We start from the raw sequence: 54,521 nt of genomic DNA, 5'->3' as shown, positions 1-54,521 counted from the left end.
GCAGCAAAGTGACCTGGCAGTGAGGAGTGGAGCTCTGCAGCCCTTGGACCTCCCAGCTCGTCCTGAAGCGCTGCTTTTCCTAAATTGGACGGTTACCGTGGATATCGAGTGGGGTTTTGCTCCAGACCGCCCACTGCCAAGGACAGAGCACTTGGCCTGAGTGCGCCTCCCTTCCCTCCGGAGGCTGGGCTGCACCGAGCCCCCCGCCCTGGTCCCACGCGCTGAGGGGCGGTCAGGGAGAGAGGGCATTCGTAGCTCATGGTGGAAGGATGCACAGTGCGCAGCAGAAACACTGGAGCTCGACAGGGCAAAAACAACCCAGAGGAAGTGGCTTCGCCCTTTGGATGCCCCCGGCCCTCTGCAGGCACACAGATCCAGCACCTCGCTCCCGCCAACACTGGGCAGGATGAAGCCCACCAAGAGGATGCGCAGCTGGGTCTGTCACCCTGGACGGGCTGGCTGGGAGGCTCCTCAGCGCCTGGGGATGCTGGTGGCCAAGGAAAGGCTGAGCAGGGAAGGTGCTGGTTGCTATCTGGGACAGCGCTGCAGCCCACGAGCAGCGGTGGGCTGGGCAGTGTCAATCAAAGGTGAGTTTTGGAAAGAACCCATTCTCATTTAACCGCGACCTGAACAGCGGGACAGACCCAGCACCTCTCCTAACATCGCGCCACGTGGGCAAGGCTTTTTGTGCCGCTGAGAACACAGTGCTTTCAGCTGCGGGTACTGGTACACGGACCGCTGCTGCGCAATTACACACTAGACATCGCCAGCTATTTGTGGCCCAACGAGCTATTATTTATTTTCTGAGCTCTTTGGTTCATCTCACAATGAATAAAATCTTGACCCTGAGCAGCACTCCCATCTGTGCCTCTGCCTGAAAAGCGGGCTCATAAGCAGCCTGTTTTATTACTTTGAGAACACAGGTCAATTTTATAAAGAAGTTCCAGCAGAATGGATTTACAACTGCTCATAAAGATACCGAGCACAACAACAAAAGGAGGATACTAGCCTTTATTAGTTCCTTGCTTGAGAAATACATTAACCAAATTAAATTCAAATTAAAAGACCCGAAGAGGCTTATATGAAAGGATTAGTCAATTATATTTAAATGAATTAACAGTTCAGACGTTATTAATAGCAAAATCTGACTGAGAAACAGCCTAGGAACAACCCAACGCAGCCCCATCCACTGGGAAATGGCCCACCAACTGCTGGCATCCCCGAAAGCTGACTTTCGCCATGCCGGAGAGTGGCTTCCGTGCATGTAACCATAACAAAAGCCAAATACACGCACAGAGCAGTGTTCCAACAAACAAGATTCTGCCTTTATTGTACTGAGAACAACAACAGACTGTAAGGTTACAAAAACTGCTGAACACCAAGCGTGAGGCTCTGTCCTGCTGAGAGTGCAGGCTGAAGGCTGGCGGGGGACCCGAGTGGGTACCCAAACAGTCAAAGAGTGAGCAGTTCCATTTCACCTAGCGCAGTGTGATTGGTTTGCCTTGAATCTGGGTGCCAGACTGGCTCCTCTTGTCAGTTACAAGTGTAAATGTCCTTCAGTCCCATAAGGTGACTTGTGCGTGACAGTAATCTTCTGGGCATCCTCCACTGCATCTCGCTGCCCAGGGCAGCGGGCATTGCGGCTCTCCAGTCTCAATGGCATTGTAACATTGTAGGTCTCTGTTTTCCTTATTCAGGGCCAGATATATTTCCAATTATTAAAAAAAAAAGTGCTGGTGACCATCCAACTCATGTCCTTCGCTAGGAGCACAACGTGGCCTTGGATACTGTCAATTTAAGCAAAAGACTGCCATTTCTGAAAGGCGCCTGAAAAAAGACTACAGGATTGTAACCGTAATTCAGCTGAACCCCACTAAAATGATTTGTGTATGCGTCACCATCACTGCACATCTTGCAGAGGATAAACTATCGCAACATAGCAGCAAAGCCCCAGCGAGGCAGCACAAAGCCTTTCCTGTGTCACACACAGGAAGCAGAAAGCTCAGCCCTCGCCCTGGAACCGTGCACCTTGGAACCAGGCCTAGGGAAACACCACGCTGTGGTACATGAAGATCCCTCTGCCCACCTCATAGGCTGCAGGCTCTTTCAGCAGTCGCATGGCTTTTCCATGACTTTACTCAGCTACGGTGAAACAAGCAGCTGCAAACACCACACTCTGCTATCTCCATGAATACACTGGCAGTCCTCCCCAGGCAAAAAGGCACCAGCAATGAGCTTTTTGGCTTATTACATAGAAAATATATCAATACAAAGAACTCCTTCTATTACAGAGACATGTTAACAAATAAAACCAGCATTAAATCGCCACAGAACACAAAATACTTGGCACAGAGAGCAGCTTACTACAAATGTGCTGTGGTTTTATGTGTGGTGCAGATACTCTGACTCACAAGGGCAGGATCCCCTGCCATTTTAAAAGGAAAGGAGGATAAGTCCCTCTGTGCCGCCTGGGAGCAGGTGAGCAAGCAGAGGCAGGACTGCAGCCTGTGCCATTCCCCCCGCATCCACGCTGTCCTCCACAACAGGCTGCTCACCATGCCCGGAGCTCGCAGCAAGCATCCACCCCCAGTGCCCTGGAGCAGCACCCCCAGTCCCAGCCATGCAGCACAGAGACTCAGTGCCAGCTCCCAGGTCTCTGTCACAGGATATGATAATGCAGACCACAACTTGGCCAGTTGTTATGGTACTAGAAAGCATTCTGTGCCTCTAAAAGCCTACCTTGAAACAGTTAGAAAATAGCTTCCACTCTGTAATTTCAGGATTCTGCCCTGAAGTGCAAGGACACTTTGTGCAGTCAAAGTGGGCAGAAATAAAGGATGCTCCACCATCCCCCAAATGCAAATAATATCCCTGTCTAACCAGAAACAGCTACAAGAAAGCTGGAGAAGCAGACACTGCCACCAGGCTATGCCAGTGTACGCTCCATTCATGCCATGAAAGACAGACCTTTGAAAACTGGGCAGTACCTAACCAGAAAAAAATGATTAAATTCAAAGTTTCCATTAATACTGGCACATAGTGATTCATCTCCTGAAGAATATTTCATTGTAATCAGTGTGCACTCAGAAAAGGAACTCTTAGGGCATTACAGTAAATAGTTATCCTCAGTGATAAAAAACAGGGGTGCCTTTACTTTAATGTATATATGTGTGTGTTTAACGTGTTACATGATTGAAAGATCTAGGGAGAGAGCTCAGCGTGCGGAGCTGCAGGGAGCTCGGCAGCCCGTGCTGCCGGCAGCACCCCAGGTACCACCTCAGCATCCCGATGGGCCGTGGCAACAACCCTACCAGCACTGCCCAGCCCAGGGCAACAAGAGGGGAATGGGCACATTCAATGAGCTACGTCTCTCCTGAAGACAAGAACAAAGGGCTTTGTGAGCAGTGGTCAGGTGCCATCAGGCTCTCCAAAACATCTGCAGTGTCTTTCCAAGCAGAGAGGCACTACCCGAGCTCTTACACTTGCCAAGTAAAGCTCCTGCTGACCGCGGTGGTGCCGGCAGTAGCCAGGTGGGTGAAGCTGGGCGAGGGTCTGCAGTTGTCCAGGACGCTGCCTGCCCGGGCACACAACTGCACCACCCCAGCAGGGCCTCTTCTTCTGGCATTACATGGGACTGAGGAAGAGTTCCTCCTGCACTAAGGGCACCATCAGCTCGCACCCTTTATCTCATGAAACTGTACTCTTCCACGCAAAAAAGCTGCTCCCCAGCAGATGCCAATGTGTGTTTCCTTGTCTCCCACCTGCTGCCTGCAGGGGAGCTGATGGCCTGGGCCATGACCCAGATCGAGCCAGCACAAATGCCTGCACATCCCAGAGAAACCAGAGCTGTGGGACCAAAGGGGGATGTGGAAGCGGTCTGTGCCCCAGCTCCGCAAGGCAGTAATGCTGAGGGGTCCCTCTCCCAGGGCTCTATTGGCCCGAGGCAAGCTCAGGGACTGCTGGTGAAGATGGGGAAATTCTTCTCGATTAATTAAAGCAAAAGCAGAGAAGAAAATGCAGAAGAAAACACAAAGGTCAAAGCTGTCTGGCAGGACCCAAACTTTGGTATTTCTGAAGGGTCTCCTATGCTCCAATTCCTGCAGCAGCCCATGAGAATGAACAGGGAACAGTGTCAGCTCTCCCAGCAGCCCTGCAGGGGCCAGGGATCCGGGCTCCCACCTCCTCCATCATCCCTCTCACAATGACATTTAAATCCAATTTTTTAATATAACACCGCAGAGCTTAGTTTTGTGCTGAAGAGATAGAACAGAACACCAGCGCCTGATCACACAGAGGGGCTCGGGGGACCTGTTGGCAGTGGCAGCCAGATGGCTCCCCTGCCCCATCGGGACTCCCCATGAGCTCCTGCTCCCTTCCGAATGCATCCACACTGGGAGAGGCTGTGCATGCGGGAGCTGTACGCATCTGGCAGGTAACACACCAGCAGCATCCCCTTCCAAATCATTGCTCCTTTGCACTGTGCTTCCAGCAGCAAAGCAGTGCATGCACATCCCTGCTGGGTTTGCTTTCCTCCCCATCTCCTGGCAGAAAACGACCTAGCAGTAACTCATGAAAACTTTGCAGACAGAACACAAAGTTCTCTGAAGAAGCTACTCAGTGCGCTCACAAACATCCTCTGGCAACCACAGATATCAGGGAATCACAAGCCCAGTTCTTCAGCGCATTCGTCTGCTGACAGCCGGGAAATGTTCCAGAAGAGAGGAGCCTGGTCGCAGGATTCTTGTACAGGCTTATTTGCCAACATCAGAAGATCATATCAGCATTTACAATGCTCAAAGCCCTCTGAAACAGGAAAAGCTATTGAGAACACCAGCCTGTTGGCTGGCATTCAGGAATACCTCTGGATTCTGACACTGCCTACACAGAGGGATTTCAGGAGGAACAGCAAGATCAGAGTCATACCTGCAGGGGAGGAAAATCCAGTACTAATTACTGTAACAAGAGATCCTCCCCTTCAAGAGTTCTGGGCTTTTCCCCCTACTCCTTCCCTTAGTGAAAATCCCATAGCATGACTGCAAAGTATCAGGAAAACAAAGTGTTTTTCCTTGCTGAGAGTTTGCTGAGAACCATGAGGACATCTGCCAGCAGAGCTGACCGTGCTGCTGAGTCGTGGCCAGTCCGAGCAGCGGCATTCACACCATTTCTGCATGACATGTACGAGGCAGCGATCAGACTAAACCTCCCTCTCTGCTCTTTTGAAGGCAGGTGACAAACACGAGACGGTGATGTGAGGCAGGGTTGCATGTGTCTCATCTGGTTCACCTCTCCCGACTCTGGCACTTGCTTCACACCTGTGGAGTCTCTGTGCTGAAGGATCTTATCTGTGCTGTGGGCAGGCACCGCCCCAGCTCTGGTCCGCACCGCAGCAGTGAGAACCCAGCACACCACGTGTGATAGGGCAGTACCTGCCGTTCGCATGCATCAGCACATGTACTCTTTGCCAGTGTCTGTATTGGTGAAGCCAGACTGTGCCACAGTCCCCAGTAAGGAGCATTATCCTGGCAAGAGCCCGTATGCACCGTGCTTGCCAGGTCTGACTGGGCGGTTTTCGTGGGCTCATGGCTGTGTGGGAAGTGGGGAACCAAAATGCCACATGGAACACAGGCTTGGCCACTTTGTGGGAAGCAGAGCCCACCAAATAAATAAATCTGAATATACGTCAGGTGGGCCTGCGTTTCTTCCTGAACTTGAGGTATAAACTGCCTGAAAAAACATCCTGCTTTTCCCAGAGGTTTCTGACTGCTGGGAGTCACCAGCAGCTGCAGCCCCATGCACTGCTGCTGTTTGCTGGTTGGGGACTGAATGTCCATGTTAGCCAGGGCATGTTGATCCGTCCTCACAGATCAGCCTGGGCACAGGCTGTGCCACCGCCGTGACACCTGGAGCTGCTCAGGACAGGCAGTGGGCGTGGGACAGCACGTGTGGGACGGTGCACGTAGAATGGCACACGTGCGATGATGCACGAGAGGCGGTGTTTCCCCCCGGGCTACAATCAGTCACTGCAATTAGCAGGAGCCATCTGCAACACTGGGAACCGCATAAGGTCTCCAGCATTTCCGTTCCAAGTCCCTGGAGTGCTGCGGCACAGCCAGTTCCCACAGTCACCTCCCAAAGGCCAGAATTAATGGCAAGCGTGCTGCGGCCTCGCAGGTCCTGCAGAGCCTGGCACATTGCTGCACTCCCGGGGCACTCATCTGCTAGCATTGGAAAGTACAGCTGGGACAAATGGCAAAGAAGTTGCGTAGCTGGAAATGCAGGGCTTGCGGATGCTCAGTGGGAGCAAAGCTGGCAAGAGGCTGGGCAGAGGCTGCGGGTGCCCACGGGAGGAGTGGAGAGCAAGAGGACCAAGGACATCAGGCACTTGAGGAGGTGGGTACGGCTGTGTTGGAGGAACAGCAGCTGTCAAGGATGAAAATGTCACGTCTGAGCACCCAGGTGTCTGCAGGGCAGACCAAGATCCTGCTGAACTCTCTACAGGAAAACATCCCAGGTAGAAAACAGCAGCCACCACCTTTGCGGATTTCTGAAGGTCACCGTGCCCTCCAGTTCTTTTGCTGGCAGCCCCGTAACACTCCATGCCCTATGTATGGCAGCTTTCTCACCCAGCAGCAGGTCCTGTAAAAGCATCAGCCTGCAAATTCATCTTGGCCCCCAACTCTTCACTGTTTGTCTGCTGCAGTGTTTTAACTCATCAGCTTCCCAGCACTGTGATGCAAATAAAAAGTCCCAAAGGAGGCCAGGTACCTAACCCACAGCAAAGCGCAGAGGCTCAACCCGCTTCTTGTCTTGTGCTGGTTTTAAAAAGAAACTCAAACCCAACAGCTGCTGGCATTTCTCCCCATCTCCCATGGCCCTGGGCCACTAAAAGTCACTGTTGAAAAACACAAGTGAGAGAGCACAAACCTGATGCCACTGCCCTCATGCAACCATCCACCGTCCCAGCCCAGTGAACCAGCCATATTGAGGCAGAGGCAATAGTTAGGTTTGGAGGTACTGCAGGAAAAACAGAAATCTCAGGAACCCCAGCAGATATTCATCATTACTGTTCATCTTCTTAGCACACCCCCTCTGCAGAGGAGATTCCCCAAGGCACTGCAGCGCACTAGTGCACAGATAACAGGCAGGAGATGGCTGAAATGGGGGTGGCAGAACTGGGCGGTCTCTCCGGCAGATCACTGTGCGTGGAAGTAGATAGGCTTGACTTTTCCAGACAGGATCTTGGGGACCTGCACAGAGATGATCTCAGCCATCATTTCAGGGTAGTCCACGCTCACCATATGTGCCTTAATTAAGAGGTCAAACGTAAACTGATGCAGATCCTTGGCAATCTGGGAAAGGAAGAAAGTTTGTTAAGGAAGAAGTCCCTGGCCAGCCCAGGAAGATACTGAGCAGCCACCAGCAGGCTCAGCATTGCAGGGCTGGATCCTGCTGCCACGGGAGCTGTTTGCTGTCTGGCTGTCACTGCTCGCTAACACTTATAGCTGGCAGGTAAGCATCCCGAGGATGGGGAAGAGAACAACCCAGCCTGGGAACTTCTCATGCATTTTGCCATGGCCTTTTGCACTCAGACATCACCAAGTCCTACAAAAAAACAGGGTGGGCAAAATTGGCACTTCCTTACTCCTAGAGAAACTTGGCTTACTGCATGCAGATGCTGCTGACTTCACTTGTTCAGAATTGCTTTTTGTTGTAAACCTGTAAACTGCATTGGCACGGAGCTGAGCCCCATGCCCTATCGACGGCGACAGGCTGTTCAGAAGGGACAGACCAGGAAGCAGGGGTGGAGGTGTTGCCCTCTATCTCAGGAAAGGGATAGAATGTGAAAAGCTGTCATTGAAGAGTAGCCACGAACAGGTTGAAAGCTTGTGGGTCAAAATTAAAGACGGAAGGACCAATGGGAATGCTGGTGTTGGCGTCTACTACAGGCCACCCAATCAAGGAGAGACAACTGATGAAGTCTTCTTCCTCCAGCTACAGGAGGCTTCACGCTCGCAAGCTCTCATCCTGCTGGAGAAGTAGCACAGCAGCTGTAGGCAATCCAGGAGACTCCTGGAGTGCCTTGAGGATAATTTCTCAGTCCACCTGATAGAGACCTCCACCTGAGGAGATGCAATACTGGACCTTATGGTCACCAATACAAGCGAACTCATCAGTGACGTTAGGATCAGTGGCAGCCTGGGCTGCAGTGATCATGCACTGGTGGAGTTCAAGGTCCAGAGGGATATGGGACAGGTAAGAAGTATAGTCAGGACACTATATAAATTTCAGGAAAGCAGACTTTCAGCACTTCAAGGAATTACTTGGCAGGACCCCCTGGGACATGGTCTTCTGAGACAAGGGAGCAGAACAGAGCTGGAAAATATTTAAGGAAGCCTTCCACAGGGCACAAGAGCGCTCAGTCCCTGTATGTAGAAAAGCAGGCAGGAAAGGGAAGAGACCAGCGTGACTGAGTCGAGACCCGCTGGTTAAACTGAAAAAGAAGAGGGAACTGCCCAGGCAGAGCAAGCAGGGACAGGGAACCTGGGACATGGACAGGGACACTGCCATTGTGTAGGAATGAAATCAAGAAGGCCAAGGAGCAGCTGGAGCTGAACTGGGCAAGGGAAGTAAAGACTAACAAGAAGGGCTTTTACAGGTACGTCAATCAAAAGAGGAAGGTCAAAGAGAACGTACCGCCACTGATGGCTGGAAATGGTGATTTCCAACAGATGAAGAGAAGGTTGAGGCACTTAACTTTTCTGCCTCAGTCTTCACTGATAACTGCTCTCCTTGCCCCTCCTGGGTCATGAGACAGCAAGATGGTGACCAGTGGGGTAAACCCCCTCCCCCACAGTAGAGGAGGATCAGGTTCGTGACCACACGAGGAACATAAACATATATAAGTCTATGGGATCTGATGAGATGCATCCCAGAGTCCTGAGGGAATTGGCAGATGTGGTTGCCAAGCCACTCTCCACGATATTTGAAAAGTCATGGTAGTCAGGAGAAGTCCCTGGTGACTGGAAGAAGGGTAACGTTGTGCCCATTTCTAAAAAGAGTAGAAAAGACAACACTGAGAACTACCAACCTGTCAGCCTCACCTCTGTGCCTGGAAAGATCACGGAACAGATCCATCTAGAAGCCATGCTAAAGCACATGGAGGTGATTAATGGCAGCCAGCACGGCTTCACCAGTGGCAAATCCTGTCTGACCAACTTAGTGGCTTTCAGTGGTAGGATAACAGCAGCAGTGGACACAGGTAAACCAACAGATGTGATCTATCTAAACTTCTGTAAAGCCTTTGACACAATCCTCCACAACATCCTTCTCTCTAAATTGGAAAGATATGGATTTGATGGGTGGTGGATAAAAAACTGGTTGGATGGTCGTATTCGAAGAGTAATGGTCAATGGCTCAAAGTCCAGATGGAAATTCGTGACGAGTGGTGTCCCTCAGGGGTCTGTACTGGGACTGGTGCTGTTCAATCTCTTTATCAATGACATTGACAGTGAGATCAAGGGCACCCTCAGCAAGTTTGCAGATGACACCAAGCTGAGTGGTGTAGTTGCCATGCTGGAAGGACGGGATGTCATCCAGAGGGACCTGGACAGACTGGAGAAGTGGGCCTGTGAGAACCTCATGAGGTTCAACGAGGCCATGTGCAAGGTGCTGCACCTGGGTCAGGGCAATCCCCATTTTCAGCACACAATGGGGGATGTTGTGATTGAAAGCAGCCCTACAGAGAAGGACTTGGGACGCTGGTCGATGAGAAGCTCGACATGAGCTGGCAACGTGCGCTCGCAGCCCACAGGGCCAACTGTATCCTGGGCTGCATCAAAAGAAGCATGGCCAGGAGGGCAAGGGAGGGGATTCTGCCCCTCTGTTCCTCTCTTGTGAGACCTCATCTGGAATATTGTGTGCAGTTCTGGAATCCTCAATGTAAGAAGGATATGGAGCTGTTGGAACGGGTCCAGAGGAAGGCTACAAAGATGATCAGAGGGCTGGAGCAGGCTTTCAGTACCTGAAGGGGGCCTACAGGAAAGCTGGAGAGGGACTATTCGTAAAGGCTTGTGATGATGGGATGAGGGGGAATGGGTATAAACTGGAGAGGGGCAGTTTTAGACTAGATATTAGGAAGAATTTCTTCACCATGAGAGCAGTGAGACACTGAAACAGGTTACCAAGGGAGGTTGTGGATGCCCCATCCCTGGAGGTGTTCAAGGCCAGGTTGGATGGGCCCTGGGCAGCCTGCTTTAGTGGGATGTCCCTGCCCATGGCAAGGGGGCTTGGAACTAGATGATCTTTAAGGTCCCTTCCAACCCTAACTATTCTATGATTCTATGAAGAGGAAAGCCCAGCCCACCTTTCACCAGTGCAGCTTGAAGTCACAAACAGAGAATTTGTTTTCACTGCTGGAATCAGAGAAGATTCACTGGGGCCACTGAGCTGTTCTGCTAGGCTGACAGTAGAAAAGTATTGTCTACAAAGAGCTTCTCAGTGCTAAAGAAAGGAAGTCCCAGAACCCAAACGCAAGAGTTGAACAGCACAGGTCGGAAGTGACCTCGAAAGGTCACCTCATCCAACCTTCTCTGGGAAAGAGAGCCTGGATGAGACTCCTTAGTGTCCTGTCCCATTCCACCTCGAAAACCTCCAGCAATGGGGACTACCACCACCCTGGGGAGGTTGTGCCAGTGAGTGATCATTCTCACTGTAAAAAGGTTCTTTCTTATTTCATTTCTTATGTGCACAGATAAATATCTCACGGCCCTCTCTTACCGGATGCACGGAGTCCAGGACCTTAGTGAGCTGGTAAAATCGTCGAGAGCAGGAGGTGGGGTTCTTCCTCTTGCAAGCGATGATACGGTCAAGTTCCTTAATGTAATTCATTCGAAGTTCATCAAAGAGCTTCTGGTTCTTCAGGCCATCCACTGGAACTGGATGAAACACGGGAAGGAAACAGTAAGAGTTGCCCAGAGAGGAGGGAGAATAAAAGAGCAAGAGGACGCTGAAGAAGTGGTCAGTGGAAAGATCTGCCCACCAGCTCGGCATCACTATGGCCCTCCCTGATCAGCTGTTGGATTGCTGCTAACCCAAGGACCCTCGGTCAGCACTCATTATAATAGAGAGAGTTGGGTAACAAACTGCACTGCTGTTTTCCTGCCCAGCAGTGATGCTTGGAGATCCCCACAGTGCCAGCAGCTGGGCTGAGGAGCAACCTGTGCAGGAGAAATGCTGCAGCGTACAGAGGTGGGGTGGGACAGCTGAGGGGGCACCCGTATGCTTAGCAGCTTACTGTCTCTGAGCAGCTCAGCTTGAAGCAGAGAGAACACCCACAGCCATACCTCGGGAAGTACGAGGGCGTGCACAGGGAAAGCCTCGGACACCTGTAGGGCAATACAGCACATGGCAACCCGACAGCCGTCGAGGAAAGAATGCAAGTACTCACTAATACTGAAGAAGAGTAGAGCCTTCATGCAGAGAAACTCCTGGGGAGTGATTTGAAGCCACCCAAACTCCTGAGAGAGGTGCCGCATCCTGACACACTGGCTGTACATTCTGGATTTGTGCATCCGGTACCTGGCAGGACGAGACGTGGAACGCACAGCAGGAGATGAAAGGGTGGCCTTTGTGATGTGTGGGGAGGACATACTCTCCCCAACCCAGCCATCCCAGCCTTGCCTGGCACATCCCCACCACCAGGAACCTGATCATCTCAGGGGATGCTGGCAGCAACGGGCCTGCATGCAGGAGAGGAACATATTCCAAAATGCCCACGGGTAATCCTCTTTGTCTGGAAATATGTGACTACCTGCGATATGCAGGGTTCACCTGGCTCCCAGCCTTCCTGAAAAACAACTGCAGGGATTCTCCACACATGGTGGTCTGCAAGGGATACAGAAGAGCTTGGAGCTCTCAGAGAGGTGTGGGTTTGCTGGCTGCTATGCTGACTTCTTGGTTTTAAGCTCTTCTATGTTGGTGTTAACAAACCCTTCCCAGCTCTACACTGATGGTATATCAGAGAGAACTCATCAGGAACCTTTGTTTCTCTTCTGCCCGCTCCAGCTGACCAGCCAAGGTGAACACAGGCACTCGGATCCCTCAGGAAAGGGACCCTGCACCAGCACCTGGCATGGCCCTGATGGAAGCCATGGCAATTCTTTATCTTGCTCCCATCTCAGCCAGAGAGCCTGCCTCAGACGAAGCACAACATTAGACTGCTGTTACTTCACACTTACTCATTGAAGACCAAATCAGGAGCAAAGTAAAGCATCCTGGAGTTGACGTTGGTGAAAGATCTCCAGCCCATAGCAAAAACCATCAGGCCCATCCAAGAGTACTGGATTATGGACATCTGGTCTTCTACATGCAGGTTGCGAAATCCTATTGAAAAACAAGAGAGGGATGTTCAAATCAGTGCTGGGTCCCTGCAGTGAGCAGGAATGCTTTCCTGCAGGCTCTGTTTCTCCTCCAGTGCTCCTGTCAGGACACGGCGGTCCCCAGTCCAACCTTCCTGCAGCAGCCAGGGGCTCGCACCCCGACAGGCAATCAGCAGCCGGAGCACAGAACTGCAGCTGGAAGGGGAGAACGGGGGTCCCCAGACACCAGGAGGGGACAAGGAAAACAGAAGCAGCAAAGCCTTTTAAAGGAAGGCAGCAACAAGTGGTAATCAATGACATCTTCGCCCCTAGAGTCGCAAAGATCTTCACAAACTGTACTTGAAGACTTTCCCAGACCTGGTGAGGTGAATAAGCACCATTCTGCAACAGACAGTAAAAGACAGAGCAGGATGGAATTCTGCAACATTCTATATCCCGTAGGACGTACAACCAAGTACAGGTGCCGAGCAGGCCCAGCACCCAGCTCGCCCTGCACAGCCCTCGTTATTGGCACTAATTAGCTGCCCAGGCCCACAGAGTCCTACTGTGCCACGTGCTCTGCAACCATAGCGCAACCCCAAGATCAGCCTGCGAGTACAGACAGGCATCTGGTCAGCTCACAGCTTCGTCAAGTCAGTCAAACTCATCTCTAGGATACAGCTTCGATTTCCACATTTAATTACAATACTGGATGCTATAAAAATCTTCCTGTTTACCCAGTAAATGCGGTCAGAGATGAACTCCCTCCCCAGTAAACCCAAAGCTATTCAAAGTGACCACTGCCTTGAACTGCCTCTTGCTGATCTAAATTAACAGCCTCACTGAGTTTATACGCATGAAAAAGGGAAAACGGATGCTCCTTTCACTCATTCCCAAGTGGATGGATTTTAGGGATATAGTCCGATTTGTCATTCTTTCCTTCAGCAGCTTTGACAAGCTGTGCTTATTTACTCTTGCCTTTCCAGGGAAACCACAGTATAGTTCTGCCTTCTCCTCTGCAGAATTCCAATTGTGTAGGCTCCAGAGGGCCATACATAATAACACTTTCTCTCCTGGACAGAGGCTGATTTTGCTGCTGCATGTACGTGGGATTCAGAAATGCTCCTGCCTGGTGCAGCCTTGTTTCTAGGTATCACTGAACCCTCGCTGGAAGGGGCACAGCAAACCTCGCTGCATGTTAAGCACTCCTGCTGTACTGCTGATGTTAATGCAGGATGCCGGGCCCATCATTTCCCATTAACCAATATTAATCTATCACCAGTATGATCAGGCTGAGACTGCCTCTCTTCCACAAGCAAGTTCCCCTCCTCTCACTGGCAGCAGTCATTAAAAAGAAAACCTCTGCCCCTTAGCGCTGATCTGTATCTGCACCGACAGGCAGGGCTGCTCAGACTTCATTAAGGCAATGCTTGTGCCTGATCCGCCTTGTTAACCTGGAAAGGGAGCCAGGGAGCAGCGTTTCCATTCTTACAGCAGACGCCCGAGGCCCACGCAGCCCTTCCAGCCAGACTGACAGCGGATGTGGGGCAGGGGGCAGCATGAGGTTTGATTCTTGGAACCCAAATCACGCACTGCTCAGCATTGGCCTCAGCACCGGTCCAAGCCCTCCAGCTGCTCCCACTGCCCCTCACCAGCCACGGCGTTCGTTAAACACCCTCCAGCTCCCAGCAGACCATGTGAGGAGCTTTCCGACCGACAAAACCAACTGCAAACCACTGTTTTAAATTGCCTCGGTTTTGTTTGCACTGCTTCTCCCACTGCATGCATCCACCCGCATCGCCCCTCTCTGGAGCCCTGAGGACCTGGGAACTGGAAACACTTGCTTTATTAAACAAAACATCATTTAGATAAATTATGGATAGCAAACTACCTCTGGGTAAGGGTGGGATTCTGCAGGGCTACCCAAAGAGCGAGGCAGCTATGGTGTGCACAACGGAGGGCAGCGCCCTGGCACAGCCATCACTCCGAGCCGGCTCCAGCAGCAGAGCCGGCCTCGCAGCAGGGCTGCTGCCCCAGCCAAGGGGCTGCGCAGCCACCACCTGCAGCACCGACCAGCACCGCACCAGTTTGTTGCTTTCCCAGAAAACATCAGGAGAACAACCAAGTGGCGACTTTATGGTTATTGCTGTTGAACCCTGGTGCTGGCAGGAAACACTGGAGAAAGCTGGAGAAACAAACTGGCTTTGCCTCTTGCTCCAGGCACAGTGGTGCTGATGGCCAGGCCAGCACCAGCGCTGTGCCAGCGGGATGGGGAGGGCAGCCAGGCAGCATCCCACCCCAGCACGTCCATGTTGCAGAGCTGAGCTCCAAACGGGATCCCCTGGCCTGCAGAGTGGGCTGCAGGAAGAAGCCCTTTTTGTACCTCCTTTTTGCTATTTTAATTGGTGTGTAAAACACAATAATGGTGAGGAAAGATCCCTCCTACCTCTCACGCTTCAGCTCCTTTCAGCCCCATCCCCCCCATCTCACTTTCACACCACAAAGTGAGACATTTGTGATCCACCCAGGGAATTCACCCTTGCCATCACCCTTGTCATGGGCTGTAGACGACCCTCTTCGAACCCAGCTCAGACGATGCGGGAGGCTTAGGAATGTGCCAGGAAAGGGATGGGATTTGGTTTCCTTCCTCACCTGGCAAGGCCTTTGCCCATTTGACCACGTAGACGAGCTGCCTCTCCCCAAGCTCATTCAGGCTGGTCAGCAGGTTAGAAAAGGAGTCCGGCTGGCTGTTGTCATGGCCGGCACACACCATGCCAGGCTCAATGGCCTCCAGGACATTGAGAAAGATAGGCTGGCACTCATACCCATCAATATGTGTGATCACCATCTTTGGAGCCTGCTCCTCGGTGGGGCTGGATGAGCTGGCTGCCTCCATGTCATCTTGTGTCTTCAAGTTGCCCAGCTTCTTCAGCTTACGGGCTGTGGAAACAAAACATCTTAGTGTGAGACTTAAAGCTAACAAAATCTCAAGGCTTCTTGGCCTCCAGCTCCATCACTTGTACTTAAGAGGAAAGGGAAAACCGATGGCCAGCAGCAGCTATGCCTTCAGTGCACACGGCCTGAAGGATGCCCGGCATCACAGACCTCACACGGTGACAAAGGGGAGCACACGCTGTGCAGGGAAATCCATTTGCTCACTAATACAGGAAATAACAAGTTTCATTTACATTCTCAGCCACAACCTGTCTCACACTAACTCTCACTTAGAGAGGAACACCAGGGAAAAATGAGAAGAGGTGGCTCGATTCAAACAACAAAAGGGGAAGCAATGCAAGCAAATAAACTCAGCGGATGGTCACCTTCCAGGGAAAAAAGCCACTACGCTCGGATGCTCAAGTCAGATTGTTCCATTCCAGGCCAGAGTGGAATGCAACTGAGAGAAAAGCCTTCTCCCTGCCCAGGGCTCCCGCAATGCCGGCTGCCCCATAACCAAGCCCTCCCAGCCCAGTCACTACTCTTCAAACACATTATGGAAAACACATTTTAAAAGCCAGCAGGTAGTTCCACAGCTGCTTCCCTGGAGTCTTGTTTAATTAAGGCAGAGAATATAATATCAAATCAATTGTCCTTGGGGTTTTGGCGCCCTCATTACACAGTACTTATCTGAAATTTCCTTTCAGCTCCAATTAGATACATAAGCAGCAAAACATAAAAATGTCAAATTAAAGTGTGGCTTTGTAAATCAATTTAAAATGCTGATCTTTAAGCAATGCACTGCAGACAATCTGCTGCTTGAGCCATTCAGATGGGCTGCTCTGGGAAAGAGGAGGAGAAAAGAGAAACAGAAATAAGAGAGTAACAGGAAAGTCGGGCTGCAGTGCAGTGTGACATCCCTGAGGCATTGCTGCTCAGGTGCCAGGCCAGCCAGAGCATCGAGCCTCCTGCTTCCCTTCTCCAGAAGTTTCAGGCAGCATCAGGATTCGGCATACTCCTGATGTGCTCCACTCCACACTCCCAAGAAAGCTGAGCCCCCCGGATGGGCATGACGCCGCTCTCGCTGGAAGCTGCACATGGGTTTTGCTCTCAATAAGCACCACAGAAGGAGAGAAGCACCGAACACTGACCCCTTGTTGCCAAACCACCTCGCATTAATTGGGAAATGAGGCTCTGGGCTGACTCTACATGAGGCAGAAAACATGTCTCCTGGCCTTGCTTGGCACTGGACCTTCAGAGATGGGAGAGCTGCTGGGAAAGAAAAGCTCTCTAGTTTAAAGGAAGAACTAAAAACCAAACCATATCTTCCAGAGCTGAATAATCAGTGCCCATCGGGGCAGAACAGGAGACAAACCCCCACTGTATAAAACACACACATGGTTTGCTTTAAATGTCACATTTTTCTTCTTAAAATTGAATTACTTAGTTCTAAAATGAATTGACTGAAGAGAGCAAGCGACCAACCCAGCTGGCTCTGCAACTGCAGCCGCACACCAAACCCCTCCGTGTTGGAGAGCAGCAAAGGGGGGTGATCACTGTTCCTGTTGGAGAAGCCCTGTGCCTCTGCTTCCCCAAAGCTATCATTCCACAGGTTACCGAAACACAGACATTCCCAGATGGAGAAAAGCTTCAGAGGCAAAGCACGGTTTATATTCATTACCTATGCCAAACCCCTTTTTGGTAATGGCTCTTACTTAGCAGCCACATGGAGGGGAAACAGAACTAAAACCCAGGAATTAAGGATCCGTTACACTTTTATCCTGGGATGAGCTAAGCCAGGCTAAGTCTGCCCCGCACTTCTCCAGCCCACAGTTCCCAAGCAGGGAACCCAGCGCAGGTGACGGGAAGCAGGCAGTTCGCTGCTCGGCTGCCAGCAGGGAGCACAGTGCTCAGGAAGCCTCGGAACGCAGTGCTGGCACAGTATGGCCTGGAGCTCACACCCACAGTGCGGCTGCAATCCGGCTGCGCTTAGCTGAGAAAACAGCAGAGGTAGTCTGGAAAAAAAGACATAATCATATGGCATCCTAATAAAATACCCCCCAGAGCAGAACGCCGGAGCAGCCGGCACAGCGACTGCATGGGACATGTCTCGAGCACCTGAACCCACCCAACCTTCCGCCAGCCCCTTCCTGAGCTGCTGAAGGAGCAGTCAGGGCTTCAACTCGGACTTGTCCCAAGTGCTGAGACTCAGGGAAGTGTTGGGACCTGCAAGGAAACTGCCTTTGCACCAGCACAGACAGAGCAATCCCACCAGCACCGGGCACTGCGTGCTGACTGCAGCTGCAGGGGGAACATCAAGGAGCCACAGCAGGGCCTGACTTATATCCTGTTCTTAAAGCTGTTATGAACATAAATGTGTGGCTTGTCAAAGCCAGATCCTGTCAAGCTGCCAATCTGTTCTGGCACGATAATTTTAGTGGATAATTTTAATAGCCTGGGTATAGCAGGACCGCTTAAGAGATCTCAGTCAGCCTGGCCCACGTGAATTAAAAACTCAAATGACACAAAATCAGACGGTGCTGCTGAATGATTTTAAATTACCCAGGTGATTACATCGCAGCAGTAATTACAAATGCTGGAACAGCACCAGACAGTTTTGTTTCTTCTGAGAGTTGTTCATGGCCCTTTGCTAGTGAGTGTCTACATTCACTCCAGAAAACGAATAAATCATTTCCACTGAAGTCTGCACAACAATGCGAAGAGAGAGATACGTAACAAACATCAGGGATTAATAACTGAGCAGACTGACTAAGGTCTGCTGATAAGCTCAGTCTATTAAAGCAAAGTACATTCCACTGTAAGCAGATATGGTGAGGAACTGAAAAAGCGAGCTGTATTCAACGGGCATTGAATTCCATCCTTGCACGTTGAACTCAAGCCAAAAGCCAACAGACAAGCAGCGCTGAGCTGGCAGCACAGCTCACTGGACACAGGACTACCACCATCCCAGATGTGTGAAGAAAGAACAAACAGGCCTGGAGAGCATCTTCCTCCCCTTTAGGCACTGACACTGCTGACGCTGGGGATGGTGATGAGATGTTCCCTGTATGACGGGGGTGCTCGCAAACTGTAGAAGCTGTGAGAATAGTAAGGATGGGACAGCCCTCCTCGGAGCAAGGGACGAAAGCATTCCACCTCAGCACCTATGCAGAAGGCCAGAGGGTTATTAAGTCACAGCCAGCAAACGCCCATTATGGGGATGGAAATTCAAGAACAGTCATTTTTTTTATCTAGCAAGCACAGCTGTAATAAAGATCCAGCTGCTTGAAATCAAGGACAGACAAGATGAAAAATAAGATACTTTCATCACAACACTGCACATAATTAACTGCTGCAACAGGATGGCAAAAACATGTTCGGTTCTCCGCTGCTGGAAATACTCACACCAACATCAACTGTTTCTATAAGACATGAGCTCTGTTTCAGCCACAGTAACCAGACCTGAATTAGGGCTGAGTACAGGTCTGTGCCATCGCTGGGCTCTTACAGGCACTCAGGGGCACTGCAGCCACTCTCTACCCTGCAATCAGTGAAACAAACTGAACATGACAGCTTTGGGAGGGTTTGCCATGTGGAGCACAGTCACCAGGCTGCATGTGTAGAGCAGACGTCCCACAGCCCCAGCCAACAGCAGAGGCGCTTGGATCTCACAATGGGATCAGCCTGTGAGATCTCGCACGCCAAGATTAAAATGCACTGGTGGCAAATGAACCAGAGATGCCTTAAATCCAGAGCTCTGCAGCACAGCAGAAGTTGTACTGGCTGAGTGGAGCACAGAGTGCAGACTGGAACACGACAGAGGCATTTGGATGCCCATGAGTGCAGTGGGCGCTGGCAGGGCCCGTGCAGTGTCTGTGCATACGCACGCATCCCATGCACGGGGCTGGCAGGATCTGTGCAGCATACGCACAGCAGCACACTTCCCATGCATGGGGCTGGCAGGACCTGTGCAGACACTTGCACTCGCAGTAGGAATCACTGCGGTGGGAGCAGGAGGCCAGTACACCAGCAGAACCAAGCATGTGAAACCAGCATTATCATTTTTTCTTTCTTTTTCTATCTCCCCTCTCCCCTCTCTTTGGCTTCGCAGTGTTGATTGGGAAGGAAGATTCTGTTTAATGGATTTCAGCCTGCAGGTCAGAGTGATCTCAATCAATGATGAAGTGCTTCGACATGTTGCCACGCTGTGCTAAAGCAGAGCGGCCCCAATCAGGTATTCCGTGTATCACCTCCTCCTCCCACCACATATACCTGGAGCTGCAATCTGCTCTATTAGACCCTACAAGTGCCTGGTAATTAACAGGCAGTCAAGAAACACCGTCTGAAGCTTGGAAGCATTTTCAAATGATCTGCCTCTTTACTGTGGGAGAAATAACTGTGGACAAACTCACTGCATGCATGTTTTTAACAATTGCCTTCAAACCGACATTCAAAACAAATGTAAAACAGTCCAGGCAGAACAGGTCAGGGCGACCCAGAGAGCTCCAGAAAATAAAGAGGAGGGGCTATCAGTATTAGCATTAATTCTTTCAGTGTGGCCTGCAGGAGGTTATGATTATGTATGTCTGCGCTTACTTAAGGAAATCTCACCAGAAAAAAAGAAACAATAAGAGCTTGCTTGCTTTGGAGGGCATGATGAAGCCCTTCTGCTGGCCATGGAAGCGATGGCCAACACAGGCGCATGGGCAGGCACGGCTCTGGCCAGGCTCTGCTCCCCTCGCTCCCTCCCAGCTGAGCTGGGTCACCCTGACTGGGGCAGAACTGGTGATGCAGACACTGGGAACCGAGACGGCGACAGCCACCTGGTAACTTCAGCCCCAAGCTGCCTGCCTGGTGGCAGCAGGCAGCTTGGGCGCCTCCATGGCACCCTGAACTCGCAGTTCACCTCTGCAGGTGTCCAGACCCACCGTGCCCAGCAGCCCCCTGCCCCTTCCTGACAGCTCACGGGAGCATCAGCAAAGACCAGAGCCAGTGCACAGGGCTGACCACGCGAGGTTTTACGACAGCATTACTTTTTGGGATAGTCGTTTTTTCTGTTTGTTAGCAGGGGGAAAGGAGTGATCTTCCTGTTCCTGTCCCCCAAAGCCCTGTCCCAGAGCCAGTGCTTCTGGGGCAGCAGCAGAGCAGAGCGGTCTGACCCTGCCCTGGCCACCAGACCTGCCTGATGGTGCCTGAGCTGCCAGAACTGATCTGCGGAGAAATACAACTAAGCCCACTGCTCCTTGCTGAGCAAGAACCCAGAGCCACTTCAGCAGCAAGTTCTTCAAGACAATGTTCCAATGGTTCCTGGAAGCACTGCCCACCTCGGTGATGGTGAAGGCATTTAAACTGGAGTGCGGGCTCTCCTACCTCTCCTTCTGCATTGGGCAGATTCTGCCAGGGGCTCTCTCTTCAGTATTGCCTGTGGCTTCCCTTCACTTCCGTCTTAGGACCTTTTCCATCAGCCCTGGTTTTCAGGGTATTTTTCTCACTCTCACACCAAATGAACCCGAAGATGAGTCACCCCTGACTGACTTTGCAGCTTCTCAGTTCTGAGCAGAAAGCCCCGAATATGGGCTCTATGGCAGGTTTTGGTAGAGCTACAGGGTTTGCAACAGAGCAAACTGCAATGAAGATCTGTACCAGTGATAGAGGACCTACTTCCATTCAGCACAGAAAAATAGCAGGGCTGCAATTTTATAAAGAAAAAAAAAGCTGCTTTCTGCCTCGAAAAAGAACATCTAAAATTGAAAGAGCTCCATTCCAGGAGGCTTTGGTGCAAGTGAGAATCAGCTGTTTACATTTTTTCAGATGAATAAGGTTTTAAATTTAGGAAAGAATGTTTCCTGAATTTCAAACAAAAGTTTAATGAAATTCACAGTATCAGAAACCTGCCAATGTTTTCCAGAGCTAAGTACGTTCCATTAGTCTAATCTTTTTCAGCCATTTACCAGCTACTAACATCCCAAGCACACTGGATACCTGCAGGATTAGCCCAGCTGCCCAGCCCACCACAAGGGCCTAAGGGATGTTATTACAAGAGGACATACCTCCAAGAGTCATCCCAGCTTCGTAGCACTTCCGCAGGCGGCAGGATGGGCAGTTTTTCCTTCTGAACTTGTCAATAGTGCAGTCATTCCGGCTGGCACAGAGGTATTTCTGTTTACCTACAAACAACAGATGAAACGGCAGATGGGTGAGAGGGTATGATCAGACCGGGTTTACAAGGAGAAATAGACTCTCATTTGCTCAGTATCACCAGGGTCAAAGAGGGAGAGAAGACGGGAGAGGGGACACCACACCAGACTATATCAGTGCTGTTTCCCAGTTCATCCCCGAGCAGAAAATTTAACTGGGAAGTCAGTATCTTCTGGGAAAACAGCATGGATGCTCCTCCTCCACCACAGGAGTGGTTCTCTGCCAAACATGCCCAGTTTGTACAAGCTGGCTACCGAAACTTCAGTTCCCCTTCTCAGCCGGCCCTGCCTGCTGCCGGGCAGCCCTGCTCTGCACATGGTGGAAGCTTTTAGACCAGCATCCCCAAAGAGAAACATCACCACACTGTGCAACACAGCAGAGGCACTCAACAGAGAGCAATTAAAAAGCCATGGAGTACGGGTAGTTTGGTTCTCATTTTTTAAATGTCACACCTCTATTGCTTGGCATTTTGCTGTAACGAGCTGCTTTTCTCCCAGAACACCTCCCAGAGAGCCTCATCCTCCTGCCACAGCACCTCCCTACCGTTAACTGAACACAGCAGCCTGCCCTTACAATCCTGGCTCTTTATGGATTTTTTGGGAGGCAAATTACTCTTTGTGCCACTGATTAACACAAATTAGGTTCGTTGTCTGCAGGTTATGGACACCTGGGCCAGGGAACCAACTGCACAGGGAGCTGCTACTCCACAGGCTCTGCCACTGTGGGTCACCCTCTGCCCTGCCCCACACTCCCAGCCAGCGAGGACTCTGGGACCAGCGATTCCTTGCACAGCAGCAGCTCTAGGGGGGCTTGCAGAAAATTCTAAAGTCAATTACCGAGAATCGTGTCTCAGACGAACCTGGTTTTTAGAGAGCTCCCTTACACATCCAGATTTCAGCTCTGTTTTTTTTTTTACTGCCCCATTTTGCCAGACATGCCAAGAATGCATTTTCCTTCCTGACTAATCATTTGTTTTCTGGTCAGGTCTGAACTTGTTTACTTGATCGGGATTTATCTGACGTTGCTCATACAGTTCCACATTGAACCAGCCTCAGTAAATAATAAAGCTGTGCACCTCAGACTCAGCACAAGTAGCCTACACGGGAAATCAGTCTACATCAAGCTTAACCTTTATTTACCATCCTGCAAGTGTTTGCTTTCTATATTCCTCTAGAAATAGCCCTTTGGAGACATTGGAGAGACATTAAAGGGCGAGGCTGAGTAACTGCTTCAAGTGCCTGTTTTGACAAGAGAAGCGCTGATCCTGGTGCACGGATTAACAGCTCCTCACCTCTCCCTCCCCCCAGCCACAACTTCTCAAAGTACTGGAAAAGACAGCAAGTGTCTCATAGCGCAGCCCACAGATTTGCTGGCACCGTCTGGTGCTTCCCCACTGCCATCCGGCTCCTGGGTCTGTTTCCTGCGCCCTGGGGAGGGAGCAGCCCCTGAAAGTCATGGAATGGTTCAGGTTCGAAGGGACCTCCAAGCCCATCCAGTCCCACCCCCTGCCATGGGCAGGGACACCTCCCACTGGATCAGGGGCTCCGAGCCCCATCCAACCTGGCCTGGAACCCCTCCAGGGATGGAACAGCCACCACTGCTCTGGGCACCCTGGGCCAGGGCCTCCCCACCCTCACAGCAAAACATTTCTCCTTAAAATCTCATGTCAATCTCCCCTCTTTCAGCTGAAAACTGTTCCCCTCATCCTGTGCCTGCATTTCCTGATCCAGAGCCCCTCCCCAGCTTGCCTTCAGGCCCCCATCAGAACTGGAGGGTCCCCGCAACCCCCAGCCCTGTCTGCCAGAGCGCTCAGCTGCAGCTTCACCAGTGCAGCCTCCAGCCCAACAAGTGCAGAGAAGTCATTAACAGCCTTGGTTATAATCAGCTCCTTCTCACTCTGCGCGCACACAGGGCTGTGCCAAAGGGCTGAATAAAAGACCAGACGCTGGAACATGGCAGATTCATCTGCATTAAAAGGTCCATCCTCACTGCCTGGACTGCTAAGGCTGGAGACATAACGGGGCAAGATGCAATCCCTGCAGCACGCAGTGCCTCGCTAAACCCTTTTAACACTCTTCTCACCAGCACCTCTCCTCGCCCCCGCCCCTTGCTCATTACCAGTGCTAAGGACACTTCGAGGAGCCTCAGCAGCAGCGATTACACCAATTCCCAGAGAACACAAGCACCATCCTCCCTTTCAACAGTTCATTGAGAAGGATGAGTAATAAACAACTTCAGCTGAAAGTGGGTTACTTGGAGTTATTTTTGTGCTGTGGGAAAGCAGTGCTGGGGCCGTACTCTCTCCACTCGACCTCTCTACATGCGTACATCAAACAAGAATGGACGCCCTGTTTTCACAGGTACGGAGAGCTGTAAGGTGATTTTTCTCCCAGTGGCACTGCAGAACTCCTGTCTCACAATGTCTGACACTGGGATACTCCAGAGCCAATCAGAACTAGTACGTGGCCGGGCTTGGGACTGCTGGGAAGGCTCAAGCCCAGCCCATGAGGCTACCTTTGTCCTTTGTCTCTGTCCAAGGCTGTGGGTCTGCTGCGAGGGGTGCTGCCCTGGGAGCATCTATACAACCCTCCTGCTCTGCCCCTTGCACACTGGCTCCTACTACTTCCCTATCTCACCTCCCTAGTCTAAACTACAGCATTTTTGCAACAATAATAGCTCACAATCTTCAAAAAGGCCAAGCCTCTCCCATGAAGGGCTTTAGTGAGTGAGGGTGGCACAGTCACTGCCAGAGGCCCCAGGGATGCTCCAGGGTTGGGCACAGCTCTATCTGAATGCCCTTGGCAAGAGGAGGAACATCCACCAGCCCCAGCCCCTGCACACCCCTGAGCTCTGGGCAGTGTCCCTGACTCTGCTCTATCCCCCCAGACACCCATGGAAGGGGAGTGGGGGGATGGAGAAGATTTGGGAACTAGGTTCAAGTCTTGCTCAATGAGGCAGCTGTGCTGTTTGCCATCAGCTCTTCAGCAGCACCTGCCACCTCTGGCAGCTGGGTAAGGACACAGAGAGGGAGCGATCTCCTGCTGGCTGAGAGCGGGCCAGTGCCTCAGCACCAGAGGCCCTCCTGGATCCCTGTGCACAGAACAAGCACATTAGAAGAGTTTCTGTGACAACTTCACCTTCCTGACAATGGCCTTGGTGAGGATAAGCTTTTAAGTTGCAGTCAACAACTCACCCCTCAGTCACGGTACAGTGACCTCACTGAAATAGCCCGGGCCAGCTTCCTGGGTCACAAAATAAAGTCTTTGGGGCAGGAACCAAATTTCTGTTTGCTGTACATGCAGAGGCTGGCACTGTTTATTTTAAGCCATTAGCCTTAACAAAAAGGGAAACAAATGGCTGTGCAGCAGCTCTTTGTGAGTCTGCTTCTGCTTGGTATGAGAACAAGATGCATGCTCCCCTTGTCCCAATTCCTAGGAATGTAGAGTTTCCCCTTTTAATGCGTGGAGAAACCTGGCACCCTCATCGCTGTGATCTCCAGCTATGGATACAGTTTGTGAAATGAATCCATGACCTGGGAGAGGGACCGCACTGCACCAGCGAAGCCAACCATCCCGAACCCCCTGCACTCGTCCCATCAACTATGGGGAGCCACGATGGCCGGGACACTCATTGTCTCCAGTGTCGACTGAAAACCACCAGATCCAGCAGTTCTGGTGGATCCAGCAGCAACAGCAGCTCCTCTGCTCCGTCCACACTGGCACACACTGTCCTTACTCTCCAAGCCATGAGAGAGCCCTACTTGACACAGATGTAAGCCCTACTTGATACCTGAGCACAGCATGGGTGTACGGAGGAGAGCACACCCAGGGCTGTGAAAGCCAGAGAACAGGGAAGGGCCGCTGGAACAGAGACAGGCTGTATCTGCCTTAAGCAACTTCTCACATACAAAGACTTGTTCTTAGTTTCAGGGTAATTTCCTCTCTCCATTTAAGAACATGCTGAGAGGTTTGCAATCAGCTATTTGTTATTTGAAGGTAGATGCACTGCTTTCTCTTTTATCGCATTTACATCGGAACGGGTTTTTATTCTCTTTTTCTTCCCTGCAATCAATAGAGATGTTTTCTCCTATTACTCCAAAGCTCTTGCTTTGCAAAGCTGGATGTTCAGGTCTAAACTTTAACCATTCCCTCCGGTTTTATCCAGTGGTCATGCCCTTTGCAAAGCTGATGGCCCAGACTCGAGTTGCGCTGCCCTGCGCCCCTCAGGGCACCCAGCGAGGCAGTGCTGCCATACCAGGCCCTCACAGGGAACCAGACTGGGAGGAAATGGTCTGCAAACACCAAAGGGAGAGAACAGCTATTGTCCCTGGCAGGCAGCGCGGGAGATGGGCAGCAGGCTGTGCTAAGACAGCTTCAGCTTCCAAACACCTGCTTATCCCACCTGCTGCTCTTTCTATGCATTTTTAAGGCCACTGATACCCAAAGGGTAGCAAGAAACCTACCACTGGAGCAGGAGCATCATCAAAGTCTTTTGCAGACCCAACTTCTTAGCATGCTGTCAGATCAGCCTCGAGAAGGAGAAGAAAGCACTTTAAAACATGGTGATGGTCTTTGAAAATGGTCTGCTATAACGTGTTGTCATCCTGAAAGCTGGCAAGAAACCACTGAGTTGCCCCAGCGACATTTCCCTGGTGCAGGGCTAATCCTCAGCAGGTTGGGATGTAGAACAATCATCCATACGGAGAGTGACTGAAGGGAACCGGGACAGACAGCACAGCAGTCTGGCTGTTAGCCCTCTGGGAAATTTGCCAAATGCTGTTTTCTCACTTTGCTCTCTGCTATTTGAAGGCATTTCCATCAGGAATACAGCCTAAAGCATCCCAGCCCAGCACTGCACAGAGGCAGCTCAGAACTGGCCAAGGTGGCCCTCAGATCTCACACAGTCTCGGAGGGATGAGGAAGGTCTACCATTTTTCAGGGATGGATGCTGGGGACACAAAAATGACTCCCTTCCTGGATGGGAGGGGACAACAGGGACCCCTGGACTGCCAGTTGATTTGGAAGTGGGTTGTGTTTGAAGCATTTTCCTATTTCAGGGCCAAGCATGGTATCCTGAGGACCAAGCCCTCATGTCTTCACATTGTCTGAACTACCCTAACCATGCAAAGTGATACCCTGCCTACTCCTGTCGAGCAAAAAAATCTCTGTGCTGGAGCAGATGCAAATTTTGTTTACCAAATCTTTGCTATTGGGGAAGAAAAAGGAATTAAGAGAAGGGCAGGGCAGCTGCACGGCTGATGGGGCAGTGAGCCCCAGCCTCCCAGGGCCCCCAGTGCTTGGATGTCAGAGCGGGGTGACAGAAACAGAGAGACAAATGGCAGGTTTGGTTACAAACATGAGGCTGGCCATCCTGCAAGAGGGGAAGTCCACATCACAGCTGAAGAATCTGAAGGGTTGCCTATATATAACCTTGACATCTTCAGAGAATCCATAAATCATGATAGCTGACAGAAAGAGGTCAGGAAAATATTCACCTCTTTTCTGTTAACTCATCCAGCGTCTTCCTGGAAGAATGGGTTGGAATCATGCTTAAAAAAGACCCATATCTGTTAAATATTTTACCAAAGCCACACTGTGTGCTCAGCTGGAACTATGTGGAGTCCGCAGCTTCTGTTTACAAAGGGCAGAGGAATCAATGTCAAAACTTGCATTTTAAAACCCTTTTCCCTTTCCGATCCCTTAGAAGAGAGCATGTGTCTACGAAACTTCTTAACGATCCCTGAACTGCCAAATAAACTTAGTATTGTATTAGGCAAAGAATATAATAACCCCTGCATGTCCAGCTCTTCTCCCTTCCCTCTAGGTGACCTGTTCGTGCTGCTCTTCAGCCGCTGCTCCTCCAGCCTGGGGAAGGCTGCTGGTTACCCAGCACCGGGAAGGCAGCAGAGGCAGAAGAAAAGGTTTCTTTTCTCACCAAGGAAGCTTTCTGATCTGTTGTTGTAAAATATCTCCAAAGGTGACCTAAGGTTTCAGAGATGCATTTTATGGACTATGAAATATGAGAGCACACTGAAATATCACCTTTCAATACTGCTCCTTGACTCTAAGAAGGAAAGATCTGGCTGGAAAGTCACCAAAGACTTAGGACAGAAATTATCACCTACCACTCCCCTGCACTGACTATTTATAAAGGAGCATGATTTATTGTCTCTTCCCCCAAATACAGACTCATTTTACTCCACGGTCTCACCCAGGGGCCAAGCAAAGGGCTGCTGCTCCCTGATCCTAACACAACCAAATATACCAACCCTCCGCTCTACCCCAAGGCTCAAAAACTAAGAGGAGGCAATGTGCGCTCACAGCCCAGAAGGCCAACTGTATCCTGGGCTGCATCAAAAGAAGCGTGGCCAGCAGGGCAAGGGAGAGGATTCTGCCCCTCCATTCCCCTCTTGTGAGACCTCATCTGGAATATTGTGTGCAGTTCTGGCATCCTCAACATAAGAAGGAGATGGAGCGGTTGGAACGGGTCCAGAGGAAGGGTACAAGGATGATGAGAGGGCTGGAGCACTTCCATACGAGGACAGGCTGAGATAGTTGGGGTTGTTCAGCCTGGAGAAGAGAAGGCTCCGAGGAGATCTTATATTGACTGTCAAGTACCTGAAGGGGGCTACGAGAAAGCTGGGGAGAGGTTCTTTACAAAGACTTGTAGTGATAGGGCTAGGGGCAATGGGTATAAACTGGGAAGGGGCAGATTTAGCCTAGACATAAGGAGGAATTTCTTCACCATGAGAGTGGTGAGGCACTGGAACAGGTTGCCAAGGGAGGTTGTGGCTGCCCCCATTCCTGGAGATGTTCAAGGCCAGGTTGGATGGGGCCTTGGGCAGTCTGATCCAGTGGGAGATGTCCCTGCCCATGGCAGGGAAGTTGGAACTGGATGATCTTTAAGGTCCCTTCCAACCCGAACTATTCTATGATTCTATGACTCCACGATTCTATAAATACCATTTAAATTATTGATATGACACAATCAGGACAGAGAATCCCACCACGGCATATGCAGTGCGAGCAGCCCAGGTCAGCTCCTCTCCCACAGCCACGCGCCCACCCAGATGGAGCCCACCCCACTACCAGAGGAGGAGCTCTGCTGCGGGACCTGCTGGTGGGACACAGTGGTGTATCTTATCTGACAGAGGGTGCCAAGACACCACTTACTATAAATCAACACTAACTTGCTAAATTAAACAAGCATCTGTTATTTACTCTGGCTGCACAAGCCAAGCCGCTTGGCTTTACACAGAACTAGTGTAAAGCAGAGAAGTATCTGTAAATTATTTACTTCAGAAAAACATGCCAAACTTATTATCTGTTAATATTATCTGACCGTCCTATTACAGCAACAGGATGCTGTTGTACCCTGTGGCACAGCCCCAGGTCTTCCCTGACCCAGTGCTGGCAAGTTCATTCCTGGCAGGCATGCTGAACGAGGGAAAATGCGACTCCAAGCCATGCAGCATAATGCCAGAACTGATCCAGGAGCAATGCTCCGACAAGGACAGGTGAGTGCCCATCAGTCTGGGACCTCTGCTCAACCGCGGGGTGATGGAAGGTGCATGACAGGACGGTCACGGTGAGACAAGCCAGAGGCACAAGCCTCCATCCCCATCGCTGGCCACTAGAGAGCCGCAGTGCCTCCCTCTCACTGGGATGCCACGGCCTGTAACACCGACTGCCAACGGTGTGCTGGCCCACCAAATAAATTATGATAGCACTGTGAAAGAATGATGATGGGTCTTGGTTCATCACTCTAGAAAACCAGTCAGATGTGTGACTTACAGGCACGTTGTGTTAATGTACAGTCAGGCTTCCACAACAGAGACTGCCAAGGAATCATGACTCTTAACTACAGTTAGAAGTCAGACATTGCTGTCCCACAGCCCAAGGAAAGAGATGGGCTAAGTTCTCCTACATCCTAATTGCCAAGGAAAACTGGTTCAAAGACCTTGCTGTTGAGGGGGAACATCTGGACTCACATCTGTCTCTGGAGAGCCTGGCACAACAGAGGCAGACATGAAAGAGATGTTACTTTCTCAAGGGTTGGGGAGGAGGATGATGGACACCAAGGTGAGAGCATGGATCCGGATGGACAGGCAGTTGTGCCGTTTTGCAGGTATCAAGAGAAGTGACCCTCTGAAAGGCATGCAAGAGAGGAAAATCATCCCTTAACTTTGGAGTTGTGGGTCTGAGTTCCTTGGAGGGCTGATGGGAACTTGAAGCACTCTTGAGACTCAAGAGGAGAAGCAGGAACCAACAACTCCAGGGTCTCAATAGGCCACTAAGACAATCGGGCATTGAAAGGGATTGTATTTTGGCAAACTGGTTTGGCTACTTTTTGAGGGCAATCTGCAATGTGGAATGACAAACATAGGACAAAGTATCAATTCACCCTTGAAGGCTCTCCTTTACCAGTTTAAGAGACCTCAGAAACCCACCACTCTTTGGCCCCGGCACTCTCGCCTTAGTCCCTTTAGCTTGGCAGGTACCCTGAAGCAATGCTGCTTAACATTTTTCACCAGGAGGAAATTGGATCAAGATGCTGCAGATGCCTCCAGCACTTACAAGTTATCAACTTAACTGCTCCTAAGAGAACTTGCGTCAGCAGCACTTAATTCCTAATCTGCCTTGGTAGAGAAAGCCAAGGCTTGGACGTGGGAGTGATCTTCCCTCCTCTCCCTGAATGTATTACCTTCAGCCGCCCGCTTGAAGAAGACTTTGCAGCTACCACAAGTGAGGGCTCCATAGTGGCACCCAGATGCTTCATCTCCACAGATCAGGCAAGTCTTCTGAGGTGGAAAGTAATAGTCAATGGGCAAAATGTGTTCATGGCCAGGGTCCAACCTGCAGCACAAAACAGGAAGAGAACAAGGCGACAGGTCAGCAAACGAGCCGTTGGGGAGCACAAAGGATGGTGCCTGTGGGAATGTTCATGGCAAAATACAGAATCTCTGTGACCGGACAAAGAAAGGTGGCAAGCAATGACCAAACCAAACACTGCTCTGACCACACAGAAGACCACGCTGGGATGCCCCTTCTGACACTGTCCCTAGGGACAGTGAGTGATACTGTGACACATTAGAGGCAAGGTGTAAGAAAGAGAAGACAACTGGGACTGGCTGTCGCAGCATCCATGTAATTTTGACTTCAATAGTGAGGCCTCTAGATCCAAAAAGGACTCTGCGTGCTCATTAACCTACGTTATTCCCCTCCATTAAGGTCGCTGTTGTCACTTCACTACAGATTAATTTACTCATCTGATTCTTAACTTAAATTATTTGCTTCTAAGCCAACAAACTCCCTTGAGCTACTCCTTTCTGCTTGTCTTCGTGTCTTGCTTGTTTTCTACCCAGTCTCCCTAAACACTCGTCAAGGACCAGACTGGACCCTCTCCTGGGGCGCCATGCTCAGCCACATAAGTAACAGCCAGAAGCCTCAGAAACATAAAGCAGCCTCTGTGAATGTGTCCCAGCAGACTCCTGTTCATTCCTCTCCTGTGACGATGGATGCTGGCTCTGCATCTCCCTGTCTCAAAGGCACATTCAGACAGTGCCACCGAGGTCCCTGTCCTGGGACAGCCCTGTGTACAGAACACAGTGCTGCCAACCACTGAAGGGCGAAAACAAACCTCACAGACAAAGATAGAAGTTGCAGGCTCTGCCATATAGTAATCACGATTGAGCTCTAGCAGTGGGTCAGCGTGGACCGTGGAGCCTCATGTTTCCTCCCTTCCTGCTCAGCATCAGAAAGACCCATTTTGGGTTTTCAGTCGAGGTGGCTGGAGACATGGATGGGGATGATCCCAGCTGTTCGCAAGGGCAGAGCCTGGACTCCCACAATGACCTGGGCCCCTCCCTGTCTCTTGCTGCTTTTTTCAACCCCAGTTTGGACATAACCTCTTTCACATTGCTCAGGGAAGCACAAAGAGCCTCCTGCAGCCCCGGCAGAGCCCAGGCAGGTCCAAGTACAGCAAGAGGAGCACAGCGGAGCTCAGAGCTCAGAGCTCCACACTCCACCCCTCCTATCGCTCCCTGGCCAGCACAGCCCATGGTTCACCCGGTGCCACAAACATGGGCCCAGCTCCCAGCGAGCAGGACCCTGGGCGAGGGCTGCACCCACCAGGGCCACGTTGACCACAGCAACAAGATGCTCCGAGCCAGCCCTCCTCCCCAACCATGTCCTCCTCATGCTTCCCTCCATCCACATGCCCAGGACCCTGCTCTCTTGGCTGGCATCCACCCTGCCGTCTCCCTCCTGACACTCGTTACCACATGCCGGTTTGCTCAGATCCAAGGACAAGTTGCTGTCTTGGCTGGGATCGCAGCAGGAGCCTCACAAGTCAACACACGTCCAGGCAGGACTGGAGCAATGGCACGTGAAGCTGTTCACTAAAACTGGCTTTGTGTCACAGAGAGGGGTGAGGCAGCTGTCTGACTACAGTCAACGTCTCACTGCAACTTTTGGGTCAGAATCAGATCTGCTTTTGGCTTCTGGTATCATTTGAGTGCTTGCTGGAGAGCTCTTAGAAATCAGATTATATGAAGAGCAAATGTGACAATGCCAGGACTTTCTGGAAAAGATCTTTATACTCAGCAAAGTCCCATCTGGGCCCACAGTGCGGGCAGACCCCACGTCCACCGAAATGGAAAACAGCTGTGGGGGAGACAGCAGCAGAACCACACCATGAACCTTCCGAAAAGCCTGGCAACTTCTAGAACGAGGGGACAGATGCCAACACAGAGCCAAGGCAAAGGCAAGCTGCTCTGCTTCTCACCCTCTCTGTCCCAAAGAGCAGCCAGTGGCCAGCGCCGCTCCACACCCCGCAGCTCTGCCCAGCCGGGTACGGCACAAGCAAGGGGACACCTCACACACCATGAGAGCAGCAGGTAACAGTGAGGTTTAATTAAGGGAAGATATGCGTGTTGCCCATGCCAATCACCACTTTTCCCACTGGGGTTTCCATCTCTGCGCTCAGTTACAACGCATGGGACCACTGCTGTGTGCTCCCTGGGCTGAGACTGCAGCAGGCTCTGGGGCTGGCAGTCCCACACAGTTTCCCACCTCTTCCCCACATCCTCTCCCTGTCTTGCTTCACTGTTCCCAAAACACAGGAAGGTCCCGCAGCCTGCACTTGCCAAGCAGCAGCCCCAGGGGCATTGGAACTGAAACTCCCTACCACACAAGAGCTTCCAGAGCAATGTCCCTTACGGAGCACTGTGGGAAGGACGATGATGCACTTGCGTTGGGCAGCTCCCAGTTATCACCTTTCCCTCGGATATCCTAATTCTGGTAAAAAGAGTTGCTCTTTTAGTCCAGATTATCCATTCCCTTTTGTTCCACTTCCCAAGGGATGTAAAGAAGAGAGGTTTTAAATGAGAAAAACCGTTTGCCCATGAACAGATGTGGAGCCAATATCTGACTGTTTTAAATCACACCACCGGCTGGAAAAGACTCTGGAGCAGACAGGACCCAAGGGACCACTGCTGTTAGTACCTGCACTGCTAGCTGGGATGCTGGATCTCAGATTAACTGTCCCCTGTGCGCTGGGATGGATCGCCCTTCACACAGCTCAGGGCTCACTGCCACAGCACTGCTGCCTCTCCCATACTCCTGGAGAGGAAAGCATGAAACGAGAGCTATTGGTGAGACCAAAGCCCAGGCGTGCCTCACTCCTCTGATCCTGCTGTCAGTTCTGTCCCTCAGGAATGCTGCTCTCTTCCTCACACAAGAGCTATGCAGGCCTCACCTACACTATAGGTTAATACCTGGAGCAGCAATTTATCATCTGTTCTTAAGGCAAGACACATTTTGAGTGATTTCTCCTCTTTTTTTGCAGCAGCAGTCAGAGGCAGGGGCTCACTTGCAGATGCTGCTCAACTGCCCTGGCCGGGCAATCTCAATTCCCGAGGCTTTTTTTGAATTACTGATTAAACGGAGGAGATGCAGTCAGCTCCACGTGTCTGCCACAGCCAAGTCCTGCTGCAACAACCATCTCCTTGCCTCACCCTCCTGAGCATCCCGCCTGTCCTCGCAGCGCAATCCCACTGTCCCATCCCCAGCCATGCCCAGACAGCCCCTCCTTGCCCTGTCTGCACGAGCACCCAGCGCTGCACGGTCCTGGTGCTTGGTCTGAGGCGCGGCCGGACCACAGGCATAGCAGAGGAACAGCCAGCAGCGGGTCTAAAAGCTCTGCTAAAAATGCCTTACTTATCTGGCGATTGCTGAGATGCCAGCAGCTCCAGACCTCTCTTCTGGTGACCCCTTACCTTCACTCTCCTCTCTATGCAACCAGAAATCTGAAAAGGGCTCATTTACCTTTTTTCCATCCTGTGCTTTCCCAATTCTTTGCATGATGCAATTCAGACAGGAAAAGAGCACAAGTGCCTCTCAGAAGAGCAGCTGCTCCTATGACAGAAACAGGACGCCGGAAGACCCTGGCCTACTTCTGAGACTTAATTATTTAAATCTGCAAAGCAGGTGAACAATTACAGCTTTAGGGGCTTTTGAAAAAGCTGTTTCTTCATGTGGGCAGAGCTGTGCAAGTACAAACGTACCTTCACGCACGCGTGGGTGTAGAATACCAAAGCCCGTGCGTTGCATTGCACTGGGTGCTCAGCAGAGCATCCCAGAGGCGCTCCGGCTCTCGGCCAGCCTCGCCCTAGCTGTCCACTCATGGGTGGGAATGGCAGCGAGCTGGCAGACACTCAAGGTTAATCCTGGCTGTGAGGCAGGACGAGCCCTGCAGCACCAACACCATCTCCAGCTGCCTCCTCCACCTTCGCTACAGGCAGCCGCTGCCCACGGAGCAGACGCATTTGCCCAGGAACATCCTTGATCTTACAAAAACACCAACTGCTTTTCCTTTTTTATATTTAGAGGGAAAACTGTAACAAAAACATAACTTAAACACGGGTAACTTGGAGTGAGCTGTGATAATGGTACCTTTAATGATCTATTTTCCAGTTCCCAAGAGACCTTTTACAAGCATCCCCAAACTCCATAGGCAATAACGCTGCAATGACCCCGGAGGTGGCTTACGGAGGCTCCAGGGGCATGAGGGCCAGCAGCTTTCCAGGTGGAGCCCTGGGCACGCCCTGCACAGGGATGCCAAGACTGGCAGCACATAGCTCCATGTCTCACCACAGGATGCCCAGGACTCTCCTCCGAGCAGGAGTTCTACCTCTGTTGGTACCAGCTGGTTGTGCCCACCCTCCAAGAGCCCCAGGAACAGCAAGGTCTGACAACAATGAGCATTGGGCACCTCGCGGAGGGCGATGGGATTGGTGACCATGGTTCGCATGATACACGGCAAGTGTCGTCCTGCCTCCGAAAGCCAAAGCAGGGCGATAGCGTGGCGCGGGCAGACACAACTGGTGCCGCGGAGATCCCAGCCCCGGCGCACAGCTTGAAGGCCAAGGTCAGGGCTGCTTACAACAGAGCATGGTAGCTTTCAGGGGAGAGGAAAAACAACCTCAGTATCTCTCCAACAGCTACAGGAAGAATTCTTCTTCTGCTTCATAAGGGTTCTTTAAGAGAATAACAGTCTGTTGAGCTCCTGCCACATGCAAATCTTCTGGGAGAGCAGGCTGCAGTTTTGCAATGGGAGTGCTTGTTTATCAATAGGTAATTTTGCCAAACAGCCCAGATTTCACAATACGCCCAGAAAACCAAAGGTGGTCGTGGATAAGAGAAAAGCCAACCCCTTCTCATAACTCACAAAGGAGGTCTCCACCTCAGCAACAGACAACACACAATACCCAAGGGGAGCCAAGGCACAACCGCCCACCACCCCGAGCTTCCGACTCCTAATTCAGCTCACGAAACGCCTGCCTGCTGCTTTATTTGCACCAATCCTCCAGTCCCTGCCTATGTGCTCACGTAAGATCAATGTGTTAAGCAATTTGCCATGCCAACACAACACAATGCATATTGCTTACACTCCGTTTTCCATCAGTCTGACATAACCAAACAAACATGATTTCCACCTCCTTCACCCTTACGTTGGATGGCATTTTCCATGCTACGTTTTCCATATTACAGCCACTCTGGCCATTGCAGAATCTGGCTGGAGGGAAGTGCTGCAGTGTTGGACTTGCCACGGCTGTGCCCAACGCCAGCTCAGCCCTGCGTCACCAGCCTGAGCTGCTTGGGATCAGTGTTTGCACCAGCAGACTTGAAACCTGCACCTGGATTCAGCTCCCAGAATGATATCTGCTACAGCACAACGTGATGGACTTGCAAACACAGGGACTCAGGCTGGACTGACCTCCTGAGAATCCCTCGCTGGGATTTGTAAGCGAGACTTTATAGCAGCCTGCCAGTGCTGAAAGGGGCTCCAGGAAAGCTGGGGGGGGGCTCTTGATCAGGGAGCACAGAGAGAGGATGAGAGATAACGGTTTTCAGTTGAAAGACGGGAGATTGAGATGAGATCTTAGGAGGAAATGTTTTGCTGTGAAGGTTGGGAGGCCCTGGCCCAGGGTGCCCAGAGCAGTGGTGGCTGCCCCATCCCTGGAGGGGTTCAAGGCCAGGTTGGATGGGGTTTGGAGCCCCTGATCCAGTGGAAGGTGTCCCTGCCCATGGCAGGGGGTGAGACTGGGTGGGCTTTGAGGTCCCTTCCAACCCAAATCATTCTGTGATTCGACGATTTGACTCTCACCCGCAGCTGCTGCCATGCACACCAGCTCATCCCAGCTGGAAATCCAGGGAGCAGAGCTCCTTCGGTCACACACCTCGCCCTTTGCACAAAGCGACTGCTGGGTTTGCACCTTTACCACGCTGCATCCAAATATCTGCCCAGCCACAACACTCCAGGAGATGCTGAGCTATGGGCTGAGTGAGCGCTTGCACACAAGCCTGGCTGCCACAGTCATTTCAAGCACTGTCATTACTGAGACACCGTGATGGTATCAGCAGTAAATGTTGCCTTTAAAGGGCATCCTTGGTGTGTGACATTTGCAGACACAATACTGAAACCAATAACTGGCTTCTCGTCAGTGAGTCTGGGTGGCTCATGCCCGGACAAAGCTCTAAGGCTGGCATTGAGGGGCAAGACCCACGGCTGGCTGAGAGCATGATGGTTCCTTCAGGCACAGAGCCCTTTGCTCATTCCCGTTTCCCTGCTGCTGGCTTCAGCCAGCGCTGAACTGGATCCACAGCCACCGAGCCAGACAACAGGGCCTGCACAGAAACTTGAAAGCATCCCATCTGTTGAAAAGCTTGGAGCAGTTTAATCTATAAACATGTAGCCTTGTACACAGAATTTATTTCCTTTTTTCTAAATAGCCTTGAATATGTTTCTAAACTGCCCATGCCTTGTTCTCAGACACTCCACTGGAGAGGCGAGATAGCATCTCAGAGCGGAGAGAGCAGAGCCTGGCAGCGCAAACAGGGACCATCTGCATAAACACATACGGGAACCTGATCTTCACTGGATTTCAACAAACACCAGCAGATGACAACGCGTTTTCCAAACACCTCTGGCAGTGAGGGTGGGCAGGAGAAGCGTGCCTTCAAGAGAAGGTCCAACAGCTCCCAGGAGCCACAGATGGGCACAAAACTCCAGCAAGCGCAGCTGCACAAATCCAGTCCCAAAACTCTGAAAATTAATTCCTCTTTTTTTCTTTTCAAATGCTCTATTTACTTATTTTGACAGGTGATCTTTCACACACTACCCCAGCTGCATCTGGAGCTGCTCCTCTACCAGCTCTGGCCCAGGCAAGCCCACAGCTTTCTCTCCTTTTGCTTTCCTTTGGTGCTCCAGCTTGGAGCTACCCCTGAACCCAACTGCTTGTCCTGGCACCCAGGGACTGTCGCACCGAGCCACCTCGAGCTCCTGCACCCACACTGATGGGACAGGCGGTGGAGGCTGCACCATAACCCAAGCTCTGAGGAGCCTCCCAACTGCAATGCCCATCCCCATCTCACACCTTCCAGCCATCCCTGAGAATGTATACAGCACTGAGACTGAAACCTCTGCCTCAAAACCTGATCTCCAGCTACTTTGCTCCGTAAGCGGATTAAATACATCATGTGAGAGAAGATAAAACGCTACATTTTCCCAGGCAGAGAAGGCAACCACAGAAAGGGAACCCGTAACCATATTGCAGGGTTACTTAAGATGTACCCCCCCTGATTATGAAGCTTGGAGGGGACAAAAAGCAAACTGGGGTACTGCTGGCAGGCTTCAGCCCTGAGGATTGCCCCAAGGCCATCATTGCCGCACTCTGCATTGTCCCAGTGACAGCACAGTCACCTGGAGTCTCCAAGGACAAGACCTTGGTGTCCCTGTGCACAGAAAGCCCTGCTTATTTCCCAAGGAAACAGTCTGTCCTGGCTAATACTTTCTAAGTTTAACTCACATCAAACGCATCTCCTCTGCTGACAAGAAGAAAATGTGACTATAAAGAAAACCCCGAATAATGAGATCCTCTCCTGAGGTAGCTCCACAAACCACTGGTCTTGTGTCTCCAAGCTGCAGATGGCTGCCAGAGGGAGAGCCGACATGGCACGCACAGTGTAGGCAGGGCAGGGACTGCTGTCAACGGCGTGGGTAGACGCTGTGTTCACCTCTGCGCTCAGGGGAGGAGAGAGCCCCTCTCCAACCCACAGACATCTCTGCACCCTGGCAGTGGGACAAGCACTGCGAGCCTCGTTCACAGGCTTGGCTTTCTCATACACAGTGGGAAATTGGGACCTGGAGGGGCTGGAGAGCCCTCAACAGCATTGGGATGCAAGGGGATGGAGAACAGAACCCAGGCAGCCGACCCTCGAGCCTCCTGAGCACCACAACGAGCACCCCAAGCACTGAACCACCCTGAGTCCCCACTGGGGTCACACTGAGTCACGCTGTCTCTTTCCAAGAGCCAGGCTGACCCCCACTTCAGCCATCCCATGGCAGCGTCTGGAGGGGCTCGCCTTCGCTATGCCCTGGAGGAGGCTGCACTGGAACCAGGCTTCCCTCATGTCACCCTGGACCTGCAGACAACCCCACTGAATCCAATAAGGTGCTGCACTAGGAAACACGAGGCGGACTGATTTAAATCCAAGTCATATATGACGTTCAGATGCAATCAGAATTTAATTTGGTAAATCAAATTAGTAAATCAATTTTCATCTCTTCTATGTCTGCCTTTTGCAATGATTCTCCTTAAAGGACACATTCAGTCATTTTCCCTGAAGGATGCATTTGGTGATGTTCCCTACCTTCATATTTTCTCTTTGCAATGTGCAGAATGCGTTCATTTTAAACAGGGCCTTGTCAATGCGTCTACAGAGGATGTGACAGCTCTTTTCATTAGCAAGAGCCTTCTCCTGCTTGGCCAACATGCAGGGGTTTTAGAAGCAATTCTACAGTTCGTCGTGACTTTTGGTTTTCCACTCTATAACATATAAAATGGTGTATAGCACATCTCTTATCTCCTACAGGCTACGTTAACATTTTATTTGTGGCTGGTCCTTTTCTAAGGGCTCTCCACAATATAACAGCTGTTGGAGACCCTGTCCCTTCCCTCATTCTCTACACAGGCTGGAAGAAAACCTCCCACATTTTCCTGCATTTTCAGCTCCACATGGGTCTCTGTTTTGGATGACAGACTTTGAACTCAACTCCCCTAAGAAATTGGATTTTCTCAACTTTCCAGAGCTGGTTTAGCAGCGCAGCAAATTCCTGGTGTGGAGGTGCTCCTTCTGCCAGGAGCCTGACCTCTGCCCAGACTCCAGCAAACCCACGAGCCACCATCACGTTTCACTGACCTCCCATGAGTGTCACTGGCTCTGGCAAACACAGGTTCCCATGTCCTTCTGTGATGAGAAAGCGAGAATACAGCTCCACGCCTCACCCCACTTGCGACACGTGCTGATCAGCATTCTTCTTCATTACAGATGATGAACTGCTCCAGCAGCTCCGCAGCCAGAGATGGCATTAGCCCCTGTTCCTGTGGAAACCCACCCAGTAAGCCCACTCCCCACTCACTCTGCAGAAAAACGAGGCGATGCAAACCAAGGTTGCAGAGTGGAGCCCTCCTTGGCTGAGGATCCACTTCCAGACTGGGATATTTAAAACACAGACTATTGTCCCCACTCCCTTTGGCAGTGGAATTATTGCTAAGGAAACTGGTGCTGCAAATCTGCATTTTTATTTCCTGGCAGGAGGAAGCATGAGTTGGAATCGGGCGGAAGGCAGACAGCAGAGGAATCCAGCATGGAAAAAGGGGGAGACCACAAACACCCCTTCTGGTGGAGGCACCCACACGAGGAGGCTTATCACACGAGCACGACCTGTCAGCATGGGCATAACAAAGGGTGGCATCACTGCCCTTTGGGGGGCCACTACTCCTGCCTCTCCTGCCTCCCTGCTACCAGGCTGGCCAGTGCCATCCTCCTCCTCCTCCCAGCAAAGCCCCAGAGCCCTGGGGAACGATAGGGAAGAGAGGAAGAACAACAATCAGCCCAGGGAGCAGCCCTGGCTTCCCACACGCAGCTCACAGCATACCCTCTCACAGGAGCCGGATGCAGGGATTCACCACAGTGGCAGTGCATTGCCAGCCACGCTGGTTTCTGGGCTGACTGGGATGGGGGATTGTTTGGCTTTTAGGTATGTTTATAGCAAGACCAAACCTTTGCAGAGACATAGCTTCAGAGGCATAAAAATGCTTTTCCTTATTATGTCTGGAAAGGGGTATAAGCTGATTCTGCAAAATTTCTCTTCAGGTCTGCTGGCAAACCCCTGGTTTTCAGGAGTAGACTTCACAACGCATGCAATGGCATCATTTCCCCCTGCCCTCAAAGCAGATTGTGTCCAGAGTCGACTCACAAAGAGTAAACACACCAATTATAATGAAGGTTTCATGTATCTATGGTCATCTTGGCACTTTCAGCCCTGACCTCAGCAACCAAGGCAATACAGAGGCGAATTCCTCAGCACCCCACAGCAACTGGCTAACGTCCAGACAGGTCCTGCTCTGTGCCCTTCCTTCCCAGCAGCTGCCTGGTGGCCACGCTGCCCACTGCCCACCGCTGCCAGTGCAGCAGGACCAAGCACCTCTGCTTGTTCTGCGGCTTTCAGGGCTGACAGCACTTCTTGGGAACCACAGTGAGCAGAACCCTGTGATCGGCTGATCCCCAGGGATCCACATATATGGAGGGCACTCCCATAGCCACAGCCAGACACCGGCACCTGCAGATGCCAGCCCTGCTGATCAACCCCTGTACTGCCAGAGCCCGGGTGCTTTTGCAACCACTTACACATCCAGCACCCGTCTGCTCCTTCGCTGCGTCGCCCTTCCAGGCAAGTTAGGAATGAAAGCAGAAGGGAATAGTTTTCCTTTAAGCCCGCCTGCAAACCAAAACACAGATGCCACAGCTAATTTTAGGCCTGTCAGCCTTGAGAGCACTGTCTCAATTCTCTCTTAGCGAGCAGCAACACAAGTATCTTGGGACAAAGCTGCCGAAGCAGCCAAGCACCCACCCTGACTCTCGCTCTTGGGAAGGTGCAGAGCCCAGTTCTCTCCTTTGGCTGCAAATACACAGCTCTGCCTGCTGTCCAGGAGCAAGAGGTTCACTGCTGATCCCAGGGGATGCCCGCAGGACACAAGAGCCCCCTCTGTTAACTGGGAACAGGCGCACAGAGGGACCAGCCCCTGCCCTGTAGACCTCAGGCTGCCACCACATCCCAGGGGCATTCGAGCAACTGTCCCAGCCCCAGCTGTAATTCCAACGTTTAAGCACCAATGCAGCAGAACGGAGGGTGAGTGGGACAAAGGAGGAACCACTGTTCCCAGCCCCGCCGGGGGGGATGGATGCTCCATCCCGCAGGCTCCTGGCACTGCCCTGCTCCGTTCCTTCCCCAAACCACCCCCACAAACAGCCAGGAACCAAGGACCAGAACTTGGCACAGGCTCCGCTGTAATCAAGAAAGGGAAAAAGATCCCCGCGTTGCTACATTTTTTCCAACCATTTAAAGATGTTCCTGGGGACTGGGGAGCAGACTGAGAAGTAACAGATTTCTTTGCAGGTTGAAGGTCGTATTGTCAGGGAAAGACTGTCCGCCCACAGGGGACACAAAACCAAAGCAAATAACTGAAAGGCAGCAAACTAACCCCATGCGAACAGGCTAGGCTGATTGGGACGGCCTTATACGTTCCAAAGTGACACACAGGGCCCAGCCCAGAGTCAGCCGAGCCCGCACTTCCAGACAGGATGGGGGTGACCTGGAGGGTCCATTCTCAGCTTTGTGCCTGAGCAGAGGCAAGAAGAGGTGCTGGACTCGTGACAGCCCCCACGATGTCCCCATGTAGAGGCTGCAGAGCCCCAGGCACATCTGACCTGCACCACTCCCCATGGACAGCATGGGGCAAAGCACCCAGTTCTCCACACCTCCTCCACAGACGGGACGAGGGATGGAGATGTCATCAGACAAGAACAGAATACACACACAAAATCCATGTGTTGTGTCCGTGGGTAGAAGAAGGCACGTGCCCACAGATGCGCGCATACACGATCCAAGGAAAAATGCAGATCATCCAAGCGAAATTTGCACACAGTAGTTTCACAGAATCAGTTAAGTTGGAAAAGACCTTTAAGATCACCAAGTCCAACTGTAAACCCAACACTGCCAACTCCACTACTAAACCATGTCCCTAAGTGCCACAACTTTTCCAGTTAATGCACTTAATTGCCACACAGAAGAAAGCATTTAACCTGCTCTGCACACAAATTACTCTCCTCCTTCTCTCTCGTTTACAAGAGGACAGAAGAGCTGCCCAGATAGCCCATCCAAACCCTCCCCAGGCACGCGCAGGCACTGCTACAGCCCACACTGGACACGGGATGGGGGGAAGCAGGAGCCTTCACTAGAAAACCACTGATATGAAAATCCCATGCCTGAACTCTGTTCTCAGCACAGGGGCCAAGGTCAAAGCATTTTTCCTGCCATTTCTAACCAGCAAAGAAGCAAAGGCAGCTAAAATACGTAACAGCAGCCAAACTGCTGCAGGGCTGGTGAGAAAGCACCAGGAAAAGAAGTAATGGATCATCTTGTGAAAGACGGAGGGAAGCAGCCCTCTCAGGCCTTCCTTGACCTGGGAGAACATGCGGGAGTGGAAGCAGAGCCCAGGCTCTTCCCATCTTGTCCAGGGAACAGAATATGTCCTGGTTGCTCTATAAAACATATTTTAGGAGACCTGCAGCCTTCCTCCCTGGCTCTTCTAGGGATTTCTCCTGATAGGAGCCATTTCAGGAATACCTGGCAGGATGCTGGTCTGGCAGCATGGATGAAGATGTGGTGTAACACAGGATTTATTCCTCAAGGCTCTTCCCAAAGCCACTGGCTGCACCCAGACCCAGTTTCCTCTGCACATCAGTGCAGGAGGGCACCCACCAGCCTGCACCCACCCAGTGCACACCCACCCTTCCTCAGCCAGGTCACCAGCACATCCAACCCCAACTCTAGACAGAACTTAGCCTTGTGCTCGGCAGGCGGTGCCGGCACCCCAGAGCAGGCAGCCAGGGTTGTCTCCTCAAGCACTGACTGTTGAAGACCTGGCTGTAGGCACCACTCTTGTTATGGAACATCACAACTCTGCCCGTGCACTGCACATGAGCAGTGGCAGAGAGAGGTCAAGGGGGCTGAAGCAGCCCTCCATGCTCCGCACAGCATGACAGGGGTGCACGTCGAGTCAGTTCAGCTCTCCATGGTGTCGACTCGCTCAAGCCCATCACGGTTCTGGACAGGAAAGCGTGCCTGGCTGCTCTCCCTGATGGCTCAGAGGACGGGGCCCTGCCATGCTCCTCACTCTCACAGCAGGGGATGTCCCGTGCCAACACTGCTGGTGTCCAAATACCGGCCATTCTGCACACAGACTCTCTAAGCCTTATTGAAGGGGCATCTTTCGCTCCCAGAACTGTTTTGGCAGTGGCAGCTGCCTTGCCTGCGCTCTCAGGGAGCTCAGCACCATCCATGGCTCTGCAGCCCCTCAGCAGTCCCATGCCCTCCAGCAAAACCTGAGCTCATCCACTGCTCCTGCCTGGGGGCTGCGGTTTATTTATTATGGTGGGCTCCACCGACTGCCCAGGGACGTCACCAGCAGACCTGCAGAGCTCAGGCTGTCATTCTCCCTGTGCTGACACCCAAGATGCCCGGAGCTGGGTAGCATCCAACTCCTGCCACAGGGCATGGGTGCCTGCTGCCCAGGGAAAGGTCATCAGCTATAAATACTCATAGAGATGGGCTGTATTTTTAAGATGACTTCTATGCTGAAAAAGTCACTCAATCTATGGTCTGTGTCCGAACAGATCATTCCTGCCACTTCTGTGGATGTGACAGCATTTGACTTTGTTCTCAATGTTTAAAAAGGCCTCCCCAGACAGGGCCAGGAGTCCCAAACCACGCAGAAGCACAGGCAGCCTTGCTCTTCTCGGCCTCTGCTCAGATCAGATTAAACAGAGAAAAAGCAGAGGGAAGAGAGCAGCTGGAGCTGAACCTGCCCTCCCTGCCCGTCCCCGCACCCAGAGAGCATGCAGGCTCTCCTGCTCGATCTCCTGAGATGAGACACGGCACTCCCGCTAACGCTATCCTGGAGCTGGATGGGGTCAGACATCCCCAAGGACAGCACTCGGCTCTGCCAAAGCAAACAGGACAATCAACAGCGTGCAAAGTCCAGGGCACGTGGATGCTTCTGCAGGACTCTCCCAAACCCGAGCATAGAATAGAACTCGGATCCGCTTTGCATGTAGCCCAGATGCTGAAGTGATCGCGGCTTGGAAGAGCTTCAGAAGAACAGTGCCATCAAAGCACAAAGCCCTGGCACCAGTGATACCTTTATGACTGTGAGCGCACACCATGAACTTTACTTTAAAATACTCAGGAGAAGAATCAGGATTAAAATTGTTATTTGTAAAGCAGAGTAAAACACAAACACACATTCCAACAACCCCTAAGGCTGCAGCAGGCACCTTGCCTGGGGGAGTTGGGCACAGCATCACAGCATCATTCAGGTTGAGAAAGACCTTTAAGAGTATCCAGTCTAGCCCTTAACCCAGCGCTGCCAACTCCACCGCAGCTCAGCGTCCGAGCAATGTGGGGTTCCAGGGCTCTGCCAGAGCAGCTCCTCTTTCACTTTGCCCCACACCCAGCACTGGCAGAAGGACTGAGCTGCAGTTTGATGTGGGTGAGCAGTACAGCCCGATGAGCAAAGAAGGCAGTAGCAGCAGCAGAAACAGCAAATAGGAAGATGGATGAAGAACCTCCATCCCAAGTCTCTGCCATGACAACTGAGTCAATTCCTTTTGATTTTAATGAGCTTCCTCATGCCACGATTACTGCACGATAAAGCCGGTTGTGATCCACAGAGTGTGCAGTGACTATGGACAGCAGGGCCACCAGCCTGTCTCAGTCAAAACCCCAAGGGGACCAAACTGCTTTCTTCCACCACAGAAGAACAAACAGAGCCCCACTGCTCTGTGGCATTCTGCCTCAGATGCCCGGCCAGGGCTGGACGAGGTCACCCCAGCTCAAAAGCCAGGAATGCTCATTCATGCAGATGCAGCCACCAGACTACCCTATTCCCATTCCAGCTAACTCCTTTCATTCCTTACAAGGGAGATATTCCTTTCTCCAAGCAAAATTTACGCTTTCCACTACCCAGCACAAACATCAAGTGCACAAGACAACTGCTTTTATACTTATAAGCTTTTTCCACCAATTGCTGTTAACTGTCAGACTTCATTTCTTACCCCTGGATCCCAAAAAGATTTCCACAGGGAAGCTCTTCACTCTGGAACAGCAGCTGGTAAAACCAAGGCTGCTGGATGCCCGAGCCCGGCTCCTGACACCCTGCTCGTGTAGGTGTGGACTCTGAGACCTGTGAGCGATGGGGAAGCTGGCAGTCAGCTGTTCTCGCCCAGGGGATGTACTCAGAATTGAAGATTGCCTTCTCCCTCCCCAGAATAAATCACCATTTTTATCACCAATGTTTAACTGTTGGTCACACAACCCCTGCAGGGATTTTTGGGATCTACCAGAGCCGCTCAGAAAAACAAATGTTTTTTTTACCAGAAGGAGTGGAAAGTCTCCCACAGAATATTCTTCTTTCAGTAAATGCTCATTTGATAAATTTAAAGTGTCCCACAGATGATAAAAAAGTAAGATCTTTTTCTTTCCTATCTAACTTTGTAATTTCAGCCCACAATCACGAGTGCAAGTATCCATTCCAAACCAAGCAGCCAGCTGCAGCAGCCCATGCATGGCCACCAGCAGGCACACCAAGGGCAGGCTGCGATGAGAATGATTGTCAGTGCAGAAACGGCAAATCGGGACAACCATTCCAAATCCGCGACTGATAAAGTATGAATGGGGGGCTCAGGGCTAAGACAACACAAAGTACTGAACTGCTCCTCTCAAGCTATTTTTAACTCCGTGAAATGAAACTGTTTTCACCATACCAAAACGAAAAGTTCCCACAGGACCAAACCAACTTCCAATATTTTAGGAAATGACAGCATTTCTTCCTGCAGGAAATGGCAACGTTCCTAGTTTTCCTCGCAGTTCAGGAGTTCACTGTGAGAACTGTCCCATCCCACACTGCAAAGCTCCAGTTCCAATCAGCTCGTTTTCACTGTGCTTTTTACTTGCACCAACATCAGAAATCTCTGCAGGTTTATCTTCCACGAGCTCGCAGCCCAAAGGTGCCACTCGGCACAGACACAGAGCGAGTCGTTGTCTCCTGCCCGCAGCCAGGCGTGGCCTTGGAAGGTCCTCGGCACAGAGGCGAGGGGAGTTGTGCATCATCCAGAGGGGCAGTGGATGGCATTGGACATTCACTGCCTCGCTACAGTGTTTGCTGTAATTCCTGCCAGACCATCCCACACCTTCCATAATCTGAAGCCAGAGGATGGAGGCAGAGATTTCCAGGAATCGCTGGCTCTGTGCTGCAGGGACTCACTGGCAACCGCAGCAGCGCATTCTCAACACAAGTGCCCACAAGCCTGATGGACGACCCAGGGCTCCTCGGCATGGCACAGCCGTGCCCCCTGAGGGCATCACTTCTACGCCATGATGCCCTCAGGAGCTTTTGGAAGCGTGGGGACAGATGAGCACCGAGTGCAGCCATGCTGCCAGGTATCCATCGGTGTCAACACTGTCCTCCGATCTGACGTGCTGTGGCAGCCCCATGGGAGGCACAATGCAGTGGAGATGGCCCTGCACCGGGGGCTGACGTTGGACCCCGCCGTGCTGATGCTGCGCTGGGAGCTGATGCCCGTCCCTGCTGTGGTGATACTGCACTGGGGGCTGATGTCTGTTCCCACAGCCTCCTGAGAAGGAAACGTGGGTGGAAAGGGGCAGTTGTGCACTGCAGTGATTTTCTTTCTGATATGGCAATATGCAAATTTCCTCTCTCATTCACGATCAGATTTTTCAAATATATTTCCCTTCTGACCTCAGAAAAAGCACTGAATCAGTACTGATTTTAAACAAGCTCTCTTTGGCTGGAATGAAATGCTCATAACAGGAAAAACAATGGGTTATGCTGCAGACTGGCTGCAGGAAGTAATGCAAAGCACAGCTAGCATCTGCATAACCAATAAATACCAGTGACTACTGTAAACAGCAGGTGAAATGTACAAGCCATACAAGTTGGAGAATAGCTGGGCAAGTCCTTTCTTGCTTCCTGCCCCATCCTCGGGAATACAGGACAGAGTACACAAAATGCCTTTATAAAACTCAAACCCACCAATGCCCTAAAGCTTTGCATGCTTTATTTCTTTGGTGAACTCTTTTAAATCCTCAGCCACCATTTCCTGCACTCAGCGTGGCGTAGAGCTCATCCTGATGCTGCAACCAGCCCCCAAGAGAAGCAGGGGGAAGAAAGTAATCACTGCTCAAGTCAAGCACCAGACTTTGGAGCCAGTTTCCAGAGGTGTAAGAGCTTGAAAATAGAAGCCATAGGAAAGCATAGAAGAGGAGGGGGCAAAGTCTGGCCTTCAACAGTTTTATAACGGATGGGTGAATAAGCAAAGAGCTGGTTTGTGTTGTGCAAGCAGAGGGGCAGGTCCCACACAAATGCACCGCGCGTGTACGCCCTCAGACCTCATCCTTGAACAAGCGGGTGCATCTCCTCTTCCCAATGCGAAAAGGGGGGGCTGGAGAGTGGGAAAGTTGTCAAGAGAGGAAGGGACAGAGAGAGGGGAGGGGAAAAGAGGCAGACCATTTTATGATACCTGCGATGCGCTACGGAAACACTAAGGAAACCCCAGAACCAAAATCAATTGAGTGGAAGGAACAAGCTAGAAAGTGAAGCACATTAGAAACGGTTATTTTTCCATCATTCATTGCCAGAGCCATAAATCTCAATTTAATGGCACTGGAGAGGTTGGTGCAAGCCCCTCTGTTCACCTTGTCCAGCGCAGCACTCAGGCCCATGCACCAGCAAGCACAAACCCTGCTGAGCACAGGTACCGATGCTTTTTTAGTTCCCACGGTCTCAGTCAGCCTCTGAACATAAAAACTATGACCCTCCCAGCCCAGTGTGTTTTCTGAGCATCTTCAAAAGAAGACAGACAGTCTCCCATGTGCAATACCCTCAGGAGCCCGGCTCCCAACATGGGATTCCAGTGTGCACCCAGTGCCCAGTTAAAAAGCCCATCTTTAGAAAGGCCCACCTGTTGCGCTCACACACAGCAAGCTGAGCCCAGGGAACCAGCTGTGACAAAGGATAACCTCATTTATTAGCTTAAATGAAAATTAACTCCTGGGAAAAACTAAATGAGTCAGCACCTTCAAAACAAAATGAAAACAAGTCAACTATGTAAGCATGGAAGAAAATAAAGGAGCTCTGGCTTGCACGTCACAGTTCTCAGACTGCAGCTCTCAGGAGCACGGAAAAGGAGCAGCCACTCTTGCACTCCCATCTCTGCTGCTCTCCCTGGTCGCCAGGACTTGGCTGCACCCACTGCAAGAAGAAGGCTTGAGCAGAACTTTACCGTCTCAGCTATTCCAGTTACTCAGCCACAGGATATCACTTGTTTCACAACCTTAGCTCAAGCAGAGACTGATGAACACCCTGTCATAGCCTGCATGCATGCCAGCTCACTCTGAAATGAGTCCCGAGCTCCCTAACCCAGAGCCACTGCTGGTGCAGGACTGGTGGTTCAGTCTGTGTCCAAACCAGCCCTCTCTCACCTCTCAGCAGGCACAAGAACTAAACAGGGTTGAGGAAGAGCCTTTTTTTCCAGGCTTTCTCTTTTCCATTTACCAAGACCCATCAGAAAGCTTTGGCTTTCCCAGCCACCTGAGGTTTGCATCCACGGATCCATAGCAGGGACTGCGGGCCATAGGTGCGCAGCACAGGCCTGGCCAGAGGGACGGGAACAACATCCTCCCACCCAGGGCTTCTCCTCAGGTATTTAAATATCACCCTTTGCCTGAGCAGAAAAGTCCTGCTGACAGCTGTGAAGGGGGGCTTAGCCCTTTCTCCAGCGCTTTTTTTTATCCTGCAATGAAGAGCTGAGGTCGAGCCCCCAGCCCTCTCCCAGGAGGGGATGCTATGCATTAGCTGGGAACCACCGGAGCCAGGGTAGCACAAGGACAGCCTCTGTCCCATCTCCCAGTGCGATAATCCGCCTTTCATCTCTTTATCGGGATCTCATCTCCTCCTTCAGCAGGCAGGAATTATTACATCTTTATCTGCAAGCGGCATCACAATTACATAGCTGACCACAAAAGCGATTATAGAGCCATTGTGCCAGGTGAGGCAGAAACACATGGCACTTGACCAGGCTGCCTGCAGCCCAACCAGAGACATTAATGCACGTGTCGGTGTGGCCAGGGATAGCAGTAATAGCAAACACCGCTTAAAATCCCTTTCAAACTATGTGATGATGGACGGCTCGATTTTCCTGAGCCAACTGGCCCTGAAATTCGAGTATCACCTTTGTTCCCACAGCCTCAGCAACAGCTCCTCCTGTCATTGCATCTCTGCTCAAAGCGAACAACCCCACAACGCTCGCAGCCGCTGCATGTCGATCTCACAACCCAGCTCGATGCCGTAACTTCAGATTTATTCTACCAGTGTGCATTTCACTCTTCAAACAGGTTATCTGCTCACCTCAGAGACTGCGGGCAATAATTATACAGTAACCTGAGCGCAAAGATAAACAGCTATGAAACCACAGTGTAACAAAACCTTGGATTAATTTACTAATTATGCATAAGCATAACTGCAATGATCAGGCACACAGTATCAAACGCTTTAAATGAAACTGAATCGTGTTAACACCTCTGTTTCCTGTGTGATGTCTCGGTGTCTCCGATCCCTGCCCATCCTGCTCTGCACAGGCGGGCGGGCAGGATTCCCACCAGCCTGCTCCCCCAGCCCTACCAGCCTGCTCCCCCTGTGCCCATGGACCACCGATCCCGCTATGACATGGCCAGGATGGCCCTGTCTGAGGATGCCAGTGGATCTGCCGGATTCCGAGGCCACCCCCGGCAGCTGACAGCGTCTGTTCATGAGCTGTGTGTGCCAGATCCCGGACTGAGCTGTGAGCCAGCTCCCGGTTCTCCACTAACAACCCCTCAAGCAGCACAGCCCCCATCCCTCAGTGTTAGGGGAAAGCTCTGCCACCAGGACCCCCAGATTTATACTAGTTTATATAAAGGGAAAAGGGAAACAGCTCCCCCCAGGTATGAACAAACAGCTTAGGCTTAAATGTCACCCATGGGGGTCAGTCTCTAATGTACAAACCACCCACCTATGCCTGACCCCGACCGCGCCACGTCAGAGCTGGGGTTTGGAGAGAGGCTCCTCCCGGAGGGAAGAGACACAATCCCACCAGCACAGAGCAGGACCTTCCCAAAGTGGAAAGAACCAGGAGCAACACACATCTACCCTCTCCTGGTTCTTTTCCAGAGGCAGTGCCAGGGGCCGAGGTGCAGCCCTGCTCCGGCCAGCCCAGATGTGGGGAGCCCACAGAAAGGCTTCACACCGCTCCTGAAGGGAATGCAGGAATGATGATTCCCAAAGGTAACGCTCTCTGGGCAAAGCCACATAGGGCAGGACCTTAATCTCGGCATGAGAAGCTGGCAGGGAGTGCAGGTCAGAAGTAGAGCATCCTTTGGTGAGGGACTTTGACTACAGAGTGTTCTTGCTCCCACAACTTTCCTCCCAGCTACGGTTGCCCTCGGAGCTGTCGCTCGCCCCGCTGCCACCAGCGCTCACCCCACTGCAGCAGAACCCAGTGCTGCTGCACATTCAGGAGAAAATTAAAAGACATGGGAGCGGAGAGGCAACATGCTGTGCATGTAATGCAGACCATGCCAGGGTGAAACATAAAACTGGCAGCAATTAACCTGTACAGCTTTTGCCAGACCACCAAGAAGCGTTCCACTTTCCTCACCATGCTTTAAAACTACCTCCAAATACAGAGCGGGGAATAGATGCTGCCAGCCTGCCACTCACCTGCATCCGCCAGGGAATGCCATACGAGAAACGCAGCTCAAAGACAAGATAATGGTACTGAAAAGTGCTCTGTGCCAGCTTTGACTCCACTGCTCCGCGCAGAATCCTGCCAGCAGAGCCCAGGCACTCTCTGAGCTGCTGCGCCAGGGGAAGTGGGGCCACAGACACAGCATGCTGAACAGAGCTGCAGAGAAGAGGAGGACACAGCATCTCCCATGGGGTAAGGGAGACATCATTTATCTGTAAGGCAAGGCTGGATCCACAGGCTGCCCCGTCCAGCCCTCGCCCTTGCCTGCTGCCACCGCCAAACCACAAACCTTGTTTTCCTTAACGCAGCATTCCCTGTCCATGAGGGGTTCTACTGCACAGGCTTCACAGCAGACCGAGCCTTCTGCTAACCCAAAACCTGCAGTGCCCACCGACAGGATTTGGACACGGAAACTTCTCCACCTTCATTAACCCCTGCTCACTCTGCACTGGTTTCAGCAGCGATTCCTCCAGCCTCCCGAGGAAGACACACGCAGGGGAGGCACAGCTCCTGCTACCCATATGACACACACAGCTGGACCCATTCTCACCTTTCCTTACTTTTGCCTCCTTTTTGCCAAGCCTGCAAATAAATAACCCCATGTCAGCTACGGTGTGCATGGTAATCACCACCCTGCCCCGTAAAGATGTGAGCATCTTAACACGACCAAACAAGCACAGGAATGGGGAAAGCTCACTGCTCCGTTTCAATCCATGCTCCCACCACACAGAGCATCCCAGGGTGAACTTGTGGGTGTGAGACTCCAGCAACGCAAACCCTGGCTGTGGCCGGACCCACCACTGGGGCTGGGGCCACCTCTGAGCCAGCACAAACCCTTCTGCACTCGGGCTCTCGCACCCAGATCTGCCAGCCACAGAGAACCCCTCGCACAGCAATGTGCTTTGCCGTGGTGAGCAGTGCCAGTGCCGTACACCCAGCACCTCTCTATACCTATCCACAGTTATCTCCTTTTTGTTTGAGGCTAATTCTCAAGAAAAATCACTTCTGATCAAACCCTTCTCCTCAAACACATAAACCTCTCCTCCTTTGTTGTGTTCCCAAATACTCTTCTATCTCCACTTTAAAACACATCCTCTACCTGTACGTAGAACAGAAGCACCACAGTGTGTCCCTTCCCGTACATCCAACAATTCCAGCTTGCTCTGCACAGCTCATTCCTGCCCGTTCAGCTCATGCCGAGCAAGGTGCAGGGAGAATTCTACCTTAATCTCGAGATCGGTCTGTGCTTCATGCGCAGCATCCCTATTCCTGCACACTTAAGAGCAGCCGGGAGAAGGGGGATAACAGACACATAACAAAATGAAATAAACATACAAGGGACCAGAGAAGAATTCTGGGTGTTTAGCGCAGTGTTTGTGGCACAATCTTGCCTAGAAGCTACAAGAGACAGCATTTTGGTAAAAGGGAAGCCTCCGACAGCAGAGAGTGCCTGCGGGAGGCAGGGTGCTGGTGCCAGCGGAGTACGGGACGCAGGGAGCCGAGAGGCAGCAGGGAGAGGAATGCCGGTGCCGGCGGGGAGCTGGGTGTGAGATACGGGTGACGGCAGGATGTGGGGTGCTGGTGCGGTGCAGGATGTGCATGCCGGTGCTGGTAGGGAGCTGGGTGCGCAGAGTAGGGAGTGGGGTGCAGGATGCTGGTGCCGCTGGGATGCAGGGTGCGGGATGCCAGTGCCGGCGGGGAGCAGGGTGTACAGAGCAAGGTGCTGGGCGCGGGATGCCGGTGCCGGCGGGACACGGAGCACGTGAAGCAGGATGCGAGATGCCGGTGCCGGTGGGACACGGAGCACGCGGAGCAGGATGCGGGATGCCGGTGCCGGCGGGACACGGAGCACGCGGAGCAGGATGCGGGATGCCGGTGCCGGCGGGACACGGAGCATGTGAGGCAGGGTGCGGGGTGCCGACGGGGAGCGGGGTGCAGGATGCCGGTGCCGCGGGATGCGGGGCGTGCAGAGCGAGGTGCGGGACGAGGGGTGCCTGTGCCGCGGGACTCACCGCAGGTCTCCGTAGGGTTCCATCTCGCTCTTCACGCAGGCGGCGGGCGGCGCCCAGGCGGGGCAGGCGGGCGGCTCGGCGGGCGGCGCGGGGCAGCGCCCGCACGGCCCATCCTGCGGGAAGGCGGCGGCCCAGGGCGGCGCGGGGCCGGGGCTGTCGGGGCCGAAGCGGCACGGGGCGCCCCATCCCGGCGGCGCCGGCCCCGCGCCCTCCAGCTTGACGCGCGCGGGCGGCTCGGCGGCGAACAGGCAGTCGCGGCGCGGCGGCTCCTCGGGCGCCTCCAGCCCCATGGAGGCGGACACGGCGCGGCACAGCTGCCGGGCGCTCTCGCCCAGCGCCTCCTCGGGCGGCTCCTCGGGCGGCGGCTCGACCGCGAACGCCGGCCCCGCGGGCTCAGGGGGCGGCGGCGCTTGGAACGCCTCGCAGACGCTCTGGAAGAGGCTGTGGAACGCCCCGCGGAGGCCGCCGTCGGCCGCCCGCGGAAAGGCGCGCCCCGCGCCCAGCTGCACCTCCATCGGCGCTACCGCATCCCGCCCCGCCGGCCGCGGGCACCAGGGGCTCGGGGCGGGGCGGCTGAGTTCGGGGCGGTTCGGCTCGGCTAGACTCGGCTCGGCTCAGTTCGATTGGATTCGGCTGGGCTGCACTCGGCTGCGCTCCGCTCAGTTCGATGGGACTCGGCGCGCCTCGGCTGCCCGCGCGGAGACAGCCCCGGAGCCGCAGCGCCGCCCGCGCCGCAATTTCTGCGCTGGGAGGAGCGGCGGCGGCGCGGGCGGGCGGGGCGGGGCGGGGGCTGAGCGGGACCCCCGGGGCGCCCCGGGACGCTTCAGCCGCGGGACCGGGTGCAGTGCCACGTGTCCCAACCGTGCTGTAGGCAGGGACACCTCCCACTGGATCAGGGGCTCCGAGCCCCATCCAGCCTGGCCTTGAACCCCTCCAGGGATGGGGCAGCCCCCACTGCTCTGGGCACCCTGGGCCAGGGCCTCCCCACCTGAACAGAAAAACATTTCTTCCTGAGATCTCATCTCAGTCTCCCCTCTTTCAGCTCAAAACCGTTCCCTTCGTCCCACCCGTGCACTCCCTGATCCAGAGCCCCTCCCCAACTTTCCCCCTCCAGCACTGGAAGCTGCTCTAAGGTCTCCCCACAGCCTTCTCTTCTCCAGGCTGAACCCCGGCTTTCCCAGCCTGTCCCCGTGCGGGAGCTGCTGCAGCCCTCGGATCGTCCCCGTGGCCTCCTCTGGACTCACTCCAACAGCTCAAAGTCTTTCCCGTGGTCCTGTAATAACAGGCTTAAAGCATCTGGCAGGTGCCATTCCCAGGCTGTCTGGTATTCCATAATTATCTGATTATGGAATAATTCATAATTAATGAATATATAATTCTAATTCCTGTCTGATTCCATAGTCGTACTGGTTTGAGAGTAAGTTAAAACAAGCCCATTAATTCCAGCCTCTTTAGAGATAAAGGGAAAAAAGGAGTAATTTGTTACAGACAGAGAAGAGGAGCCAGTCAGGAAAATGAATAATTAGGTCCAG

At 52.2% G+C, this 54,521-nt stretch overlaps 1 protein-coding gene across 2 annotated transcripts; it reads right to left on the bottom strand.

Moving 5' to 3' along the window:
* Nucleotides 1-1,009: 1,009 nt before the first annotated feature.
* AR (androgen receptor) lies at nt 1,010-53,725 on the bottom strand. Of its 2 annotated transcripts, none has more exons than XM_054076077.1 (8): nt 52,990-53,725; nt 30,192-30,343; nt 21,341-21,457; nt 15,009-15,296; nt 12,237-12,381; nt 11,447-11,577; nt 10,777-10,934; nt 1,010-7,349 (listed from the first exon to the last, which is right to left on the bottom strand). In XM_054076077.1, exons 1-8 carry the CDS (start codon nt 53,502-53,504, stop codon nt 7,194-7,196), a joined length of 1,662 nt encoding a protein of 553 aa, XP_053932052.1. In that variant the 5' UTR covers nt 53,505-53,725; the 3' UTR covers nt 1,010-7,193. The 2 variants fall into 2 exon arrangements, with proteins under 2 accessions (XP_053932052.1, XP_053932054.1); XM_054076079.1 differs by lacking the exon at nt 52,990-53,725 and adding an exon at nt 33,815-33,840 and having other exon boundaries at nt 1,039-7,349.
* Between the last annotated feature and the right edge of the window lie 796 nt (nt 53,726-54,521).

This window comes from Cuculus canorus, chromosome 10 (assembly GCF_017976375.1).
Source record: "Cuculus canorus isolate bCucCan1 chromosome 10, bCucCan1.pri, whole genome shotgun sequence".
In the NCBI taxonomy this organism is placed as follows: Eukaryota; Metazoa; Chordata; class Aves; order Cuculiformes; family Cuculidae; genus Cuculus; species Cuculus canorus.
Note: the sequence above shows the minus strand (reverse complement) of the source record. Positions and strands in the feature narration are given on the sequence as shown.

Excerpts from the sequence above, each read along its gene's own strand:
- AR (XM_054076077.1), bottom strand. The coding sequence starts at position 53,504 with ATGGAGGTGCAGCTGGGCGCGGGGCGCGCCTTTCCGCGGGCGGCCGAC. Across the intron at positions 30,344-52,989 it reads GAACCCTACGGAGACCTGCG|GTTGGACCCTGGCCATGAAC; the intron begins GTGAGTCCCGCG and ends TTTGTGCTGCAG. Across the intron at positions 11,578-12,236 it reads CCTGATTTGGTCTTCAATGA|GTACCGGATGCACAAATCCA; the intron begins GTAAGTGTGAAG and ends TCGTCCTGCCAG.